Source organism: Tetrao urogallus (assembly GCF_951394365.1).
Source record: "Tetrao urogallus genome assembly, chromosome: 5".
Lineage (NCBI taxonomy): Eukaryota > Metazoa > Chordata > Aves > Galliformes > Phasianidae > Tetrao > Tetrao urogallus.
This window is the reverse complement of record NC_136818.1, coordinates 47,033,695-47,093,609: the sequence shown is the minus strand read 5'-3', so window position 1 is coordinate 47,093,609 and position 59,915 is coordinate 47,033,695. Positions and strand designations below refer to the sequence as shown.

The window sequence follows — 59,915 nt, the reverse complement described above, 5'->3', positions numbered from 1 at the left end:
AGACTTAGAATTCTTCATTATGCCCCTAGAAGTACCCTGCAGCTTTATTTCCCTTCTGGCTCCTTTCAGCTACTCATCTAATGAAGTGCATATAATTTTGCTGCTTCTGAATTCACATAAAACTAAATATGCTTTTCCCTACTTTTTAAATGTAAGCTGTGTTCTTACTGTCCATCACCAACAATCTCCTGAGCTCCTGCACAGCTAGAGGACAGATGTCCTTGTGGTGGGCTGATAATCAATGGGAGAGCAAGGATTTTGCAACATTCACTGCTGATTACATCTAAGATACATAGACCATGCAAATAAATATTTGTACAGAAGTGATACAGAAAAATAAATTGTGTACACAGTGGGAATGGAGATTTTAGCTTAAGTAACAAAAACTTCTGCATTCTTCAGATTAGATCTTAGCATTTGAATCAAACAAAGCGCTTGCAGCTTGACTTTAGACACACAGGTCGTTTCATTGTTTCCAGTGGAGCCGCTCCTTGTTCTCAGGCATAAGCTTGTTAAAAGGCTTTGCTGGAACATAAACCAACAGCTTTCTTGCCTCCTTGTTGCTTGATCAAGTTGATATATCAACTGATATTGGATGTGTGATTTTGTAATTTCACTGCTCCTTTTAGTTTTGTATTTCAAAGTTTCGGTAAAGAGTGAAGGGGGCAACCAGCTTTTTATTTGCTGATTCTAGTATCGACCTGATGCTTGGCTTTAGTAGCTCACCTAAGCACACCAGTGGCGACAAGTTTGAGAACGTACATTCTGACTACAAAGGACTGTAGATCCTAATGCTCACATTGCCCCCCTCCTAACACATTACCCAGTCCTACCCCACAGCAAAGGAACTCCAGAGTAATAGTCACGATTTTACCAGCAGAGGTGAACTTTGGGGATCAAAAGCCACATGGTTCTCCTGTGGTGAGCCAGCAAAGTAATGTGGGTCCAAGCCAATGTTCTTTTAGGGGGTTAGCACTTCCGCTCTGGATTTCTTTTTCCTTCCTTAGGACTTCTAGTCATCTGGAATGAGGTTATACGCTCTGTTTCTGTATTTTCCCACTTGCATGACAACTTACTGCACTAAGAAAAATCCATTCCATTTTCACTCAGTGCCTGGAGCTGAGGTCATACAGGTGATGGTGGGTAATCATAGTCTGCTTATTTCTGAAACACAGATTATAATTAATTATTTTAAAGGAAAGGTCAGCTAATTTTTTATTCCCTAAGACGAATTGTCTGGTATGTGAATGGTGTGTTCCATCATGCATTAACCAGTAATGAATCAAAAGCAGAGGAAGAAGTACCCCTGGGAGCTTCAGACCCCTGTGTTGGTCCATTGACTACACATTTTGTATTTATTTCCAGCTATAGACAATCCTTTCTACACTCTGCACAGGACACTGAGATATCCTCCAGCCCTGACTTCAGTAGCCACTCCCAGGTTCTGGTAATTGCAGGGTTTGGACCATCATGTCTCACTGTATGCCCATACTAAACCATACAATGCAACATGTGCATAAAAATGAGGAGTGCCAGAGAAAATGAAGAACAATGAGTGATCTGTGGTTTTGACTGTTGGGGTTTTGTTGTTCTTTTTCCTAGCATGATAAAGGAGTTTATCTTTTTATTGTAATTCATCTGTTTCTTTTGTTTGCATCCTGTTCTAAAATTATTGAAAACATATTTACTTTGTGTTAGCTATTGGGAAAGTTGGCTGTGGTATTCTCCTTTATTTTCACTTTGTAAACATTTGTGAGATTAATTGTGTGCTGTGTCTTTCAAGCTTTTGTTAACATTTCACATTTAAGGTAACAAGAAAGCAGTACTCATGAAAACATTTTGCCCACAGAAAAAAATATCACATAATTTTTACCCAGGTTAGTCCTTTGGTATATCACTACCATGAATTATCAAGAAGAGAGAACTAAATCTAAATGTATATTGAATTTCACATCATGACTAAGTATATGTCCAGTGTAAGCTGTAAACTACTCATGAACAAACACTACTGTGAATAAATGCTTCATATGAATGCTTGAAAAATCAGATCCTAATAATCACATATAGTTCAGAATATTTCTTCATAATCTGTTGATGTGTTCTGTAATTGTTCTGTATTAAAGTTGCATATGGGTTAGAAGTGAGTGAATATAGCATACACATTATCTCCCTTAAAGCTGTCCGTGTTGCTTTGAGGGTATTTTTTGGACAAAGTAACCTATTGCTTGCTTTAAGAGTAGTCACAATCCATTCCAAACAAAAATGTTTACTCTCAGCTCTGCAGAAGTTGTACAGAAATAATAAGCTGTGATTATAGATACCACATACACAACATCAGCCTCTAAATGATTTACAACTTTGTATCATCTTGCCTTTAGCCTTCCACAGTTACTAGAAGTCCTGTGCAAGTTCCATAAACCTGTAGAAATTATTGTGGATGCCACTGAAGACCAGCTGTAAGCTTTGCAAGAATGTAAATGCACAATTTCCTCCTTTGCTTTGCAGTTGCTTTTATATTAATGTTTGCAGCTGTTTCTTTGTGAACATAAGGAATGTGCTTGTGGTCAAGATAATCTACACTTAAACTGGTGGATAAATGAGTCCTACTGTGCTCTTTGGTCTAGATACCTCCAACTGTTTGTTGTACTTATCCCACCCTTTTTTACTCCACCCAAGGCCTTGGTTTCCACATGACAGAAGCTAGGGACTTTAGTCAGGAGAAAGCCACTCAAGATGAGCCCCCATTGCTCAATATAACCTCAGCTAATTTCATCAGTATATTGAAGAGGCAGACCTCAAACACATATCCCCAGCTCAGCTGAGAAATTACAGATCCAACTGCCGTTTCAGGCTTATTGCTGATGCTAAGTCTATATATAAGCAAGCCTTCACACTTGAGAAATAATCTTTCATTGCTACTGCTGCCAGATTGTTTTCTTGAAAACCTTCATGTCTTGTATTCTGGCCCACCTCTGCAATCACAAAGACTTCCAGTAAATTTCTAATGGTCTGACTGCCTTAAACACTTTTACTGCAGTCTTTCAGAGCCCACTAGAAGATTTCTGGCTCCTCTTGCTGCAGTAAATGCATAAAGCAGAGCAGTGGGACTGCCAGAATGACAGAGCATCAGTCTGCTGTAACTACTCCTTATGGCCATGCAAGAAAGAACTTGTCCTCTTGACTGATTTCAGAAGCCCTCTGTCCTGCCCCACAAGTCTTTAGGGAACCTGAGTAGCACAAGCACAGATCTTAGTGCCAAATAGAAGTAGAAAGTTATGCCACAGAGCTCAAGCATGCCTGTAAATGTGGGTACCAGGCAGCTCAGCTCTATGTTCTATGTTCTGACATGTTCTATTTCTCAGCATGCAGGTCAGGCCCTGATGATAAATGTGATTATTGACACCTCTGCACTGCATATTTATTTTTCAAGTTCTGAGGAAAACCACAACTGATCTTTCTTGTTTCTGTCTTCTCTCTAACCTTTACGATCAATACAGCTAAATTCTTCTCTAGAAGGGATTTTAGGACTGAAATGCTTTTCAGGTGCCTGACAACAATATTTGGGTCGCACCTTCTAGAAAGTAGGTTTGTATTGTGCTCTTTGTAGCCCTGTCTGCTCAGAAAACTGTGTGTCTCAAATAAACAACTGCCCCTAAGGAGTATTCCATATTGGTTTTCTTTCCCTAGACACTAATTCTCACGGGGTCCCCAGACTGAATCTGCCTGATGGAAAGACCCTGCAGTATCACAACACATAGAGCACATAAACCCCACATTCTGTCATGTGCTGGCACACAAACCTGCATTATCCACCAAGAGCTTGTTGTGCTCCGTTCTGTATTTCAGTGGATATGGAAAGTAAGGAAAGGCAAGTCTGCTGGGTTTTGGAATACTGCAGAGGAAGGAACTATGGCAAAACACTAAAAGCCTTGGAGAATAACTTTAGATTAATCCCATATGTGGGGCTTGCTCAAGACCCTGTTGTGAAACCAGCCCGAACAAATATTTTTCCACATGGAATATTTTCGATTTTCTGCTTTATCATCAACACATAAAAATTCTTGAATCTCTTCTAAGGTTGAAGGATTGACCCAGCTCAGTAATGCTTATAAAGTCACTGAAAAGAATGTAGTGATGCTTTTCTTTTAGATGTTCTTCTGGCCCTAATCCAGCCATCTCCCTCAGGTATTTGGTTGCGGTCATCAAAATCAATGGATGGGAACCTGGAGATGGTGCTTTGTCTTATTTTAAGAGATCAGCCAGTGCTCTGCTTCCTCACCGAGTGCAGTTCAGTGCAACAAATAAAGCAACTCCACGTAGTACTAGCGAGGGCTGCCCTAGACTGACTGTTTGCATGAAGGACTTCGTTCCCAGCAGGGAGAGCACGATGTTACTGTTATATTCCTTCTTGTTAATTCACTTGTACTGAAGAACACACGAGATGCAGAGCTGTCAGGATGCTTCAAGGGGGTTCGAGGCGGCCCTGACCGCAGTCTTCCTCCCGCACGCGGCGCCGGCCCGCCCCCTGCCGGCCGTGGCGCAGAGCCGCACGGAACTGGGCCGGGCGGGGCGGCGGCTTCGGGGCGGGCCGTGCCGCGCAGCGCCTTGCGGCGGATCACGTGACAGCATTCAGCTGACTGCCGGGAGCGCGGCGCGGGGCGGCCCGCGGTCAGGGTGAGCGCACGGGCGGGCGGGGTCGGGCTGGGCCCCGTCTCTCCCTCGCTTCACCGCTCTTCTCCCGCAGATGAACGGCGCGCAGGATGCGGCGGAGCCGGCGCCCATGTGGGAGCGGCCCTGGTCGCTCGAGGAGATCCGTAAGGGCAGCCAGAGCTGGTCCTTGGCCTCGGACGCGGGGGTGAGCGGACGCTGCGCTGCGCGGTCTCGGCTGCGTGAGCGCCCGCGGTGCGCGGAGCCGCCCCGAGAGCCGCCCTGAGCGCCGCTTCCCGTCCCACGCAGCTCCTGCGCTTCCTGCAAGAGTTCTCCCAGCAAACCATCTCCAGGACCCACGAGATCAAGAAGCAGGTGGACGGGCTGATCAGTGAGACGAAAGCCGCCGACTGCCGCCTTCATAATGTCTTCAACGACTTCCTTATGCTGTCCAACACGCAGTTCATAGAGAACGTGAGTAGGCGCGCACAGGGAGCGCGGCTGTACCGCACGCAGAGCTGTAACGGCCTGCCGGGTTTTTAGGCTTCCCCCCCAGCTGTAGCTTTTACCGAGCACTTTGTCTCGATCAGCGTTGTGCTCAGGCCGTGTGTCTCCTCTGGAGCAATAATGCTGTCGTGGGACAGATGCTGGCAGAGGATGAGGTGCTGAAGATCTGGGTTACTGGTATTTATTTGCAGTGTTATGATCTCTCTTCTGGCCTACCTTTGCTGTTCAGCTTAATGGCCGTAAGAAAGAAGGGGGCAGACTCTTTAGCAGGATCTGTGGTGAAAGGACGAGGGGAAATGTTTTCAAACTAAAAGAGGAGAGATTCAGATTGAATAAAAGGAAAATATTTTTTACTATAAAGGTGGTGAGGCACTGGCACAGGTTGCCCAAAGAGTGGTGGGCGCTCCACCCCTGTAGACATCCAAGGTCAGGCTGGATGAGGCTCTGAGCACCTGATGGAGCTGTAGGTGTCCCTGTTCATTGCAGCAGAGTTGGACTAGATGGCTTTTAAAGGTCTCTTCTGAGTCAAATGACTATGATTTTGTACCAAACATTTTAAGTCTTGGATGCTTTAGATTGTTTTTGCTCAATTGTAAGTGCACGGAAAACGGTCATCACTTCTAGGTTGCACTTTAGCAAGAGAGATCTGTCTCTTCTGAGGGGATAACAGCCACCTATGTTTTGAGAGATCTGGATTCAGGTTTGCAGGTTCGAACTGTAGCTGATACTGCAAGAGAGTGCTCAAAGTGCTGGATAGAGCAATCACCAGAACATGCTGAGGGCTGGGGAGGGATGTGACCTTTCTTTGTAATGGCAAACAGGAAAGGAAGAGAAAAGCTGTTAGAAAACAGAACCCAACTGCCCAACAACCCAACTAATAAGTAAATTCGGCTTACTTTTGAAGGCTTCTAAAATAGCTTAATAATAGGGAGTTAAAACAGTCTGTGTGCTGTAATTATTTTGTGGGGGTTTTTTTTGTTTGTTTGTTTTTGCTTTAACATTAACTTAGTCTGTAAAAGGGGTTAAATGCTCAGCTTGCCTTCTGCTGTTGCAATGTCATGTGTGGTCTTGAATCACCTTAGTTGGATTGAGAGGCTACGTGGTAGGACCTTCATGACAGCTGCAATGCGTGAAAGGATGCTATGAAGATGCCTAGCATCATCTGTGGCTTTTTTAATATCTCATGAATTAATTTGTAATTTTATTTTGTTGATGATACGCATGATTTAGCCCTTGTAACAGTTTGTTGCTCTTATTTCATTAATCTTCCTTGACTTTTTTAGCGAGTATACGATGAAGAAGTGGAAGAATCTATAGCCAAAACAGATGCTGGGGAGAAAGCAGAGCAGGTAGCTAACTTCATCTTACATGAGTGCTTACAAATCAAACTGTTAACTTTCTTCACAATGTCTTTACTCTTTATGGTGTATGTCATTCAAACACAACATTAACAGTAGCTTTGAAAGCTCCTGCAACATATGGTAATCTTTTAGGGTCTTCCCCTCCCCAGTTTCGATATTGTAATGTGATAGACGTTTATTTTCCAACAGCTATGTGTATTTTTCTAGGAAAAGAATTGAAGATTCTGGATTCAAATGTTGTGAATTAGTAGAATATGACTGCAATTACCAGGAATGAAAACTCAGAGCTTTCTATATATATCTTATAGTCTTGGTGTATTATCACATAAAGGTTCCTGTGAAGGAGCACAAAAAGGAAAGTGTTGTGTTAGTGTGGGTGTTTAAAACGTGTCAGTTTATAGGGTTGAAAAAGGTGAATTAAGTCAAAGAAAAAAAACCAAACCAAAACAAAAAACCAACCCTCAAAGCTCATGAAGATCTTTTTCTTGCATACAGTGAAAGACTTTCATCATACTAATTTGAAATCAGATTTTTGCATGCGTGTTGCAGTGAGGTTGAATCTTGAGTAAAATGCAATGACAATATTCTTCCTGTTGAAGGAAAAGACACGGGAACAGAAAGAAGCTGATCTAATCCCCAAAATACAAGAAGCAGTGAATTATGGGTTGCAAGTTCTGGACAGTGCATTTGAACAGCTAGACATCAAAGCAGGCAACTCTGACTCAGAAGAGGAAGAAAGTAATGAGAGGGTAGAACTGATACTTGAACCAAAGGTACAGAGACCTGTTTTTGCTGGGAGGATTGGATTTGTGTTTCTTTTATTGGACTTGCTCTTCATTTCTGTCAGCAGTAATATTATATTGTTATCAAATTCATGTTATTTACCTAAAAAGAAGATTTGGTGACTATATGTAAAACTGAAATGCTGTGTGCTGAGCTATTTCTTTAATAGCCTGCTTATCTTGCAGTTGGGTTAGCATTGATGAGTGGTGGCCCTAAAGAGATTTAATTGAATGGGAGTGAACTTGGGAAGTTCACTACCTGAGTTCTGGGTGGAATGAGACCTTTAAATGACATGGTTTTTTTTAGTCAGTTTTTACTGTCCTAGTAATTAAGAATCCTAGAGATAGAATTTGCAAGGTTTTTTTTTTTTGGTAGATATCATCTAGAAAACATACTGGGACCATGTAAACAGAGATAGTGTCAAGAGGGAATTTCAACTGGCCCACATCACTTGAAGAATGTTTCTGAGACTCTTTTGAAATAAGCTTGTATCCTTCTCATGTTATAACAAGGGCTGTAGGACTTCTGTCTTCATCAGCAATGTAGAGCTTTGCCTAGCTGTCAGAAAGACTTGATGTTGTCTCTTTCTAGGATCTCTATATTGACAGACCTTTACCTTACCTGATTGGCTCTCAGCAGTTCATGGAACAAGATGATGTTGGCCTTGGAGATCTGACTAGTGAGGGTATGTGCTTGCATAAATTTTGATTTCTCTTAGAGTAAGTAATTCCTAATCTGAAACTTTGGTCTTTTGGTTTTAACTAAATATCTTGTGACATACTGCATAGTTGTTTTTGCCTATTTGGGTACATACTGAAAATAGTTACAGAAAACCTTGAGTCATGCTGTCACAACCACCTTTCCAATATGTGAATGAGTTGTGCGTAAGTCTTGCCCTGTGTATTTGAAACACAGAATGCTAGAACTTCAGCAGCCTACAAAGCTCTTTCAGACCACCCTTATCCTTCTGATTTTTATTTCTCATCACAAAGCTTTTAATGTTGCAGTAATTATATCTGGTGACCAACAAGCTCTGTGTAGAGATGTCATGTCTGATCCTAACTTTTGTTTTCATCTAAAATAGAAGGATCAGTTGATAGTGATCGTGGAAGTGTACTTGACAGTGAAGAAAAGGATGAAGAGGTAAGCAATGAAAAAGTAGCTGCTTTGCATAAGTGTTCATGAGTCCTTATTTAGATGTGAGGCCATTAACTGCCTCACTTTTTCATTTGGAGTCTCAAAACAATATTGCAGTGTCTCCTTATGTCTGTTGTGGTAAATTTGCTTTTCTGTTACTGTTCTTATGGAGTAATTTTCTCTGCAGCCTTTCAGGAGAGTAATGTGTTACTGGCTCTAACTAATGCTATAGTAGAATATTTCAAAGTGAAATGTTTTATTCAGTCTAATTTCACTTTGTGAAGCAAAACAACTCGATTCTTGTGTGAGAATTCAAGAATTGACAAATTTGTTGTAAGTTACTGTGGCAAAGAATGGGTTGTGAACTAACAGGAATAAGTTCAAACAGGTTTCAATGATTCTCCTCCAGGCTTGGCCCCGTGAATCCAATGCATTGGACTGTCAATTTCTGATATGTTTTGTCTACCTGGAATATTTGTGGTTTGTAGCTGTGCTGTGTAAGCACTGCTTTTATCCTCAGGAGTTTACTCTTGGTATCTTTGCTCAATTAGAGTTAAATGCCTTTTGAGTTAGTTACTCGAATGCACTGTCAGATGAAGTTTGTTTACTTGGCAAAGTTAATGAAACTTGAGTAAGTTCCTCTTCAGAAAGATGTTCAGTAGCAGTCAAACAATTATGTGGTCTGATTGGGGTGAGGAGATGGAAAGTATCCAGATTTAAGCAAGTCTAGAACTTCTGAGCCCACTCCTTTGACCACTGAATAAAGCAATGTGTGATAATTGTCTTTGGGTCTCTTGTGTTCCAGGAATCAGATGACGAATTTGGAAACCCGAGTGAGGATGACCAAAAGATGGTATAATTATATGCCCTGGTACAACCTGAAAGACTTTCTGCTTGAGACACAGTGAGAATGCAAAAAAGAGGAGATCAGAGCCTGGGATAATTAGCAATTGAAAGCCTTGGTTAAGCCTGATTTGTAGAACTTTCTATGAGTAGGCCGTCCTGACCAGATGGCATGTACTATGTATGAACCTTTGTTGGGCTTTAGAGCATGCTTGTCAGCCATCATTAGATGCACAGTATATGTTCAGTGGCACTGCATGATGTGTGTTTTTCTCAGGAATAACTTTGGAGCACTGGGAGTTGAAAGAATCAGCCCCATGAGAATTTGGCTTCCGAGGGATTACTGTGTCTAATTACAATTCTGAATTTGTGATACAGGAAGTAAGGAACAATGCAATCTGAGTATGACCTGAAATCAAAGATGAGAACAGTGTGAAACATTTGAAAAGCATAATTAATTGGATAACAAATGAAAAGGGGAAAAGAAATGCTTAGGTTGAAAAATTCGAATCTAATTTCAGCTGTTGGGAATAGGTAGCTGCCTTGCCAAGGGGAAGGAATATTGCCCATTGTATGGGAACTGCTGAGTCACGGCCTGAACCTCTGATTAATCACCTGAGGCGAGCCATGAGCCAGCCAGAGGAGCACAGGTGAAGGCAATTCACCTGTGCTGCTGGAAGGGGTGGAGCCTGGCTCCACCCCTCCTAGACCTATTTAAGAGCTGGCTACGAGAGGGGAAGGATCTCTTCTGGAGATCCCCTCTCTTGGTGTCTTCTGGTGAGCTCAGCCGAATGGTAAGCTCTTCCACTTATTCTCTTTGTGATCATTGTCTACCTTGCTTGATTCTCTCGATTATATTGTGATTACAACATCTTGATATCTGTTGATTAAACAACTATATTGCGATTATAGCATCTTGATTATACACCCATGTTTAAAGGCCTCAGTGGAAAAGAGGCTTATGCTGGCGACCCTCAGTCTGAGAAGATTCAGGACCGGAAGAACAGTTTTTCAAACAGTTTTTCTGTGTGTGTGCAAAAGATGGCCAGTAACAGGACCAGTGAGAGTTTCACCTTCAGTGCATGCTCCTTGTGAGCACAGGCTTAGCGTTTGGTGATGCAGCCCGGGGGTGTACTAGAGAACACAACTAGTTGCTTGCAGCTACAGGCACTCTCTCCTTACATCTCAAAAGTTGTTCAGTACCCCCAAACTGGCTGAATGTTTCCATCCTTTCAGTAAGTTTGCTCTGAACGTTTTATCTAAGCAGGCAGAAATTTTTACTCGTGCCTTTTGTATGCCAACTTGAGGAGAGGACAACAGGGTATTATTTCTTTTCTCAGAGGACAGCCCAGATGAGTGATGAAGATGATTATGATGGTTGTGATCTCTTTGACTCTGAAAAAGAAGAAGATGAGGATGGAGACTTTGAGGAAACCACAAGACCTGTAAGTGATTAGTGCCTCTCCATGAGGATAGGTTTTGAGCTTGTTTCATGAAAAATTTGTCTTTGGTTGTGATTATAGAGGTAGCTCTTGGATACCTGAAGTGGGTATACCTGGTAGAGAGGACCCGTGAGAATCTTCTTTCAATGTGATTATTCATGCTTCGTCCCTTGAAGCTAGGGGACTCCTGCACCCTAATCTGGAATCAAAACCGGCTTTAAATGTCGTTAAGAAATTGTTCTATTTGGGGTATGATAAATACTTCTTGTTTCTTATATTCCCTAATTCAGGTGATGTTAAAAATTTTATAATCATAAAGGACTACAAATGGCTTTTCTTTGATGCACACAATCTCTTAATTGCCTTCTTAAAATCCTTACTTACCCTTTCTATTGAAGACTAAATAGGAAATTGTATAAATGAGGCTGTGCTGTACTGTATTTATGATTGCATAATTGCAAGTACTTCAAACTGGCATTGGGATTGAGTAGAATAATTATATGGCTATTTGCCCCTGCCCCTCAGAAAAAGAAAAGGCCAACGTCATTTGCAGATGAGCTTGCAGCCCGAATCAAAGGAGAAATACCAGTTAAACAGGAGGAAGAGCGTTCGTGTAAGTTAACTCTTAAGTTTTGATGAATGGTTGTGAGATGGTGGAGAACTCCTGAGGGTGTTGGAGAAGAGAATTTGGTAACAGTATTTGAAATTACACAAATCTATTGTTTAGCATGTATTAGTTGAAGGCCTAATAGGAGGAATTAAAAACACTATTGTAACTGTTTTCTACTCTGAAAAACATTTTGGTCATAACTTATAGGAATGAATTGGAATTTGCTGAAAAAACTCATTGCTTTCAGATGAGACACATCACTTCTCAGATGCACATGTTATTGTAAATATTTTCTCTTAACTCTAATTCTCCATCAGTATGTAAAACAGCTGCACGTTTGACCACATATCCTTCCCCCTATTTAAGGCAAGTATGTGAAAGCACTGGTTGCTGTGGTCTTTTTTAGAGCTCGAAAAAGCCCTCAAGAAGTAGTTTGCTTTCATGGGACATGGTTTTGTTTATTTTTTCTGCTGCTGTATTTGGCTTAAATATGCTGTGTTTTGAGGAACTTGTCAGTCCTGCTGTTTTCACTGATATATTAGAATAAATAATTACTTCATTTACTTCAATCTCAAATGGCAAGGCCGCTCTCATGTAGTTATTCTTACAGCAAAACAGCAGTTGAACATAAATGAACTGAAATTAAGTTCTAGAGTGCTCATGAGCTTGCTTTTGCCTTGTATTTGTCTTTTTTACTCTCAGAGTTAGTACATTTATTTGTTCTTGCTTGATTCGAACTATCAAGTTAGGATTTTGGATATTGGAATGTAAAATTCAACAGCTTAACTTGTTCAATTACAGGCTAATCTTCTGTTAATTGAAATAACCTTGCTGAGCGATGAGAAAGAGAGGAGTAAAATTTATTCTTAAGTAACTCCATCAAGGCATAATATGTGGCCAAAGACATCCAAGGTCCTGTGTGGGATCTGTACTATCTGTAATGCTGTATTTCTCTCTGACATCTCGGGTGATACTAGTCACCATTAGTCACAGTATGAACAACTATGTTGCCATTATAATTTTAAGTGCCATTTTTAGAGCTTGTACTATAGAGAATTGCTTTACTGGGCTGATATATTTTGTTTAAATTACTTTTTGAGATTTTTTTTATCGTAGGTCAAGCACAGGTTACAAGTAAAGATAGATTATTTCATTTACACTTTGAATTCTTCTTCTTAAAGCACTGTCACCAGAGGTCAAATCAAGGAAAACTCCAAAAGAAAAGAAGGAAGTTCAAGTTCCATCAGACGGTAAGATTTCCTCCTATCTTGCTCTTCAGTTGGTTGAATTGTAAGATACTGCTTAAGAAAACATGGTATTTGCTGTAGAAACAGGCAGGATATCAGTGAGTGTCCTTCAGGAGGTTCTGTGTGTGTGCAAAAGATGGCCAGTAACAGGTCCAGTGAGAGTTTCACCTTAAATGTAATGTTGTGGAGTAGCCAAAAACAACCTGAGAGATCTACAGCAGCTTCTCCATACATATCAAGTTTATAAGAGAGAGGGGGTGGAATCAAACTAATTTTTGTTTTGATTGTTTCTTTATTCCCTTTCCTGAAACTCAGTCAATAGTCTTGTCTCTCGTGCTTTCTAGATGATGAAGATGACATCTTCAAGCCTCCTAAGCTGACTGATGAAGATTTCACACCATTTGGTTCTAAGGGTGGTCTCTTCAGTGGTGGCACAGGTCTCTTTGATGATGATGAGGTGAGAATGCTAAAGTACAGATGGAGATGTGTGTGTCCTTTTAGAGCAAAACAGAAAAACACCAAAAAAATCCCACAAATTCCCAACAACTCTGGAAGGCAGAGAGAAGAAACAACATTTTGTTTTTTGTTAACATTCAAATATAATGGGACAGTGTATCTTTCTGTTGGACAAAGAAAGCTATGTGAGTGAGGTACTTGTGTTGCCTTTGGCACAGAGCCTACTTTTCTGTGGTAGTGCTGCTAGAAATGCAAGTGTGGTTCTGGCACTACATTAGAGAGGTTTTGATTCCAGCTGTGTACTCAGTACCTCACTTTTATCTGTGATGATGAGCTAAATATTATGCTGTTTGTTCACTTTAAGAAAGATTTCTATTAAAAATTAATGAGGTTTAAGGCTTTGACAGAAAAATTGTGTATTAAAAAAAAAAAAGATGATTACCTCTGATTTTTATCATGCAGTTGATACTGGAAGAAGTCCAGAACAGTAGCCAAGCCATTGCCTTTGCAGGGTGTAGCGTTCCTAGTTATAACTAAAGAAACAGCACACACATTGATTGGATATTCTGCACGAAAGATTTGGCAACTGTATTTTCCTACAAAAGACAAATTCACTACTCCTTTGCATTTTTGTCTACTCCCAGGGTGATCTTTTTGCTGAAGCACCGAGAGAAGATTCAAAAGAGCAAGAAGAACAAGTTTCTATCAGTGCAGGTAAGAACCTGCTTTTTGGCTTTCTACTTCTGTCTGTGCTGTAATTTATCACAGCCAACAGCAGGAACATAATTTTTCCAACTAGGAATTCTGGCGTAGCAATTGTTTTCAAATCTCTTATTTTCTTCAATCTCAATAGAGAGCAGTTATGTTTTCCTTGAATTTTGTATGTTCACTGTGATCACTTACATGTACCTGTCTTCCTGGAGCAGACAAAATATCCTTGCTGATGTTGGCAGAGCTCACTGCGTATGCTGGGTTTCTGTTGCTGAGGAGTACTGTGTGGGATCCAGTCGTGGATTTTGTTGGGGTCGAGATTGTTCCTCACAGTTTGAATATCTACATTTCATTTTGTTGTATATCCAAACTCTTGAGGAGTCTGATGAGCACTTGTTCTGTACTGCAGCAGTTTTTATTGAAACATTGTACTTATTGAATTTTCAGATGTGGGTTTAGAGACTGAGCCATTTTGTTTTGATTGTATTGTATCAAAGTAGTTCAAATGTGTGAATGTGAACCCTTGTAAACAATACTGTGTGGATGCAAACTGTGTTTGTAAGCCTCAGATTCATTGGCAAGTTTTAATGGATTACAGTAAGCTAGACTGTTCTTACGTGCATCTGCAAAAAAAAAGCAGAAGTTCAAAGAGAACATCTTAAAGACTTCTGGGCTGCTAAGCAAAATGTGGAGCTCAGAACACCTCTCAGGTTCCTACTTCTATGGTAGAGTTCTAAAGGCTTTGATAGTGTAAAGTGAGTGCATCCAATTGTATTGTACTTCCTGTGATTTCAGCAATCTCTGCAAAATCCTTAAAGAAAGTTCCTGCAGGTGCAGTGTCTCTGTTCCCAGGTATGACTCATTCAATAGCAAATTGCTTCATGCACAAGATGTCATTTTCTTTAAAGCGCACTGGGGAGCTTTTAAAGAAGAAAGCTATGAAAGCTCAGCAGCACTGCACTGCTTGATGATCACATGCTTAATGACAAACACAGGCGCTTCTGCTGTGCTAAGCCTAACTTGCAGCATGCTTTATGTTTAATCAGGGTTCTGCAGGAGTTCTGAAGGTAGGTGCCAATGATGGGAGATAAATGGTAGCAGCTGGTAGCTTGGAGAGTTTACACTAGTTTACTCCTAAGAATATATATTACTTTAAATACTAATATGCTGTTTATGTCTGCAGTGCACTCAATCACAGCTCTGACTCATACTCTGAGAGGGAAATGCATTTTTATCTTTTAATTTTGATCATATTTTCGTGGGTTAGCAGAAGCTTGTGCTTTTGATGAGACATTGCAGGAATGCTTTAAGTATTGCTGTGATGGAAACTGTGTGTCTGGTTCAACTTTCACAGGAGGAACTTTTTTCAGTAGCTTTTCAGTAACTCTGGCTGTGGTAACTGTGTGGATCCCTTTTCCTCCATCTGACCTGCAGGAGGGAGTGATGTCTTCAGTTCCTCTGTAATTGTGGAAAAAGACAAGAAACCTGCAGCACAGAGTACAGAAAAAGCTCCTAAGCAACCTGAAAAAGTTGTTCTTTTTGATGATGATGATGATGACTTCTTCATGGGAACAACTAAAAAGCCTCCAGGTCCAGGTACCTCCTTATCTGTGCAGTGACAAGTTAAATGTAAAAGATCATTGAAGTTCAAACTGTCTGAATCACTGAGTCCTTCGCTGGACTTATTTTTGACTTGGTTTTTGTTGGGTTTTTGTTTGTTTTGGTCTGTGTTTGTTTTAATATTTATTCTATTAGTAACTCTTTTCCTCAGAACGATAGGGCTGGTTTATTTGTACATGCTCTCCAATGACCTTTCTCTCTTAGGATGTTACTTCTGCTTCAAAGGCAGTATTCAGACTTGAAGCAGGAAAGTAGTACAGACTGAGGTCATGCAGCTTTGAGCACCTCTGCTCACCACCACCTATTGACAGGCACTTGACCTTTAGGTGCGCCAAACTAATGTAAAATGCTTTGTTGAGGGATTTAGAAGTAGCCATTCAATGAGACTCCAACTGGCTGCTTGTTGGTTACAGTGTCTGTCACTGATGCTCTGTTTCACTTCAAGAGCTTGCCTAGTTTTTTCCCTTAAAAGTCTCTGCTACTTTGTATGGGGACTGGTGAATCAGGGCCTGAACCTCTGATTGATCACCTGAGGTGAGAAATGAGTCAGCCAAGGGAGCACAGGTGAAGGGAATCCACCTGTGCTGCCAGAAGGGGTGGAGCCTGGCTGCACCTCTCCAGACCCATTTAAGAGCTGACTACCAATGGGCAAGGATCTCTTCTGGAGATCCGTGCCACCGGAGTTTACCACATGAGCCCAGGGTAGGATGAGAATCTTCTTTCCTGCTTTAGTATAATAATAGCATAAGCCAAGCTCTCGGATATACTATGTCATCTGCACGTTCATTGATTGTGTATACTTGTTTATTTATAAAAGAGAGCACAGTATCTTTGACTGCTGTCTCTTGTTCAGTAGTGTCTGTGCTGTCCTGTTCTACTCATTACATTATTTGTTTTGTCTCTTAATGCAGTCAAATCTGCAACTGACCTATTTGATGATGATGATGAAGGTGACTTATTCAAAGAGAAACCTGCCATTTCTACTGTGGCTGCTAGCACAACTAAAGAAGCCGAGAGTGAAAAGAAGATAGCCATAGCAAAAAAGGTAATGGAATATAAATAGGTTGTATGGCTAAGGTATTAGGAGAAAGAAATTACTGTGTCTGAGGTCATCTTTCTGTGTGAAACAGTATGGAAGTGCCATATTTTTCTGGCAGAACTGGACTTGTAGGGTCTTTTGTGGCCAGAACTCCTTAAGTGTTTCAGGAGCCCTTAAATGTCTTTTGCTTCTCTAACTTTGAGTTTATTTAAGGCTTTTTGCTTGTGGGAAATGATTAGAGAATCTTTTTAAAGTAGAACTGAATTGGGAGCAAAATGAGAAGTCTTTGCTAGTTTAAACAAACAAAACCTTTAACAAGCAAACAACAACAACAGAAGTGTAGGAAATTCATTGCTGGAAAGAAGCCAGCCTGAATTAAGAAGCTTTGGTGTCATCGTTCTGTACCGCACAGACTGTTGCAGTTACACAAACCTCTGACAGGAACTTAAGTGGTAACCCATTACTTATATATGTTTTGGGACAGGATTGTGGGTGTCACATTTCTACCTAAGCATATACAACATTCTGAGCATTCAAAAAGCAGCTTTTCAGTTGAAAGCTCTTAAGTTACCAAAAGTTTTAAATGCTGTCCTGAGGACACATGCATAAAGCTGTGAGACTTTCCTAATGCACACTCAATTTTATTTTTCAGAGCAGTGTCTTGGGGCAAGTGGTGATGCTCTTTGTTTCTGTAACACAGACTGTATGTGTTCATTGTATACATGCTGTCTAAGCAGTATATGAATGTAATGAGCTACAGCAACTCTTTTCCCTCCACAATGAGAAGCATACAGTGCTGGGGATGTACAATACCAATTGTTGTAGGACTCTATCCATACTGACTTTTGAAAAGCACTTGAGCACAAAGCTGAAAGCCAGCTCCTGTTTCTGATGCAGTGCAAAAGCAGGAGAGGTTATGGGAGAACCTCCAGTTTGTTCAGATTTGTAATGCTTTCTTTTCCTGGAAGAGAGGATGAGAACTGATTCAGCAGCACCACTCTTGCTTTGTCAGGAAGTGAAGGCTATTTTAAACTTAGCCTTCCTGATAGTAGTGTTTGGGTCTGGAATCATTCTGACACTAATGGCAGTATAGCTGGTGGCAGGCCTGGGCCATGCTGTACTAATAAAGGAAATGATGGCTGGCACAAACTGTTTTTTTTTTTTTTTTTTTAAAGTATGGCTTAAAAGTCATTTTCCTTTGACTCAAAATGAGGACTGGCATGCATTACTGCACGTATTTTCTGCTGAGAAGGAAGATGGTGGGAGAGGGGACCTTTGCAAAGTTCTGGCTGCATAGGTGTTGCTCACACAGCAAATGAGACTTAAGCTCATGGATGGCAAGCCTGTGTCCTGTTCTTTTGACTGCTGTCAGCAGCATGCCCCCTGAAAAGGTCATAGTGTGCCTGCCCTTACTGACTCCAAATAGGTGCTGATGCAGTGGTTTTCTTTTCCTAAAGAGTCAGCCATCTTCAGGTGATGATTTCAAGCCTTCATCTGAGACACCTCAAAGGAAACAAAGGGGCCTCTTCTCAGATGAGGAGGATTCTGAAGTGAGTATCTCTGAAATAAATGACTGCAAAAATCTTTGGAATTTGAGTCATTCTGACTTTATTCCACTTATCGGCACAGTTGTGAACTCTGACACTATGTATCTGCTCCCAGCCTTTCTGGAAACTTTCTCTGAGGGTGAGATCTTTGATTATTTCTTCCCCAGTGTGAGAAGACTGAACTTGTGTGGTACACATAAGCATTAGAAATCTAAAGGGAAGGAAAGAGCAGCAAATTAAGAACAAGAATTACAAAGGACAGACTGTGTTTAGACTTGTGTCCTTGATTTGCTGTAGTAACAAATCTGCAAAGCTGAGGGAAATCACCATAAGTTTTTAGGTACTTGGTGTATCTGAAAGACAATCTATTCTGACTTCACAGACACACTGAACATTTTTAAAGGAAAAACATAGATCTCCCATTTCTTAAGTGTGTAGCATTGCCTTGTGTAGTGATATTTCACTGGTTTGTGCAGGATTTGTTTTCATCAAGTAAAAACGTGACATCAAAAGCTACATCGCTCCCCACCAGCAAGTCCACAACGAAAGCTCCACTCTCTTTGTTTGATGACGATGAAGAGGTAAGTACCACTTCCTGATCCTGTCTGTTCATGGGAGCAGCTTGCTGCAGGAAATATTCAGGTGTTTAAAGATCTGAACTCATAAATGGAGCACTAAATTTAGAGCATCAAATTGGTCGTCTTACACTCTTTAATAGTTCTGAGCATGCAGACAGCATCATGGAGGAGATTTGATGAGGTACTCTTGTGAGCTCTTTATCTTTTTAGTATCTTTAGCCAGTGTGCATCATCTCTAAACCTAAATGCTAAGAACATTGTCCCTCTCAAACAGCTAAAGAACACTGAGATACAGAACTGATAGGAGCTTGGAAACACTGTTCTATCCTGGCCTCTGCTGTCTACCCATGAATGAGTTCTTGTTTCCACTGTCACAGCTGGCAAATATCTTTTTTTTTTTTCCCTTGCTTTTCTGTATGTGAAAATGACAACTGCTAGTGCAGAAGTTGAGATCAGAGCACAGTTGGTGCTAGAAACTTATTAGTGTCTGCTTTTCTTACCTGTTGCACCCTCTTCTTCCTCCTGCACACACTCCATTGAGCTGTCGACTTTGGGTCTGTAGCCTGAGTTAAGTTAGCCTATAGTTCTAGCATGAGACTGACAGAAGGCCTGTTCAGAGATGGAAGAGCAAGAATTTTTGCAAAGTCAAGATAATGGTCCCTTGTTCAGGAGGGGGCTGCTTGAGCTCCCTCGACTTCTGAATGGGGACTGTGCACAGAGGGAACTGGTAGGATTGTGAAACATTCTGTAATGTGGTAAGATCTCTGGATTTTAGCATAGTCCACGAAGATTGTGTTATGAAGTAGAAACTGTGCCCCACTATTTTAGTTGCTGTGCTGCAGAATTGCTGTATGGTGGATGTAGGAGAACCTGGATGCTTAAATCTGGCAGTATGCTTACAAGTTTCTAATCTGTCAGATGTTGTGTGCTTGAATTTCCCCATACCACAATGTTGTATCATGCTTGAAAATATCTTCGAAGTGTGTTCACAAAATTGCTTCTTTCTTATTTGAGAAACAATGGGCCATGGTGTCTTGCATGCTGATGACTTCTCAGCAAGCTTTCCATTGTGAATTTGGATTTTCATTCTGTTGTTTTGGCGTTTGTTTTTAGGATCTGTTTGGTGTGGTGCCTGCCAAGAAGCAACAGGAAAAGCCCCAGGAAGAGAAAGCGAAACAGTCAGAGCCACACAAGAAAGCCTCCAGCTTATTGTTCAGCAGTGATGAGGAGGTACTGAAGAGCAAGACTTGATTGAAATGGGTTGCGGGGTTTTTCTACTAGCCAAAACATAGAGCTGTTCAGACAGGAACTACAGTCAGACTGCTGTGTCCTCTTGCCATGCCTGCCTCATTCCTGTGACATGCTCACTGTTGAGGAAGCTTACTCTTGGCTCAGATTAACTCAGGATCTGGGCAACAGAAATTATGTGGAAGTGAATCAATATTTTTCAGGGTAGTATTTAGGTTGATAAGAAATGGAGGACACTGCTGCCAACAAGCCAAACTCAAAAAAAAAATTGAGTGAAAAAAAAATACCTTTTTTTCCTTCTACTTTATTTTTTGGTGAGAAAAATTTAAAGTTCCAGTTATGTTGTTTAGAGTTTCTTTTGTTTGCTTGGTTTTCTTGTTTGTTTTGGTTTTTTGAGTTTTCTTGAAAGTCCAGAGATAGATAAAATGAAATGCAAGGATGAAACTTCCTAGGGACTGGCACCTATTAGAGATAGGTGAGGTCTCATCCTACATGTTAATTGAAACTCAGAGGCACTAAGTAACTAAAAGCTTGTCTGGAAAGTTTGCACTAACCTTAGCTCTTAAGAGCAGCTGTAATGGGAAAGCGCATGTACGTGATTCTGCTGGCAAATGCACGCTGAAAGGTGGCCAGGCCCTCCGTGCAACCTGATCACTGTCAGATTGCAGGAATATAATGCAGGAATGGAGGGGAAGAAAAAAAAAAAAGCCAGTAGATAGATGCAAGGACTGCCAAGGTGCTGAACTGTTTATTCTTACAGAGAAGTTGTGAAAGTGGCTTTGGCCAAGACAAAAGAAACTTATGAGTTCCTTGTTTTTAAGGAACACTGGAATGTCTCCAAGCCACTTAAGCTTCCTTCAGAAGATAACCGAAAAGAGGACTCTGCAAAATCATCTAGTACCATCAGTCAGGCTAAAGCTGTGAAGAAGACAAGCCTATTCGAGGAAGATGATGAGGAGGATTTATTTGCAATCACTAAAGAAAGGTGAAAATACTTTGGGGGGAAATCTTCAGAGCAGTCCGGTTCTGTCCTAAAAACATGAAGAGGCAGACTCACTGTAAGTGTTGTCTCTTAATGCTGCTGAGGATGAAGTAGAGATATGTGAGCGGGATTTGTTGGACTTGGCTAGGCTTTTTTGTCTTTTTTTTTTTTGGTTTGTGATGGATTGTATTCCTCCACCAATTTTTGGTTTGTGATGGATTGTATTCCTCCACCAAACTGGGTTCTTCATTTCTCTGCTTCTAATACCTTTTCTGACCTCTTTTATCTTCAGTTCTGTAGAAAGGTATGCAGATGAGAGAGGATGATGGTAGTATTATTTGGATGGTGAGGAACCCAATTCCTTTATCTAGGATCACATATTATGGATGAGGTTATGCTTCCTAAAGAAATGCAGAACATGGGCCTTGAAACTTTTGCATTGATCTTCCACTTTCATTCTTTTCCTCGCTGCAGCCAAAGAAAATCACAGAGGATATCACTGCTGTTTGAAGATGATGCTGTTACTGGAGAATCACTCTTCAGTTCCCAATCAACGCTTCCTTCAGCTTCTTCAGTGGTATCTTCCCTTTCTTTTAAAAATAATGCAGAATACTTGTACAGTGTTCACATAAGTTATCCTTCCTGTTAGGTAATGTAAGCCCAACTTGTTTTAGACAATAATAGTTCTAGCAAACTTGGAATGGGATCAGACAGAATTCTTACAGGCTAGGCATATTAGGCTAAAAGAGATTTCAAAATTATCATCATAATAATCATCACTAAACTTGTTTGGTTTGTGCTGAAAGCCCTTTCTGGGGATGTTTTAAGATCTCTCAAACCATAAAGTACCACTAAGAAGAACAGACAATTTACTGCTGACTGTGAAACTGGAATTTCATCTGTGTGGTATCTCAGCTCTAGCTGGCTGGCCTTCAGTGGAGCACTCTCATGCTATCCTGTCTTTTGAGCTCAACCCACAATGTGCTCCTGTCTGGTTGCGCTTTGGAGCTGAACATAAGAAGTTTAATGCAGCAGACTTGTTGCACATATGACGTTACTCCCCAGTCTTGCCTTTCTGGTTGCCAAGAAAAGAGTTGCCAGAAACATGCTTCATGGCCTTACCTTTTTCCAGGTAGGTTAAGTGCAGATTTTGGGGGTGGAAAAAGAAGCAGGCAAGCTTCTGAAGTCTGGCTGTTGGTGATCTTAGAAGCCACTGCAGTAATTGAACAGGATTCCTACAGCATCTGCTTTAAGTTTGCAACTGCTTCTTGGCGCTCTTTATTCAGTCTTAAGAGCCTATCATACTAGAAATCAGAATGCAAGAAAAGGAAGCAACCTCAAGCACATTGCCAGTGTCCATGTGGACTCCTGGATAGCAAACTGAGGGTCTGCTGTCTCTCGGCAGCATGTTCTTCTAATATACCAAGCAATTCTGTGTGAATGATTCTCGTAATTTTGCAGGAGAAAATAAAGCCAGCACAAACACAATCCTTGTTTAATGAAGAGGAAAAAGAGGAAAAGAATGATCGACCACATATTGCAAAGTCTAACCAGGCACAAGATACACTGTGGTCTTCAGAAGAGCCTGAAGCAGTTCCTGTGCCTAGAGGAACAGATGTCGGAAGACAGGTGACAAAGGAAAAAGTAAGAGATTTTCTTATATTAACCTGAAGCATGGCAAAGATTCAGTATAAAAATGTAATGGGGACAGAATTAGTTTTTTGATTGCCTCTGCTTTTACTTGGGAGAGAATAACTCAACTTTTAGCAAAATCACTTATTGGTCAAACATTACCAAACTGATTAAATGGCATTTAAATTCATTTCCCAGCTAGTGTTTGCCAAAGTTTTGTGTTTTGAGTTCTTTTTCTACTCTAGACTGAGTGGGGAAATTTTTTTTCCATGTGTGCAGTGCTCTCCTTTTGAAAAAACAGTAAGCTTATACTAATGGGTATGCTTTGTAAAGCTCAGTAATTTCCCTGTTTGAGCATGTTGTCTGATGAATTGTAGTCAGTGTTGGTAGTTACAGAGTTGAGGCTGAATAGGATTGTGAATTTCTCCTGTGCAGTAGTTCACAGAAAGAGCTTTGAGTGCATTATTGAAGAAGCTTCAACAGAACTTAACTCCTGGGCATTCTCCTTCTGAAAGATCGTTGGGGAATTGGCAGCTGATAGCTTCCAGTATATTGTTACGGTGCTTTAAACCTTCCTGAGCACTCTCAGTGTTCAGGTGGTGCTGCCCATATGAAGAATCCCAAATGGCATGAATTAGATACCCTGCAGATAATGTCAAAACAACAGAATGCAGAGTTGTGGAACAAGATGTAACCTGACACATAGATGGGAAGGAAACAATATTCAGAAATCTGATTAACAGCATCAGTTTGTAGAGTGTAGAGTACAGGAAGGTGACTACGTTCATTTCAGAGTTATAAAATGTTTTCTTAATCTATTGAAATCTATCTTGATAATCTGCATGTTGCTATTCTGTCTGCTTAGTATAATTGAATTGTACTTAATTGTCTGCTGTGATACCAGATTGCACAGCTCTGACCAAAGCTTAGTGGGTCTGGGGCAGACTCAAACTAAGTAACAGCTCTGTGTGTGTGTGTTTATTTATTTATTTATTCATTTATTTTGGTGGAGCCTTTTGCCACATCATCTTTGGAGCCAGATCTGTTTGCAGCATCACCACCAGCTCTGGAGAAAGATGCCAGTGTCCAAGCTAGGAAAGTGTTAAGCTTGTTCGATGAGGAGGAAGAGGAGAAACTGGAAGATGATGACATTAAAAATGCACACAAAGGCAATGATGTGGTGAGTCTAGGGAAGTTCTTGAATACTGGGAAATAATACTTCTACCTCTAAACTAGTCCTATTCTAGGCTAGTTTTCTAGAAGGGTTTATTTGTTTGTTTTCACACCTCCTTTCTCCGATTCATGCTAGGTAATTTTTCTCAATTTCTCAATTTCCTAATTCTTGGATGAGAAATAATTCCTACACTTACCCATAATCCTGAATCCCTCTGTGATTTTTTTTCCATCCTGCTGACTTGGAAACGTTTTGTCATATGCTACTTTAAAAAAAATCTGAAAATATTTTTTCTTGATACAGTTACTTGATGTCTATTGTAAAGAACTGATTCTGTAATTACTCAAGGTTGGAGGTATTAGAAAGTAGAGGTATATGGAGTATGAAGCCTCGTACTTTATCCTTCTTTTAATAGTGGTACAATCTGCTTGCTCTGCATAAACCAGCAGACTTAGTTCTAAGATGACTCTAGCTGAAGCTATGCTTAATTCTGTTTTCCAAGCATGTGTTCACTTTAAATAAAAAAAAAAAAAAGCCTCTAGTTGCCATATTCTTGCTGTCTGGCTTTCCTGATATATTGCATTAAGATGTGGGCTTTGAATCTACAGCAGTGATATCCTTGAATTTATGGCAACGTTCATATTTCTACTTGATGCAACTATACCAAAATGTGTTCAGTAAACTTGAAATCATATCTAAAAGTACAGAGTATACTAGAGTATACCACAAGTTTTTGTCATCTTAGAACTTTGTAAAATAGATTTTCAGCACCAAAGACTATACGCACTCTATTTGTGAGTCCCTGGAGTTGAATGAAACAAATGACTCTTGGACAAAATTCCCTGTTTATTGCTGCCTCAGAGTTAGTTGAACACTTACCTGTTATGAGCATGTGTTTTTGTTTTCTTTTTGGGGTGGGGGAAGTTTGGGTGGCGGCTGGGAAAATCTAAGCCCTTTTAAAGCTTTCCTAGGAAGCAAGCAGAATATAGCAGTAGTGGAGTGGTTACAGTGCTGAAGTGCGTAATCATGAAAAAATTACGGTAATTAGTTTAGGAACCTGATCTTTTTGACAGGGAAAGTGCTACCATTTTGAGTGCTTAGTATAGCAAAAAACTAGGTGTACATCAGACCTTTGTGCATTTGTGTATACACAGCTGTTCTAGTGCTCCAAAAATTTGACCCAGCATTTGGCGTAAAGATAAAGCAAGTGAATGAAGATGTATAAAGGTAGTATTAAAAAAAATATATATAGTAAGAGTGGACCAAAAAATGGTGTAATGGTGTCCTGGAAGCTAGCATTAGAAAGCAGATGCAGTCTGGTGTGCCAGATTGTGGAGGGCAGATGAGAGAATGTTTGATATTGACCTTCCCTGCCGCTCAGCAGCTGAGTTGGAAATACGTGTGTTTGCCAAAGGCAAAAGTTCTGTTCTTCACTATGGGGGTGCTTTTGCTTTAAAGGGAGGAGGATGAGCACTCTGTCAACAATAACAGCTTTAAAGAGCTTCATCTTTTTTTGTTGGCTTTTTTTTTTTTTTTCAGGTAGTTCAGGAAGATAACTAGCCAGATTTTCTTCTCACTTCTGCCATGCACCCTCATCTATATGTATAATTCTAAGCATGAAAGTTTCTTCCTAAAATATAAACATTTGCTGTATACTAATAATACCATACTGAAGATCTTTTTTTTCTTCCTCATAGGGAAGCATAACAAGTAAATAATAAAAGTTATCTTTCAAATTGGCAGACCTGGAAGTACATTTTATTTAATGTCTTCTAATCAAAATGAACTGATAATACAAGCATTTGCATTGTAGGTTTTGCAAACTACGAACATGCTATGGTAGTTCAAGCTGTGTTTTTGTTGTTGCCAGGGCTGTAGCACAGCCTGAGGTCATTTGTAACCTGCCTTATCTGCTTGGCAAGTACACCACTGAAGCAGTGTCCTCTGTAAGTAAGATTCTTTTTTTTAATGTCTGAACCTTTCTCCTTTCAGCCTTCTGAGAAGAGCATTCGTCCCAAAAGCACTGGTGTGTTTCAAGATGAAGAGCTTCTTTTTAGTCACAAACTTCAGAAGGACAATGATCCAGATGTTGACCTCTTTGCCAGTCCCAAGACGTCAATGGTGAGTCCAAATCCCTCCTCTGAACCTGCTGTTTAAAAACAGGTCTTTGAAGTGTGTAGCCTTCTAGTGTGTCACAGTTGAGCACAACTTAAAAGTCCCTGATCTCTAGGAATGGCCAAGTGCTAAAGTCAAGGCACTGTGGGTAGAAGATGTGCTTTTGATCTGTGACATTCTTTTTTATCCTTTTTCTCTTCAGTCTACAAATCGTATTCTGAAACCATCATCTGGAGGAAGTCTTTTTGGGGATGATGATGAGGATGATCTCTTCAGTACTGCTAAAACAAACCCTCTGGTACGTGATCCTCTATTATACATGGCTTCTGAAGAAGACCATGGAAATAAGTGCATAAAAGGGAGTTTTTCCACATGTGTTCTGACAGGACATGAAATCACTTTAAAGTCTTTTTGAGAGAACAGAAATGGCTCTTGTAACTCTGAAGACATATGGAACAAACAGATGCAGCAGACCTGCAAGGGCTGAGATTTGAGAACTATATGTTTTTTCCTCCATTGGTACCATTGGGATGGACTTAAATGTTAGAGAACACACTTGAGCAGAAATCAGAATAGTAAAGTTGCTTGTGTATTATTCAGGGTCTGGCTGGTTTAATAGGTAGTGATACCTTGGAGATGTTGAAACTTTAGCCTACCTCTCTGCAGTGAGATTCTTTAGGCTCAGTATGGCTTGTGGGACTAGTAGCCCTGAAGCCCTTTATGTCATTTAAGTCTGTAGATTGGTTTAATTTAAGGTAATGAATGTGTTAATAAAATCACTGGATTGTTATTAGAGGGTGAGAAGCTGCCATAATGAACTGGGCTACATAATGGGTGGTTTGAGTTCCAAGTCCTAACATGCATTCTGAACTTCTGCTCTAAATGTACAAGGACTGATCCAAAAGTAATGCATCATATTTTATTATGTTGGCCTACAAATCAGCGGGGGGTGTTGGCGGTATGGCAGTGGAGGTTGAACCTTCCCCCCAGTATTCTGTTACCTTTTGTTGCTGGTCAACAAATGTCAGCAGAGGGGCAGTCTGATGAAATAGTGTCTGAAATAAGGTGTACAGTTGAATTTCTCCTTTGGAACTGCACCCATTAACATTCACTGATGCTTGCTGAATGTTTATGGAGACCAAACAGTGGGTGTGAGCCGAGTGAGGCAGTGGTGGTGTGCTTCAGCAATGCAAATACTGACTGTGGGTCACCTCTGCTGGTGCAGATTTTTACGAGCACAGCATGAAGGCTCTCTTGTTCATAGCTTGCAAAAAATAATGGTGGCTGTGTTGCAAAGTAGTGTTTTAGCTGACAATTTGCTCTATCAAATAGTGTTCGTATGGTCTTTAACTGTTGTGGTTTCCATGGAAACAAATAGGAGGCATTACTTTTGGAGCAACCTATGGAGCTTAACTAAATTGAAGCCAGCTCTAACATTAGTCTATTTTCAGGCCAATAGTTGGAAGCTAGGCCAGAAAACTGGCAATATTTCCTGGAAACTGTTTATATGAGGAGTGTGGGAGGGACTGTCTCTAGTCAGTGCTCTCAGCTGCTCACGAAGGTTGCTTGCTTGAAACTCTGAAAACAGTAGTGTTCCTTAGCTAGTTTATGCTTTTATTTTCCCTGCTATTCTGTATATGAGAAATATGTATGCTTTTGGAATCTTATCCAAACTCACCTTATTTTGCATCGCCACAGACAACAAAGGTTATAAGTGTGAAGGAGTGAAAGGCCCTTATCATTGATGACCAGAAAGTAATGCCTGCAATGCATTGCAGGCCTAAAAGATGTGGGCAGTTTTCTTTGGAAATGGAATTCAGATCTTAAAAAAACTTTGGTTGTTTTCTTGCTCTGCAGATCTTGTTTTTTTCCAATTCATGTTGATTTGTGCTCTTAATGCTTTCAGAAAATAGAAGAGAAGAAAACAATTAAGACCAGTCCTGTCCCTTCCTCGGAGAATTGTAATCTTCTAGAAAATGCTTTAAGTGCCAAACAACATGAAGCTCTGAAGACAGTAACTACAGAGGCAAGTACTGAAAGCTTGTGTCTTGGAAAAGATGTTTTAAATAGGTCTCCTGTAAAGATGAAAATTAATGCCTGGATTCGTTGGCTGCAAAGCTGCAGAAATGCAGTAATATGTGGCCATACTTGTCTCTGCTTATCAAAAGGTGCGCTGTTAATTGCAAAAAGTTTAAATGCTATTGCTAACGTTTTATTCACTGCCAGCATGCTTATGAGGGCCAAGTGCAAGTGAAGAACTTCAGGTGCAGTTTGGTGTGATTTGATCACTTGCTCATTCTTTGAAATGCCAGTATCTGCTGGAGTTACTGTGGTCTTTAAAGTATAGGTGGGCTTTCTCATGATCATGAGATCATGATCAAGAGATCATAGCACACAGAACAAATCTGTGGCTGCTAAGACTCTTCATGAAAGTTTCATAGTGAGCAAACAAGACTCCTGATCTTGCAGGACCAAGGACTCCCCTCACAGATGGGGAGTCTGTATCTGAATTGTGGCTTGTCTCATCAGAGCTGCTTGTTTGATTTTCAGCTGTAAGAGATGAGCTTTTCATTTGTGGGGTGCTTGAGAATATGGGTTGAGCGGAGGTTGTTTTTTGCCTTCTGGGCTGAGGAGCACATAATAAGTCTGTAGGACTAGTAGTTAGCTTATCTTCCCTTCTGGTAAAGAACTCCTCGATGTAGAGGATCACATTTGACTTCATCCTTTTGTAGCTGCTGAAATACTGGAATGATCTTCACCTGTTTAAGGTTCAGCCAATTCCCATGTGCATTTAAGTGGTGGATTACTGCAGACAGCAGGATTCTTCTGTCATGCTATCAAGGCCCCAGTACAGTGTCCAAATGCTCAAAGACTGCCCAACCGCACCAATGGCAGCACAGCCCAGCTCATAAAACCATTGCAGATCGGAGACTTGTGGAAAGCAAGCCTCGGATGGAAACCTTTTATTGATTTGGTTTATCCCTGAGTCCCAGAACTGACTAAAGTCTTCAGGTGACACAGCTTTCTTGCTCATTGAACTTGCTGGTCATATTTTTGGTACGGGTGGCCTGCTTTCTGTAGAGGAAAGCTTCCTTCTTGAAAGCTTTGCAATTTTGGAACACTCTAGACTCCAGTGTGGGTTTCATTAAGGTCTATGGCCCTAATACAGCAAATGACAAAGAGAAAAGTCAATTATAACACTTATACATCATATGTGTGCGTAATTATACATTTTTTATGTAATTGTATATGTATAATTTATATACTTATGCATATATATAATTATGACAAGACAGCATGACCATAGGATCTTAGGGGAGTGAATAAGCAAGGAGGTAGGGTGGCTGTCACGATTGGATTTGACTTGTGTTGTGTGTGACCTGGAGAAAGGAGGAAGTTGTAGAATTATGATGGTAAAACATAATATTGATAGAAAGGGGTGGAATTGTAACAAAGATGGGGCTATGACATGAGGAACAGGATTTAAAAGTCAAACGACTAGCTCTGGTTTTAGAATGTGTGTTGAAAACAAGGTATCTCAAGAAGAAGCTGATAAGCAGTGAAATGGTTCCTTTCTACAGATGTTTTGAGATTCAGGCTATAGTCTGGTTGAAGATGTTGATATTCTCCACCTGTTGTTTAATTCAGTGTAATTTTGTGCAGAAATCTACAGGTCCCGTTCCCATTAAAACCAAAGAACCCTCATCTCGGATTGGAAAGTTACAAGTAATTATTTTACTGGCATTCTGGCTTTCAAAAAAATAAAAAATATCTTCCTTGCCTCACTGATGGCTCTCCCTGAAGCAAAATCTTTTTACTTCCCTACCTTACTTTTGCCATTTTTTTTTTTTCAGATGACATGTCCTCTATTGTTAATTTTTCTGTATTGCATGTTTAACATTATTTCCCCCTTTACTTTTCAGACCTGACTATGGGCAATGCTATTTAACTCTGTTTGGGAGCAGAGGGTGGGCTTTTTGGCCTGCAATTCTCAGCAATATTTTAAGTATGCTTAGATACTCTTAGGGGTTTTGAGTTTCGGTTATTTCCTTCTCTTGATGTGAAAAATCTAAAACTGTCTATATAACTGTTTCACTCCAAAGTCAGAACCAGTCTTGTCCTCAGACAGGATACTGGGCTGCATAGTTCTTTTGTGCGAGGTACTATAACTGAGGTGTTCTTGAAGTTCTTGTACAGTGTAATAGCACTGAGTAATCAAAGGTTTAGTGAGACAGAGAACGTGGGCGATCTAGAAGTGAGTTGAGATGAGAGAGGCCAGGCACTTCTAGGAGTAGAACTTGAATGCCTAAATGCGCTAGTTCTTGCTGCTTCTCTGGAGCAGTATTAACATGCTATCTTTGTGTGTGTGTATGTGTTTTTTGTTTTGTTTTGTAGGCTAATTTAGCTATTAACCCTGCAGCCTTACTTCCTGGTGCAGTGCCTAAGATCTCCAGTGTAAAGTCCCCCTTCCCCATTTTGGACACTCCACTGCATGAGCCCAATGACGTACAGAGCAGTGAGACCTTCCCTGCTGCAGGGAACAATGAAGAATTAGGTGTAAGCTTTGATCAGCCTATGCAAGCGGATACTTTGCACAGCGCCAATAAGGTAACCTTGGTATTTAAGATGAGAGAAAAGGGAATTAAAGCTAAATCAGCATCTTCTCATCTTTCTTTGCTCAGGTTTCACAACTGAATGCTTGCTTAAATGTACTGGTCGCTGCTTATAGCTCTGGTTTACGTAACTTCAGCAAAACTTGAAGTTAATTTCAGTGTGCTGATATGAGTAAAATGTTAATTTACAGTGTTATGAAAAAAGTGTTAGAACAAAGCATGGGTCTTAATCTGTCTTCCATAAAGTGTAGGGTTATCTCCTTCTCCCTTCAATATAACCCTCTCTGTTTTTATTCTTTTCCTACAGACCAGAATCAAGGTTACAGGAAAACGCAGGCCTCCAAGCAGAATGGCCCGCCGGCTAGCTGCCCAAGAGTCTGGTGAGAGTGAAGAGGTGTACAATGCTAAAGAACCACCGTTCTCAGTACCAAAACAGAGATCAACAATGGAGAACGTAAAGGAGCTTGTTACTGAAGTGGAATCTAAAGAAAATGGTTTTCTCTCTGGCTCATCACTACCAGCTCATGGCAGCATTCTGACTAACAAACTTCCTCCAGAATCCACAGACCAAGGAGATGATCTGTTTGAATCAGAAGACCTTTTTGCAAGCCGCTCAACATCCAGAACAGCTACACAATCAAAATTGAGGGAGGAAATGCCAGGAAGTGTGGCCAACGAACCCATCAAGGGTATGGAGAAAAAGCCTGAACTCTCTGTTCTGGGTAATCAGGACAGCAGTGCTCTTTTCCAGTCTGTACAGCAAAAGTCTTCATCAAAAAACAGCCCTATGTCTTTTTTGGAGGAGGAGGAAGATTCTCTTTTCCCCAGTCAGAAAACTGGGAAGGAGGAGTTGAAATCTGCTGTTCAGCAAGCTGTTGATTCTGCTGCACAAGATATTTTTGAGGTAATGGCTGAGGCTTGCTGGAAGGAGTTGGGAAGGAAAGCCTGATACCTTGGCCTTTTTGACCCCCCCAGGGCCTTAGATGCAAAAACTTCTACTTAAACACAGGCTGAGTAGGAAGGGGATTGTGCAGAACAGTTAATGAAGTGTCAATTGTACTCTGCTACTGGGCAACAGAAACCCTTACTTTCAGGGTTCATCTGTTTATTAGCAAGTGTGGATTAGAAGGTGAAGCCTTATCAGAGCAGATTGGGCAGTGAACGTGCTGTGATGACATACCCATGGTTATTACCTTTTTTAGATTAATGAAGTATTTGGTTCTTTTCTGCTACTTGTTCAGTGCACAGTAGCTCAGATAGATCATTCAAAAAAGGAGAAAGGTTGGCATTCTGAAGAAGTGACACTGTATTTGACCTGTGCACAATCCCTCACTAGGCCACATCCGGTAGGGGAGAAGGGGCCCAAATTTCTCAGGCTTGGGAAGCCTGAGGCTGTCAGTCTTCTAAATGCCCTAGCAGCTGTGTACAGGTAATGATTATTCCCTTGAAGTGTGCTGTATATTGATAATCTCTCTGTACTTTGCTCCAAGGATGATATATTTGCTACGGAGGCAATTAAGCCAATGAGCAAAGCAAAAGAGAAAATGACAGAGAGTAACCTCTTTGATAACATTGATATCTTTGCGGATCTCACTGTAAAACCAAAAGAAAAGAAGACCAAGAAAAAGGTGGAACAAAAATCCATATTTGATGATGATATGGGTAAGTGTCTAATGTCTTGCTATTAATGTCATGTCTCCAAATGTGTTTATTTTAGATGTTTTAGAACCCTTCACTTTCTTGAACTATTAATTGTTCTGATGTCTGTGAACATGCAAGATTTTAACCTTGTGTGAGAACTTCCTAGATCTGTAGGAACAGCACGAATTTAAAAGCTGTAAGAAAGTGTATAAAACCCTCCTGAGAGGAGGAATAGTTTAATCCCTGTAGGGATCTCTTCATCTGTGGGAATTAGAACATTTCTTGTCTGGAGTAAGAGAATAATCTCATGCTCTTACAGCACTAAGAGGTAAGTTCCATGTTTAAATTTGCACAGCTGCTTGATCCTGTTTTCAGATGAATCACTGTGAATAAATCTTTCCCTATCCCAGCTGCATTGACTATCTTAGAGCTCTTAAGATCCTAGGATTTTGTTTACATCAGTGTATACCCAGAGCAATTTGGAAATGCTACACCTGAAAGCAAGGGGTACTCTGTATAATATTTTGGAAAAAAAACAACACCATATAGTAACTAGAAATGATGTAAAGTATGCTCCTTTCTTGTTCTGTCAGTGGAGATACCAGAAGTCATTTGATTTTCCCAATTGCATCTGTTCTCAGGCTCTTCGTGTTTATAGGTCTCCTTTGGGATTCACGTAATTCTTTTCCTCTAACAAGGAAATGTCCCTTCTCTTCTGTATTTGATTCCTGTCAGCCTTCATTCTGTTCAACCTATTCAAAATGAATCTAATTAACCGCTGTTTTGCTTGTGCTTCTGTTAAGCACTCAGACCTGATGGAGTGACCTGGCTAAAGTCTGTAAAGGGATTAGAACTTGCCAGAGAATGAAAAGGTTGAGATTTCAAGGCATTCCCAATTGATACATTAAAAAAAATATATATATATGTTTACACATTTGCAGGCAAGATTCATGAAATATATACTGAATCAAGAGAAATATTTCATTCTAAGTTTACTTTAGAAATATTTTAATAGTTTACTGTTTTCCATGTAGCCTGTAGCAAATGAAAGAACTTCCCAAACCACTACATCTTCTAAATACTTCTGCATACAAATCCAGAGCCTTGTGTTGAAAAAACAATTGGAGAGTACCAATTTGAAAATAGCTTGAAAAATAAGTCATGATGAATCTTGTCCTTTGCACTCTATTTTTGACATGCATTCTAATGCCAGAGCTTGTTCTCTGATGTCCCATTTAATGTTGATATGTATGAGCATCTACCACCCCATGTATCTGGTAGACTTGGTTTTCCTTTAGAACATGGACGTTGTCCAACCTTTTGGCTTTCCTGGGCTGCACTGAGTGAAGAGGAATTGTCTTGGGCCACATATAAAATATATAATAATAATTAGAATATATGACATAGGTACTGTGCACAAGTAACAAAACTTTTATATTTTTATTGAAACAAAAAATAAGGGCAGTAAAAACATTGGAGCCATGCCTGACTCATGAAAAATATCACTAAAAATCACTTAATAACATTAGCAGTTTATGATCTTGTGGGGCTGCATTTATCAGCGGTCTAGGGCCACGTGTGGTCTATTAGTTGTACTTGCCTGCTCTGGAGCTTTGTTTTCAGTGCAGCCACAAGTATGCAGCTTCTTAGTGCCCAGAGTTATGGACACCAGCTGGAGTGCAGGGGAGATAGCTTATGGTGAAGATGTTCTGCTGGCCTTAGAGCGGTAGAACTGACTCTTCCCTGTTCTGCAGGTTAAGATTCGGATTCAGCAATATGGTAACATTTTATCTAGGCTGAAGGTACCAGAAGGCGATCCTTTCTGCTGCAGATAAAACACTTAACTGGCTGCAGTTCAACTGCGTGGAGGCCACAAGCAGCTTGCTTTCTTTGTTCTACCAGTTTTGTATCATTATTTAGTACATTTGTGGTAAGCTTGTGCTGCCAGCACAAGTATTATGAAAAATTCTGTGGTAGGTCTTTATTCTTCTTGCCTCTTCAGTGACTGTATGGTAGATGACACAAGCATCTTGATGTTGTCTCTGCCCATCTAGAATTTAGAAAAAGTGAACTTTCTTGTGCAATGACAAATGCTGGAATTTGTGGCCAAAACTCTTTTTTCTAACAAGCCTTGTTATAAAATGTGAGTGATACCTCTACTGCTGATAGCACTCGCACTATTTCCCAGCTGACTATGGAGCAAATCTATGTGACAGCTTTCTGCTAGGGAGTAATGCCAGTAGGGGATTACTCTATTTCACTGCTTTTTCCAAATTGCTGTTGTGCTGAGGTGCTGTCCTGGATTATTCCTGTGTAATCCTTATCATCAGCGCAGTAACAAACGTGCTGAAGGGGAAGAAGAAGCAAGAGAAAGGCAAGCATCTTGTGACAGGCCACTTCTTGCTTGGCCACTGCTCAAGATTAGGATAGATATTTAAGGCTGGAGTGTTAATTTTCATACTGTAGACCAGAAAATAACCAAGAACCTCTGTATGGGGTGTATTTCCTAAGTAGGGATTCAAAACCAGCTATGTAAGGGCCTTGTGAATCACAAGGAATCCAGGTATCTCTGTCTTGTAAAATAAATTAAAAATTAAATCATTTTCACAGTCTCCAGAGAACCTCATGGCAACACTTCAGTGCTAGTAGAGTAGGAGCTGTCTTCTTCCATCAGTATGGTCTAAGCACGAGCCACAGCAAGAGCTGAAAGTTTGTGGGCTCTGCTGTTATATGGTGTGTGTGTTGGAGGATTTCCCCTTACCTATTGTTATTCTGGGAAATAACTCTGTCTTAATAGAATGGAAGATTTTTTCATGTTGCAGTCCTGTTTACTTTTACTCATTACAGAAATATTTACACTGAGGAAGGCAGTTGGGAGGTCTTGATTCAGGACTGCACACAGACTTTTTGAATACTTAGTAAGAAGGTGATCAGAGCAGTCTGCCTCCTGCACCTGAGCTGTGTCCTGTTCTCCAGTGCTGTATGCTATGTTTTTGTTGTGCTATAGGTTAAAGACTCTCTGGCATGGCTAGCAGATGGCACAGCAATCACTAGCAAGTTGTATGGTTTTTCTCTTGTGATTTTCTTTGGCACCAATCTCAGCAATTCACGGATTCTCTCAAGTTCTTCGAATGCTAATGTTCTAGAGAAGCAGGAGGTTGTCTTCTGGAAATTGCAAGATGAAATTTATTGCAGACATTTAACTTATTAATGCTTGTCAAATGCTTTTGAGAGCTTGAATATGGTATAAAATATAAGTATTATTCAGCTTTATGGAGAAAAAAACCTATTCTTGATTTGATTTGCAGCTAGCAGCTCCCACGTATGTCCTTAACAAATCCAAGTAGAATTGCAGCAGAAAAGCATTTGTTTATAACAGAATGTCCTTGGCAGTCGCTGTGGTGTGCTGGGGATTTTCTGTACAATAATACTTCTGTTTAGCAGTCAATTCCTATTAAAGCTATCTATCTTTCTTTTTTTTCTTTTCCCATATCTAGATGATATATTCTCTGGCAGCCAGATCAAGATACCCACTCCCAAAAGCAGATCTTCCCAGGCAGCCTCGGAAGTGAAATCTGAAAGCAAGGCACTGAACACGTTTGATGACCCACTGAATGCCTTTGGAGGCCAGTAGCCAACAGGAGTGTGTTGCAGAGAGGAGGCTTTTCCTGCGCCCTGTCCAGTACTAACACTCTGGATTCCCTAATCCAGTAGACCTGAAATGAGATGGCTGTGGATATTTAAATGACAGATTACCCATTTTAAATGGTTAGTATGCTCTTGTGCTGGATCTAATTGCGCTTAATGATACATTTAAAGAGGACAGTAACCTCCTGCTATTTTTTTCCATGGTGGCCAGATGAATATAGCCTGTGCAATACCTTCAATGAAGTTACCTATTATACAAAGTATAGTTTGTTTTATTGAACAGATCTATGGAGAGAATCCTTGATATTGTTAAATAGTAAACTGAGTCTGTTAAATGAGATATGTTTGTATGTCTTGCTTTTTGTTTTTTTTATTTTTACCACTTGTGAAGGGTATCTGCATCATGACTAGAAGATAATCAAAGTCACTGCCATGCTTTCTCTGGATAAATTGTCAATCTCGAGCAAATGCTAGTGCCAGACTGGGTTCTGTTATCAGATACAGCTCCTCTTATGTAATCCTGCACTTAAATCTGAGTGCAGGGATTGAAAGCAGAGGGAGACTGGTTATTTCATGTTGGCAGCTAATGCAATCTGTAAAAACAACAATGGTTAAAACTTCTTTGCCAGAGTGTGTTACCGAAGATCAGCAGAGCCCGAACATTATCTTCTGTTCAAGTTGTAAGCCTCCAAATGAGTTTTTCACCTGCCTGGATTTGCTAAAGGAAGTCCATCTGCACTGACTGTGCTTGGTTGCTTCCAAAAGCTGGCAGGCCTGCATGCAGTCCTCAGTGCAGGGCCTCACAGAGGCTTCGCTCACCTCTTACCTCCCTTCTCATGGAGGAACACCCACATAGCCATGCACCATAGGCAGCCCTGGTGCTGACAGGCATTGAGCAGAAGTAGAATGTTGAAGATGCACACAAATGGTAGCTGCAAGGAAGGTGTCTGCCTGTTATTCATAGGCCGTGCATCCACCGCTTGTGCCTCATATGTAGGGTTGGAGTGCTTATGAACTCCTTTCTTTTTTGCTGAGAAAGGATTCACAGACAGGCTGGGGAGAAGGGGAGAAATGATGAGTGCTTCTATTTCATTTCTTTTTTTTTCGCCTTGGTATCTTCAGTTAGTTGGCATTGAACAGTGCTGCTGGTGAGATTTACACTGGATGTAAGGAAGAAGGAATCTTTTTACAGTAACGGGGGGGTGAGAAACAGGTTGCCCAGAGAAGTGCTGGGTGCCCCTCCCTAGAGACAGACTGGACAGGGCTGTGAGCACTTGATGGAGCTGCAGGTAGCCCTGGTTGTTGTAGGGAGTTGGATCAGATGGTCTTTAAGGGATTCCTTCCAATTCAAACGGTTCTAAATGAAACTGAACAAAAAGAGCTTTTTTTATTATGTGAAAAGTCAGCAGAGGAAAAACCCTCCATCGCACCTCGCCCGGGGCATAGCCGAGGGACTGCGTGTCCCATGAGCCCCTGCGCCCCCGCCTGTGACGTGCACACCGCTGCCGCCGACGGAGCGCTGCATCCGGGTCCTTCCACGCACGCTCCGCCGCTTCGCGTCTTAACGACCACAACAAGTGGCACCAGCCCTGACGGTACTGCGAGCCCCGCCCCTGAGAGAGCCGATTGGCCGAGCCATCGAGCCCGGCCGCCTCATTGGCCCGCGGCAGAACTCCCGCCGGGGATGTCATAAAGGCGAGGTAGGCGCGGAGGCTGTCGGGGTGCGAGCGGCGGTGCGGTGTGTCGGCGGTGCGGTGCGTCTTCGCTGTCCCCACCCGCCGCCGGCTGCTCCTCCCCCTGCTGTACGGGACACGCCGGGCGGAGGAGGCCGCGCCTCGCCTCGCCTCGCCTCGCCTCGCCTCGCCTCCTCCTGTCTCCCCGTAGCCCCCGGGCGGGCCAGGCGGCGGCAGGTACGTTGGCACCCTGCCCTCCGTCTCCGCTGCGCTGGTGCCACTCTTCCGCCTTCCCTCTTCCGGTCCTCCGGAGCGTTGCGGTGAAAGGGAGTAGGTGTCCTCCGGGGGCGGGCGGGGTGAGGCCGCCGTGAGGCGCGAGGGAGGCGGCGGGCAGCTGCTCCCTATCCTTTGTCTGCGAGAGCCACGCTCCCCCGCCCCACCGCGGGGCCTCCGGACACGCACGGGTGCCGCGGTTCCCCCAGCGCTGAGCCCAGCCCGTGCGGTCGGGAGAGAAATCGTAAATGAGCGGGTAGCAAAAGATCTTCAAATGCTGCGTGAGGCCGGAGTCCCGGAGCTGATGCGGTTCCCTGCACGACCTAGATGTTAATTTCCCAGCTCTTATCTGCTGTTTTATTTTCCTTCTGGAATAAATGGGAACGGCTGTGCCCAGACGTTGTTAGGCTGTGTTTGTTTGCTTTATAGGCGGCTGTTCCCAACATGAGCAGCGATACACCACGCCTGTCCCCAGGACTGGGAGCAGGACGCGGCTTTCTGGCAGAGCTTCCTACCGAGCTGTGAGTCCTTTGTCATGGCCAACAAGAAGGAGCCTCCTTTCTTCAATGAGGATAACATGGGGCCATTTCACTACAAACTCCCCTTTTATGAAACCATGGAGCTCTTCATTGAAACGCTCACAGGGACGTGCTTCGAGCTGCGCGTTTCGCCCTTTGAAACCGTGATTTCCGTCAAAGCAAAGATTCAGAGGCTGGAAGGTACCGCTCTCTTTTGTTTCAGCTTCATCTCCATCGCCTCAGAGGAAGTCTTGTTTTACACGTTATCTGTTCAGTTGTACGTCTAAGCTAGATGTTCAACTTGTAGGTTGGGTTTTGGAGTTGTTTTTTCTTTAATTTTCCTATCAGTTCACATTGTAGTTTTCCCTGGAATGGGTTTTTTCTTATTCTGTTTTCTAATGCGTATCAGCGATAATTTGTAAGACTTCTGTGGCAAATCACTAATTCTCTTAATTGCGTGGTTTGGTGTTCAGCATATTGTCTGACATAGAACTCCCTTGTTAGTCAGCAAGAGCTCTCAAAGCAGGGGCTGTCAGGAGTCACAGTACATCTGTGTTGCAGCTCTGAACTCGCTTCAGTCTGGGTGCTGCAGCTGTTGCCTCTTAGGTTGGTTGGGTTATGGCAGTTCCATTTGTCTGATACCATAGTCAAAAGGATAACTGCTGTGCAGGCCAGCTGCAAGGACAGTGTAAGGCTGCTGGTGGGAGTTCTGAGTAGATGAGAGATATTGTGGTGGTGGCTGAGTCTGGCTCAGATGCTGCTTTGCAATGTGATGAACTCTGCATGTGTCTCAATTAAAGTTGCCTTTAATTTATGAGGTTGACGTGATCCTAATGGAAGGAGAAAATGTGGTGGGTCAATTGTCTCCCATTTCTGCGTGGAAGAATGTGATTCAGAATACCTCTGTATCAATACTTGTGCTGCTTTGCACTATTGCATGCTTACACTTCATAGTCCTTACAGAACTGTGTAGCTGCATAAGCTGACAGTACAGCAGTTTCTAATTTCAAGACAAGGGATCCTTTTTCTCCTGTATACCTGTCTACGTTTTTCATCCTTCTGTCTGCGTGTAACCCACTTGTGAGATGTAATATGATGCTTGATTCGAAGGATATTCTTATCCCTTTATGGAAATCCATGCTAATGAACTGAAGCAGAAGCATTGCAACAATAAGGGTGACTTTTGACTAGGGAGGTCATGGCAATAAGAGTGACTTTTAGCTAATAGGGTTATATAAAAGAAGCTCTACCATGTATGTAACTAGAGATTTGTATCAGCATAGCTGAATTAGTGTAGCTGTGTGGACATAGTTTTGTTGCCTGTACTGGAGCCTCAATTAAACATGAGTCAGGGAACGTGTTGAGTTGCTTCTGGAGGCTAGAGGTGAAACATGAAAATGATATTTTATTTATTTTTTTTTTAACTTCTTTGGTTGATTATAGTGGTACAAAAGGTGTGAGCAGATAAGAAGGCAGACTGTTGAGACAGTACAGATGAAAGCAAGGACTTTAAAGGATGCATGAAGAGACAAGTGGAAAATTTGAGAAAGAAGAATTTGAATTTTTTGTCCAAAATAGGAGACTGCAGCTTGGCACACTGAATTGTATCTACAGCTGGTTGTAGGCTGCCCAACTTAAGTGTCGTCATTTCTTATAAGAACAGTGCAGTGCTTACCAGAAATGTCTTTTATGTTGTACGTTCTATGACAATAAATTAATGATTTAGGTGCTTGCTGTATTCATTTAATTATTAATAATTTGGTTCTTACAATCAAATACTTTAGTACCCCAGAACATAGTTAAAAGATCTGTAACTTGCTAATCAATATGAGTTACAGAGGGGGCTGAGGAAACTGGTTATGTATATAAGTGTATAGGGGACAGACACAATGACAAATCAGTTTTGTGCTGCAGCCAAGACTACTGTTGTATGTTTTGGAAAGCAAAAAACAAACAAAAGCAGAAAACAACTTTTCAGCAATGAAGTTTCTGTTGTAGAGCAGAAGTTCAAGCAATGAATCACTCAGGTGAAGGGAGAATTGTGAAGTAATTTTGTGGTTATGGTCTGGCATGGGAAGCAGAAAGCTGCTTTTTTGCTTTTTTTTTTTTTTTTTTTTTTTTTCCAGCTATTTTTTGTTTTTTATTATTGTGTTGTTTCAGCTTCCATGGAATGTGAACCTCTCCTGGTTAAGCTACATATGTATCTGGAGAATGGTCCTACGCAGCTACAAGACTCCACGGGTCCCTCAGAGTGTGTGTTGTCTCTGTAGGCTGATGTATGTGTTGAGGATGATGGTACATAATCATACAAAAGTAAAATTTGGAAAAATGATTTGTTTTGCTACTTGACATCACTATGTACAAAATACAGAATCATATTAACAGATTTGGGAAATTGTCATCAGCTCCTCTAGTTCTAAGAGGCTAATAGTGAAAAACTAAGTCAATAAATAACTTCTGTCAAAAATTATACTGTCAGTAGCTCTCCACTGTAATAAGAAGGGATAGTATGGATGACACTTAAGGAATTTTGAAATACTTCTGATACTGTTTGTCATCTTGGTACCTCTTTAGTGAGCTGATGTATGAAGGGTTTGTTTAGACAGCTGCAGTAGATGTTGGTAACCTACTGAAAAGAGCTCTGGATCTCAGCTCTCTCATTCCATCTAGCTTTAATCAGTGAATGTGGGTTAAATTGCATTAATGGATTCTAGCACATCTAAAATTTGTGCGCATCAGCTCGTAAATTGGAGTTAGCTGTGTTTTTGGATCAGGTCCAGGCATGTGTCTGAAACATGTCCCATGTAAAGCAAGCATTCGCTATCAAAACTTCGATTTGTTCTAATAGTGGCTTTGGATCCACTTCAGATAAATTATTTCTAGCATTGAATTCACTGAAGGAGCCTTCTTAAGTGTTATGCTGGAGGAGAACTAGCTCCCTTTGTCTCTGCTGGTGGCATAAAAGCCAGAATACTCTCAGCCAGCAGCTGTGTGTGGTGTTGTCCCTTTGGTTTACTTGTAGATGTTTTGATCTTAAAGCTGGACCACGTGTTGATGGTCAGTGGTAGCACAGTACTTGAGTTTCAAGATAATGTGGAAGGCTGAGGTTTTAACATATTAACGGTGCTTAAAATTAGCAGAATTTCACCAAAAGAGCTACTAGCATTTATTTTTAAATGATAAACATTGGTCACTCCATTGGGTGATCTCTTCTTGCTTCCTCCATTGCACAAGTCTTTGTGGCTGCTGGGCTGGGCGAGGTTTAGTATTGTTCACTCAGAACCACATCTTTAATTTTATAGAAGGAACATTCAGATGGTGTGCTCTTTGTAGTAATTAGTTCTTTGCTCTGTGAAAGAGTTGTAGATAATACATGAAACTGTGTACAGTAATGTGGGCTACTATCATATAAATGAAGGCTGGTAACTTTACTGGTTATGGAAATATCACTTGGTGCTGTAAGTTGGTGTGAACCTTTGCAGCTTCTTCCCTAATGTAGGCAGTTCAGAGGGCAAAATGGAGGCTGTCAGCCCAGCCTCTCTAAGTAGGAATAAAAAGTAAATATTTTGAGGAGCTCTGCAGCAATTTCAACATGGGATGAAAGATAAGTACATTGCATTTGAATGTGGAGTTTCAAATATTTGTCTTCCTAAACATAGTAACATCCTACCTACAACATAAAATAAAGGTTGCTTTAAAATCCGTATGGCTTTTTTAGGGTCAAACCACATCAGTTTTTTGAGCCTGCTTTCTGTGCCAGGAAGAGTAAAGAAGTAAACTGTGAGAGTGTGTCTTGAATGGCTGATTCAGAGGCAGCATCGAATCCCTCCTTCCCTTTTCTGTGCCCATATTGTCACCATTTTAATAGGTTGTTTTGCCTACTGAAATGGTTACAGATGTGTATACAATCTGAAGAAACTTCTGTCTTCCTACAGCATCACCTGGCTTTCCCACTTGCTTTTGAGCACTGAGCTTTTGCTCATTGCCCTATTTTCCTCTCTTTTGAGTACTAACTTACAGTGAGCAGTGATGCAGTCATGTGCTACTTGAGAAGGGAATAGTAGATGAGTATCTTGTCATTCTCTTTATTGTTGCCAGTTCTATGTACTGAACCCACATGCAGATGTCTTTTTAAGGAAGATTTGCTATAATCATAGAATTATAGAAAGCAGAGGATTGAAAAGGACCATAGAGATCATCTAGTTTCAACCCCCCTGCTATGTGCAGGGTCACCAACCACTAGACCAGTCTGCCCAGAGCCACATCCAGCCTGGTCTTGAATTCATCCAGAGATGGGGCATCCACTGTTGGCTGATGCCTAACTTCTTGCACGTAAAACTATAAACCATTTAGCATTTAAATTGTGTATACATAACAGAAATTCTTAGAAAGCAGCATGAAAGGGACTTAATAATAAATACCGGTCCCGTCTGTTTCCCATTATACCAGAATATGGGGTTTTCATCTGTTCATTTAATCAAAAATACATTGTCATTGTTAGATGAACAAAAACATGTTTCACAGCAGAGCTGCCAGTTGCAAGCCAGCCTTTTTAACAAACACTCTCTCGGTTTATCAGAGTAATTGGAAATTGCTCCTTGGAGGCTGCTGAAACCATAACAAATGCAGACCGTAATGACTGTTTGTGATCAGGAGACTGCAAAACAACAAAGAAAAGGACTTTACTGCAGACTTGCTGGCTCTTGCTAGCTCATTCTCATTTTGCTTGTGCTGCAGACTTGAAACTTAACCAGTAGTCAGTTATTAAATAGCTGGCAGGATAATAGCTGTTATGTTGATCTACTATATGAAGGCATCTGGTCTCATAAATGGCTTGTGTACTTCAGAAAATACAAGACTTGTTCTGACTACCTTCCAAGTGCAGCAGAGTTGTGTTGGTCATTCATAAAATAAAATGTTAGCTGTAGTGGGAGAAGCAAATTGTCATCTTCTCTGAAGCATTAAAAAAAGACGACGATAGTTCCACCAAAATGCAATGTCTTCTACATGGGAGTGTCTGCTTAGCTTGTTGAATCTGCTTGGGCTTTTGTCAGAATTTGACCCCTTTTTCCTCTTTGCTGTTGATGGGTGTTTGTGGCTTCATGCCCTTTCTCCAGCTTAGGAAGTGGCTGCTTTACTGACTTTCTGCCCCAACTTCCCAAGCACTGTCACCAGCCTTGAGAAGCTGAGTGCTAGTGCCAAAACAACTGAAAAACTCTGATCCTTGCATTCCCCTCTCACCAGGTGTATTATTTTTTTTTTTAGAAGTCTATGTGGTATAGCCACTTACACCTCCTTTTAAATATCTGAGAATGTAAATGAGCAACAAATGACACAATCTGACACTAAAGTGACCAAGAATTAAAGTGTGTGATAAGGTTGCTTCAATCTTTTGGAGAATATATTTATAGGTGTTGCTTCCTAACCTAAAGAACAGCGTTTAGACCTTTTTTAACAAGTAGTTCTTGGCCTCCATGGGTTTCCTTTTAATCACATTTTTTCAGGAGTGCACAGTGGAATCTTAAATACTGATTTCACCAGATACATGCAGCAGAAGTACTTCCTTTTGATGCTTATGGAAAGATTATTTATTTATTTATTTATTTTCAAAGACATTAAAGAAAGCTGTTCACCTCCCCAGTAGCCTTAATGTTTCTGGTGGCCAGAAGTGTGTTCTCCTCTCTTAACTGTGCTGACTTGTACTATCCAAAAGTTGGAAAGAGGCAGCGTTCTAATAGAAATGTGTGAAGACCTCAGGTTGTACCAGCTTATGCTAACTTTCTGCAGTGTGTATCATGCCTATATCTAAATGAATTGGTTGTACAGGCAAAAAGAAACAAAGGTGATCTTCATGTAGACTGACTGTTACGTAAGCATGCCAAGTAGTTGTTCGTTATTTTTTTTTAACAAAAAAGCAGTACCAAATCTGTCCCAGAACTTGACTTGAAAATGAGTGTTACTAGACAATAGTATTGAAGCATTTTGATGGTTTAGAAGAACATCTGCAGAAGGTAAAAGTTTGTAGGAGGAATTTCTTTGTATATATGAGCTTCTGGTTTCCATATCAAGTGACAATAAAACATTTATAGTTGTTAGCACTGTAACAGAGCAGTTACCAGTTACTCTAATGCAACCTTGTCTTAGCTGTGAGTGACACAGAATATCACAGAATTTATCTGTAATAAATAATTCAGTACCTCTGTAGTTAGTTTTATCTTGTTTTTCATGTCAGTGGACAGAAAGCTCTGGGGTAGATAAGAGGGGAAAAAAACAACCCCCCCTCAACTGATGACAAGTAAAGAGCATGTATTCTACAATGTCTGAAGCAACTGAATGCCTCCACAGACCTATTGAATCATAGAATCGTAGAATGGCCTGGGTTGAAAAGGACCACAATGATCACCTACTTTCAACCCCCTGCTATGTGCAGGGTCACCAACCACCAGATCAGGCTGCCCAGAGCCACATCCGGCCTGGCCTTGTATGCCTCCAGGGATGGGGCATCCACAACCTCCTTGAGCAACCTGTTCCAGTGCATCATCACCCTCTGTGTGAGAAACTTCCTCCTAATATCTAACCTAAACCTCCCCTGTCTCAATTTAAAATTCCCCCTTGTCCTATCACTGTCCACCCTCGTAAACAGCCGTTGCCCCTCCTGTTTATATGCTCCCTTCAAGTACTGGAGGGCCACAGTGAGGTCTCCCCCTGAGCCTTCTCCAAGCCAAACAATCCCAGTTCCCTCAACCTTTCCTCATAGGAGAGGTGCTCCAGCCCTCTGATCATCTTAGTGGTCCTCCTCTGGACCCACTCCAAGAGCTACACATCCTTCCTGTGCTGGGGGCCCCAGGCCTGGATGCAGTACTGCAGATGGTGCCTCACAAGAGCTGAGTAGAGGGGGACAATCACCTTCCTCTCCCTGCTGGCCACCCCTTTTTTAATGCAGCCCGGAACACGGTTGGCCTTCTGGGCTGCAAGCACACACTGCTGGCTCATGCCCCACTTCTCATCCACCATGACCTGCAGGTCCTTCTCTGCAGGGCTGTTCTCCAGGAGATCTTCCCCCAGTTTTTATAAATACTTGGGATTGCCTCGACCCAAGTGCAGCACCCTGCATTTGGACTTATTGAACCTCATTAGGTTTTCGTGGGCCCACTTCTCCAGCCTGTCCAGGTCCCTCTGGATGGCTTGCCTTCCAATGTATCAACCGCACTGCTCAGCTTGGTGTCATCTGCAAACTTACTGAGGTTACACTCAATGCCATTGTCTGTATCATTGATGGAGATGTTGAAGAGCACCGGTCCCAAGACTGACCCCTGAGGGACACTGCTTTGTGACCGCCCTCCATCCTGACACAGAACCATTAATCACAACTCTGAGCCAAGAGGTTGAACTCCTTGTATGAGTACAGGCCTACTGCAAAGATCACCTTAAGTCATAATAACTGCTCAGAAGGTTGGATATCATGACTGAGGGTTGCTCAAGTGTCTGTCCTTATACTGCTTGCTTCTCTTGTGATCTCCTTTCTTATCTCTTATCCTTGTACACCCACATTCTTCAAAAGCAAAACTCTTCCAAAGCCCTCTCATCAATTTTTAATCTTTTCTCCCCTTAGGTATTCCCATCTCTCAGCAGCACTTAATTTGGAATAATGTGGAACTCAAAGATGACTACTGTTTGAATGATTATAAGTAAGTATAGAATAAAATTGCAATGAATGTTTCTAAATGATTATTAATATAGACAATAGAGAATGTTACAAAAATTATTGTTATTTACAGCATTTCAGAAGGCTGCACTCTGAAGTTAGTTCTGGCTATGCGAGGTGGACCTATTAACACTAGGAGAGGTAGGTGCTAACTTTGTTAAAAACTGATGGTTTCACGTAGCAAGTTAAAACTGAACAGCTACTCAACTATTTCAGGCAAGCAGACTTCAGTTCCCAATTAATTGGAAAATACTTGGTGAAAATATCCCTCTGTTTTTTTTTCTTAGTGTAACAATTGCATCTCTTAATTTTGTTTGCCCTTAGTTTAAGGAGCATCTTTGTACAGTATCATCAAGTCTTACAGTCAGTACTTCTTCAGGGAAGAAGGCAACACTACTGTAATGTCACTGTTTAAGAAGAAATGGATGTTGCTTTACCATTGGTTATGTGCATCATCCATAGAGCAACGAAAACTGAAAGTGGAGAAATCCCTTTAATAATTTTCACTGGGAAAACACTCAGCATGTCTTTTATGGCGTGGATTCCAATTGTAAACTGAACTGAGCTCTAAGAGGTGATGAAGACACTGCGCCTAGTGTTTGAGTGCTTTAATGTAATGAAGTCTCAGTTGTAATGCTATTCTAAGTGTAGTTTACCAGAGATACTTTTTGTAAAACAAGGTGTATTTGCATTGTGAACTTGACTGAATTAACATTTTTGGTTGTATTACTGTAGGAGAACTATGATTAGTCTTTGTTTTAAGAGAACTCAGTACCTTTGGAGACCGGATTGTCATAGCTTGAATCACCCAACTGTCAGCTGCTGCCAGATGACAAGTTTTCTGTAAACATTTAGCTGTTCCTCCTGAAGGATCTCCTGATTGCAGTACTGAGTGCTCTTAGTAAAAAAATCCAGGGATCTGCTGCCTTAATGAAAGAAACATAGCTAGGGTGTTACTTTTTACCATGTAAAGTTGAACTAACTACATTTTTCTTCTGATTCTGTAGTGACAGAATTACCGAAATTGAGGCTGTTTAAAAAAAATTAAAAAAAAAGTTCAGTAACTTTATTTTGGACCCATTCTTCCTACTCTGAAGTAGGCTCACCTCTTAAACGTTTAAAAATTATTTTTAGTGGTTGACTTTTTTTTCCTTTTGGTCAGAAAATCTGAGAGTGGAACAGTTTAGAGTTCCTAAACTCTAAAGAGTACCTGGAATGGATTTTAAATTATGATTAGTGAACAAACAGTTTTCAGAGGGTGGTTTATTTAAACAGTAGACATATAGCAGTTAACATCTCAGCTAGTTTATTTCCAAAGAATTCTTGTTGTTTCTTAGACTTTGCTTGCTAATAAAGAATTCACTGAAATGTAGTGTTGTAAATCTAGCATATTTAAGTGTATGACTTGAATCTGTAGAGTGCTGCTTGCAGAACAGCAAGAAAGTTTGAAAGAGTCTGTTTCAAGTTGAATCTTTGGTGTTGTTTTCCAGCGGACAGACATGCTGGAAAAGCTTGTGTATTGTAACACAGTTGTATTTAGGCATGGTGTGAAAATACAGTGTGATTGGTAGAAGTTGAAATCATTTGGTTTTATTCTGGGTTTTTTTTCCTCTTCGTAGTTCCTGTGGAAGACCCTATAAGGGAAATAGCTGAATACATGGATCCCAGCAGAGATGAGATCTGGGAGAAAGGGCCATCTAACAAACAAGTTACCTTCTTAGTATATCGAGAAGGAGATCACTTGAATTTCTTCCGTGTAGTAGACCGAGGAGATGGTACTTTAACTCCATTGTCTGAATCTCTGAGGTAAAGTTGGTTTTAATCTTTATATGGCATCCCCATCTTGAAGAATAATGTTATTTTCAGTTTTATTTGTCAAAAGAATATCTGGAGTATTGGAATAATTGTGCACAAAGGGCTCTGAGTGGTTGACCTGACTGCACAGTAGGGCTCTGTGGTAAATGATCATGCTGACTGTTGTCTGTTTCTGTGTGTCAGAAGAGTGAGCTAATGCTGACCCTGTACTTGAGGCAGTTCTCGACATTCCAGCCCCCTTTCTCAAAGGCAGTTTCATACAAGACAGAGTCAACCTAGCAATAAGGCATGAAAAACTTCCATTAATTAAAAAAAAACAAAAAAAAAGTTATTACAGTTTTTCTTGTACGCTTAAAGGCATTTGTTTAGTTTTATAAAAATTTGTCATCAGTGTAAATCTTCTATATAGAAATGATTTATGCAAGCCATTAGGCAGGAAGATAAATGATTACTAATGTATAGAGTTTGCCTAAAGTTTTAGAGAAACTTTTTTATTTTTATTTTTTTTCATTCTTTTTAGAAAAAAAATACTGAAATAATTATTACTAGAGCTGATCTTTGAATATAACTTCACCTCGGTTTAGCTGCTGTTGAAACACCAAACTTATCTTAGAATCAAAGTACTGATATTAACAAAGGAGTTAAGTTTATCACTTAAGCTACTATTTTATAGTAAACATACTGCTGGTCTGATTCTTTTTCTCATACTATCAAAATTGATAAAATATATTGGAAAAAATATTACATTGTCTTTACTGGAGCTTTGAGGTAGGTTTTCTAATCCCCTGAGAAATGTAATATTTGCACATTTGTTTAAAAAAAAAAAAAAAAAAAAAAAAAAAAGCTGTACTATTGTAGGGATTAGCTGCATTTTCTCCAAGGCTAAGGTTTGCATAGTTATAGTTAGCTATTCTTTTCACTGTTTACTAAGTGAAACCAAGGTCACATTTCTCACATATGAGTATTTGGTGACTGCGGTTTAGAAATTAGATGTTGTTTTAGGTTTTGTTTAATTGCTCTCCAGATTGTTGTACTTTACTTCTAATTGTTAAAGCTTGTCAAAGTATAAGCACAGTGGTAGTTGTCTCTGGATTAAAAGAAAGTGCTTGAAGTTGTGAAGATGTGCTGGCAGTGTTTTGGCAATATACTGATCATCTTTGAAGCACACGTTTTGTAAGCAAAATCTCAAGAATGTTTACACCAGTGGAGAAAGTGAGTTGAAATGGGCTCGAAGTATAATGAAGCACAAATCTCCCCATCCCACTTTTATAGCTTTATGTTCCCATTAAAGGAAAAACTCCTTAGTTGTTTTTTGGTGTTGTTTTTGTCTCTATTTAGTCAGAAAATGAAAGAAAACAAAAACAATTCTTTTTACATAGAGGGGGAAAGTGAAGCATGGGACCATTACATCCCTCTTCTTTCTATTCTTACCTTGAAGGAGGAGAAGTTCTGAGAATGGCTTTGAGTTGATGACTTAAATCTTTGCAGATTTAAAATTCTGAGATGATTGTGTAGTGTTGAATCTTTACCAGGAGAGGTATGTAATGTGCGTGCCAACCGTCCCTGTACAGAGCTGTTCAGTGTTCGGTAAGAAATGACTGGACTATTCTTCTGACTTGTTTTGAATCTGCTTTTAAAAGTTTGTCTCCCAGCTGTGTTACTTTGTGAATTTTGCTATGTTTTAGGAAAAGGATTGGGAAGGTCAGTACGAAAACACTGGCTCTTTTCTGATTCATGCAAATCTAAATTTAGTAAAGGTGCCAGCTTTGGTACTGAGCTCTGGTACTGAGTTTTGGTACTGACTTGCCCATCACTTTCAGTTGTTCCTTGGTCTCTTTTGGAGAGAAGAAATTTTTGTTTGATAGAGTAAAACATTCTTCTGAACACAGGGAATCACCAGATTGTCCCAGTTTCTAGACAATAGCAGCCTAATGGAAGAATTAAAACACTCTTTAAAAAGTATTATGTAAGAGATTGAAAAGGTGTTGATTTGTAATTGAATGGACACTCATATGATTCTTGTATTTGTCTGTCAAATGTTGGATACATGTTAGTGACTGATGCTTCCTAGGAAAAAAAGTCAGATTCTGATCTTAAGATGTTGAGTTTTTGCATTCTATTGGAATACAAGTTGGAAAAATACAGTGTGAACTGCCAGTGACTACTGAATTGAACTATCTTGTCTTAGCTCTAGCAATTCTAATCTGTATTTCTTTTCCGAATGTGAGACTCTTTAGAAACCTAAACTGATCCTTTTTTATTTTTTTTTTATTTTGAAAAGGAGAAATAGAATATCACATCCACATGGGTGACCCCTCCATTTCCATTTATGGTGAGAACACCCCTCAGGATGGATAGAAATTTGGACTTTCCTTCCATGCCAGTGTCTGATTAATTGGAAAACTGACCAGCTTGTTGTCTGAGTCACACTGTTAACAGCTTTGGCCATACCTTCAGGAGGCACTTGTGGAACTGGATATTCCTTCTGTGGGGAAAAATATATAGTGAGTGTGAACCAACTGTATATGGTATAACAACTTCCCAGAAGTGGGACTGTGTACTGGTTTCAGCGTCATCATTTTTGTGAGCACTCTAATAAGGAATGCTTATGTTCTAAAATAATGGATTTGAAATGTCTTTGCATAGTTTTTCATAATGCTTTGTCAACAGATCAACTGCGGATTTGACTTTCTAGTTGTGAGAATACATTGAAAACACAATTAAGTCGGTTAGAGATAAAAACAAAGTTTCTTTTATTATTTTCAGTGGTGGTTCAGTTTATAACTTATATGCTGATGATGAAGATGAGGCAGAGGCATCACCTTCTGGCCAACAGATTATTGAAAATTCAATTACTATGAATAAAATGAAACTGCTCAAGGCGAAGATGGAAAACATGAATCTAAGTAAAAAGGTGAAAGTGTGATTTAAATTCTTCTGTGATCAAATGGTTTGCACGGGCTTTTTAGAAAAGCAGATACTTTGCTGTCTCGGGAAGTAGAGTGATAAAGGGTGTATGATTTATTATCCGTTGTTTAAAAGGAACAGTAACACGTGAATGTTCTTCCCTGGGGCATTGACTTCCCTTGGATCTACCTTTCAGTATTCGAGGAATTCACTGCTTGTCCTTGATGTATTTGTGTTATTTTTTTGGTGGTTGTTTTGTTGTTCTTCTGATCCTTTAAGTAATGTCGTTTTCCAGCACTCTTACAGTAGAGAATAAGCCATGTTTATCTTAAATAAAACATATTTCTAATTCTGTACAAGAATTAGTGTAACTAAGAGTCCTGTAGAGTTAAATAGGAGAACAAGATTGCCAACCAATTAAAACATTAGGCTGATATTCAGGAGATCTGGATTAGTAAAATTATTTAAAATTATTAATTAGTTCCCTAGATGTAAAATGAAGACATACCTTTTCTTTCTTTTTTTTTTTTTTTTTTTTTTTTTCGTCTTAGACTGTATTCTTCTGGATAACTTAATTGGCATTCTGGCTTCCCTTTTCTTATTCCTCTGACATGGCCTTTTCCGATTATAATTTTTGATCTTGCTATTCTGATGTTGGTATGTAGTCTAGGTAGTTAGTAGCAGGTGAGAGAGTAGTGTGAATGATATGATGAGTGCTTTCTGGCCTTTTGGTACTGTCAGAATTCCTCAGAATATGATCTCAGCCAGGTCTCTGATTGCCTCCATAATTTAAACACTAACTGTTGTTGGTTTTGTTTTTTGCTTGTTTGTTTTTTTTCCAATAGCCCAAAAAGACTGTCAAGGTGAAACCTCGTCCTCCAACAGCTCCTCGACCATCCAGTGGCTCAGCGGCTGCTGCTCGCCACCGGTTTTTAAGAGTGCTCCCTCATGTTGGACAGTCCTGCCTACCTCCTTCTGGGAATGCATATCCTTCAGAGTCTTCTCAAAATGCACTTACAGCACTGGCTTCTTTGGCTACGACTGGTAGAACAATGCCATCCTCAGCTAATGACTTTCTTAAGGAAGACAACACTTGGCAGAGCAATTCTTGGTCTCAGTCAGTTGGTAGCATCAGGTTACCACCCAAAATATCTCGTGTTGAACTAGAAAATGCAAAAGTACCTACAAATAGTATTTTGACTCCTGTTTCATCTCTGTCTGCAAATTTGGAAAAAGCGTCTGAAAATGTGACTTCAGCAACAGAGGAAGATTCTGTTTTGTATCCAAATCTAACAAATGTAGAACTGTGTGGAACAGAGGAAAAACTTCTGTCTGAAACAGATACTTTCGCGTTGTTTACAGAAGCAAACACCACTGAACGGTGTAGTGAGATACATAACGCAGGAAAGGCGAACTCGGAACTTGAACTGGCTGATGGAGATGAAGAATCTAAGGTTATAGAACAGCACAAAAAACCTATAAGTAAAATACTGAGCACTGCAACGATGGGAACTGGACTTCTCAGTACTCGTCAATTAAGTCCTCAAAAAAGTATGCTTTTGTCACCTCTTTGGTATTCATCGCAAGTGGCACATCATAGTTCTTTGAAACCACAAACACAACCCAAATGCTTTGAGTCTTGTAACTTGAGAACTACAACCTCACCAGACACACTCCGATCCTTCGAAGTCCGTAGTATAGCAGATTCCTCTTTTTCTAGGACTGCTAGATTTCGTAGCATGAAACTAGATTCACTTAGCAAAAGACCTGATGTAATTGCTAAAGCAGAAGCCAGAGGCATTGCAGATGTGGCTAACAAGGCATCCAAAGAACCTGTGAGTTCTGTAAATAACTTAGGATTTCTAGCTTCGCTGGCCCGAAGTGCAAGCAGGGAAAGTTCACAGAGTTCTTATGGGACTGGGAGGTTTCGGACTTCTGGTATTGCCCTACCTACAAACCTTCAGAATTTTCATGAAGAAAGCTTTAGGAAAACTGCTCCTCCAAATGAAGCTGCTGAATATTTCCTAGTGAGTAATAATACTTCCAAAGAAATTGGGCTTTTCCTGTCTTTCAGGTGGTGGCATTATGAAAGCTCTTACCTTGTGTTTCTGTCTGCATCTATTTTCTAAATTCCTTTTTGTATCTTAGCTGTGTGTTTATCTAAATGGGTCCTAGAAGTAATTGGTTGTTTAGTTCACAGCTAAAATTATTAGTTATTGTAATGATAGAATTATGACTGTTTGAAGTGTCATCTGATTTCTGCTGCTGACTAATTGCATTTACTCCAAAATTCTCGCTGTGAATGATACCATATGTTCCTAGCTTCAGATCTCCAGTGTACTATGTTGTTTTGTGTGTTGTGAAATACAGGGAGACTATTAAAATTCAAGTCAGTCATTCTGAGTAAGGCTGTATATTGTATGATTTTTTTTTTGTACAGAAGGACTGTTTTTGTAGGTACTCTGTTACAACACTGGTTTCAAACAAGCTGATACCAGACTGCCTAATCTTTCATTTAATTTCCATGTGCTAGTAATTTCCTTGTGGAAATTTTTTTTTTTAGTCTGCGCGTGGGCTTGGAATGAATGGAAGTAATGCAGCTGTAGGGAAAAGAGTAGGTAAGTAATGTGACTTAAATAATAATTGAAGATGACTCTTTAATCTTTCCTGTTTTCTCATGTGTTTAGAGGACAGAAATCATGTATCTTTGTGAAGTATACATTTTTCAAAGTTCTGCTGTGTTACACTTCTAGAGTGTATTGTAACCTTTAATATTTTAAGCAATTCTTTAATACACAAATGTCATCTTGATCTCGGGTAGATAAAACTGTGACTCTTTCCTAGCTTTATTAGTACTCAATGAGTCCTGCATATACTACTCTGAAGTTTCCGAAAGACTAGTTCTGTGAATACTTCTGGAATTAGAAAGACTGTTTTGATTGGTAGAATTGTCTTTAGGACTGCAGCCTAAGCCAAAAAGATTTGGCAAAAAGAGAGCAAGGAGGGCATGGATACTGAAAACCACTGATACCACGCTGATCTCCTCTGGTTTTTGTGACAAGCATTGATCTTTCTACTCTAGTCTAGATAACTGCAGCATACTTAATGCTTGGCATCTACTGAAATTGGGTGTTGTTAACCTAAATATGAATATCTGGTGTAATTAATTCTCTCAGGAGGAGTGTATTTGTCTAGAGGAGCACTTTTAAAAAGCTCTAAAACCATGTGAGTTGGTCTCTAGCCTGAAGCAGCCAGGCTGAGTGCTAAGAGTAGAAGAATGATCATGAGCCTAGACTGTAAAACAATTCATGGGATGTATCTCCTGCCTCTTCACTTGGGCAAGACAATAATTGTCCTGTGTTCAAATATTCATTTAAGAAAAGCTAACGTACATGGTGAATCTTGAGTTTTCTCTTTTTTTCCCTCCTCACCGTGTGTATATTAAACTGCTAAACACAGTGGTTTGCTTCCATATCTTTTGAAAACCCTTGTTTAGGCTCTTTTTATAGTGTCAACAGATTAGTATTGGCTTTAGGTCTTGCAGACTCTGTTTTGGTGATAGGAAAACCATCCTAGTCAATGAGAACGTTGCTTTGAAGTGTTGAAGGTGTGCAGGTCTGGTAATTCCCAGGGTCAAACCAGGAGCCCAAGGAAAATGCCTAAGGCCCATCAGCATTTCCAAGAGGTCTGACTTACTCCAGTTTTTACGAAGACAGTGAGCTAATGCATTTGTGAAGATTCTCAATCAACTTTTCTTCATGCCTTTGACTTGCAATTTTCAGGCTTTCTCTTCTCTCTTTATGATCTTAGGGAAAGAGGGAAGCATGTGTTTCAGGACATTAAGATCCAGTACAGAGAATGAGCTAGAAAATAGCCTCAGAAAAAAAGTTATGCAACGATGTAAGGACAAAAGCTGCGAAAGCTTGTGCCTTTCTGTCACAGCTGGGGTTTAGCTTTGAATTGACAGTCAGCACTAAGAAATTTGTTTGTCCATAAGTACTCCATGGCAAAAAAGACAAGTCTGCATGATGGGGAAGCCTACCGTTCTATCATCTACTCCATTTCAGATGTAGCTGTGATGAGCAGACTCCTTTGGTTTGTTTTGTCAAGCAAAAGTGTATTTTTCAAAAGGTTTCAGACATGAGAAAGACACAGTAGGTGTCATATTATGCATCCCCTTGGGAAAAAGGTAACGATCACTTCTATAGCTAGCCAAAGGACAGATTCCTATTCTTGTTTATGGCTATGATTTTATGTAGTTATTCCGTGTTACAACAGCTGCTGTAGGGGCTGATGTACTGTTTTTCTGTCTATGTGCAGTTCACAGTGAGGAGTGTTTTCAAGCTCTCTTTCCCAAACAACGCTAACTGATGCTTCTGGAATAGTATGCTTTTAGATAATGAAATGGGTGACATTGGCAAACATTGCCTGGAAGTTTCTGTTCTTAGATGACAGTAGGATGATAGCATTGATTGGTAGGTAGGACCACAATGTATAGTGATGACCTGATGTTAACTATTGCATGTAGCCACAGTATCTCAGCTGAGAAATAACTGTTATGATTAGCAGTGCACTTCAGAAAGACCACTTCTCAGCTCATTAGGTCATTTTTTTCAGGGAAGCACCCTGATAATACAGTGATGCAGGCGCTGAAATGTGTTTGAGAGAATGTGTTGCTCATTTTCTATATCCCAGCATATGGTAAGCACGCAGAAGTAAAAGCTTGCTTCTCCAGAAGGAAGAAAGATTACTTTTCTTTATGTGCTTTCCAGTTACGAAGCAAGTGAAATGAGTTTTTAAGTACTGAAGTCTAAGGAACATCCACAAAGTGTCTTATGAAGCTACATGTAGTTGATCATGCACTTTTATTGCAGTTTTTATGTGCCAGCAAGATTTTTAAATGCTGCTATATTTATTTGGTAAACTTGAGTTATTAGCATATGTTATATGCTGTGTACTTGAATGTTCAACTGATTCTTCAGAAAGCTGTTGTGTGTAGTGCTTTCCCAGTTGCACTACATTTTGCATTTGGGAATAGCATTAGTAAATCTGATTTTTCTTCTGTAACTTCTTGCTTATATAAATTTTTAACAGATGTAAAAATAATAATGTATCAAAGTCATGCATTGCACTATGCCTTCTGAAGGTGTTCCAAAGGTGTTTTTACTCTTTTTGGGCTTGAGGGTCCCACTTGAGGTATCCTAAGAAATGAAAAATAAATCTGGATTTTGGAAGGTAATTCAAACTTGTTTGTGGTCAGGAATAAATAAAATTGTCTTTGCTGTCTCTCTACCTCTGAAAGCAGGTGAAGTAACCCATCTTCCACCTGTGAATGGCTCAATTCAAGCAAAAAAGAAAATTTCAAAGCACTGCTTTCTCTGTGGCAAGAAAACTGGATTGGCAACCAGCTATGAGTGCAGGTAGGTGTGATGTGTAACTGGCTGTTTAAGGTAAATAGCTGGGATAACCAGCTGGGATAACCAAAAGGTTTTGTATGCTGTGTGATGTTAACTAAAACCTGGCACATCAAAATTTTCAAATAAGTTGAAAGAGTTGTTTCAATTCTCAGTTCAGCAGAACTCCAAGAAAGAAAGTTCAGAAATATCATACATGCTCTGCTGTGGAGGAGTAGATTCTGCTAGGAAAATAAAGAAATGCAAGGTATCTTGAAATAGAGAAGACTGATGCGGAGTTACTACAGACTTATTAACACACTTTGTAGAGCATAATAATTATACCATGAGCAATTTCAGGAAGAACTCCCTCAGATCTATTACAACACATCTGCACTGTTTGATTGCTTAAGAATTTCTTTGACAGCTTTTTAATTCTTGCACGTCTGCTATTTCTTGTAAAAACTTTAGTCGCTTCAGAACATCTAGAGCGCTTCAAAAGCAGAATGCTGGAGTGCTGGTCCCGCAAGTCACAGCTTGCTGACAGCATAATGAGACTTGGTGGTGGTGACTAGTAACTTAAAAAAACAACAACAACAAAAAATCTTTCTGTTTTGGTCTCAGTTGTTTTCCTCAAGATATTCTTGATACCATTTGCTATGAACAAGCAAAGGCTAGAAGCTGCTGCACTAAGGCCTATGTTTGAAGCTGATTGGAGTTCATGTCAGCAGCTAAATGAACAGGACTTCTGCAAGCTGGGGAATTCAGATGGGAAGTTTCAGAGAGAAACTGCTTCCTTACTGACTCTTCAGTCTTTGGTTTTTGAAACATCTTCTGGCTGTTGGACAGTTTTCTACTGAGTCAAGAGATGGAAGCTCTTCTAGAAATAACTAAGCAGCTTGCTTAAGGTTAAAAATGAAGCTCAGAAAAAGGGGAAAAATTGTACACTGCCAACCATGTGACCCCTTACTAGAATGGAACCACCTAGTAGTGAATACAGACCGGTGATTACAGAAGCAAGAACAAAATTGTTACCTGGCAGGAAAGCCTCAGGAACAGCTGCAGAGTTTGTTATGAACCCAGATAGATAGGGGGTACAGAGGAGTGCAGTAATGGGATGGTAATGCAGACAGGTAATGCTCAGTCCATTTAAAGAGCATTCTGTTTTTGAATGATGTCATTGCTTTACAGTCAAGAAGCAACTTAATCAAATACTTCAAGCAGCAGGATGGAAATGGCCACAAACTGAAGCATAGGAAGTTCCGCATAAATGTGCATAAGAACTTCTTCACAGTAAGGAGAACAGAGCACTGGAACAGGCTGCCCAGAAAGGCTGTGAATTCTCCTCTGGAGACATTCAAGACCCACCTGGATGCCTACTTGTGCAGCCTGGTCCAGGGAGCCTGCTTTGGCAGGAGGGTTGGACTAGATGATCTCTAGAGATCCCTTCCAGCCTCTAGAGTTATGTGGTTCTGTGCTGTTCTCCAAGTACTTTTTCAGATTAGGTACAACATACATATGTAATTTCCTTTTTTTTTTTTCCTCAGTAAGCATGTTGAGCTGTCAAGGGAAAAATCCTAATTTTAATTCACTGAATTTGCAGCTGATTCTGCAAATATGCATACTTCCTGTGATGACCGTGTTCCCTGCAGTTTGTCTGCGTATCATCTCTACAGCTGACTAAATTGGAAGTAACTAATTTCAGTTTATGCCAGGCAGAAATCACATGCTGAACTAAATAGTTACTTTAGTGGTTACAATGATGTGGCATTTTTTAATTGAAATATATTATGTGGCTTTGACCTGATGCCATTATTTTAGTTCTAAGGATTTGTCCTCTAAATTCTACCCGCTACTGTTGTGTAAGATCTTTAAAATGAAATAAAGTAGATCAAAGCCCATCATTCTTAACTTATATGTTTGTGATTCTTGCTAGCTGATTTCAGGAGTACTGAGATGGCTTAAATTCCCAGCTGAAGAGAATGTTGGGTCAGAACTGCAGCATTCAGTGTCAAAAAATGTCATTTTGATTACCAGTTAATGTTGTCAGTCAAAGATGACTAGAATCTGAGCAATCATGTCAAGTAAACAAGACATGATTAAGCCAAAGGGCTCCCAGCATGTCAGAGTTAAAAGCTTCTAAAAGCTTGTAACTTCTAATGTTCTTGATTCTTCAGATGTGGAAACAACTTCTGTGCAACTCACCGCTATGCAGAGACTCACACCTGCACCTACGACTATAAGAGTGCAGGGAGAAGGTATTTACAGGAGACCAATCCCATCGTTAGTGCACCAAAGCTTCCCAAAATCTAATGTGGTTGTGCTGCATGTGGCCATTCTGCCATTGAAGAGTTGTATTTCATTGAGAGAAGCACTTGCTTAAACTGCGTAATTTTGCCATGCTTCATATCTGAGGATTTGCCAAGTATCAAAAGCACACAAGGATGCATCCTATGGAAGAATAATGTGAACACTACTGCAGTTACAACTTTTCTTCTTTAGTGAATGAAAAGTTAGTTTTTAAAAACTTACACTATGTTTTAACTGTTACTGCACGTCTTGTGTTGTGTTTTATAATTGGAAAAGGTATTTCACTAGACAAGTCTTTTAAAGATGCACTTTACTGACTTAATTTACAGTATAAGCAGACTTGAGGGGGTGTTGTAATGAGGGCGTCATGTAATGTCTTCTGTACTTTTGCATTTTTTGTCCATTGCGTGGTATCTAAGTTATTTCACTGGAAAGATCCTCCTTCCTTCCCTTTTTTCAAACTGCCTGTTTTGAGCAAGGCAGTCGTGTACTCTGCTCCCCGTTCTTTTCAGATCGGTATTCGTACACTGTGTATCCATTCTGAAAATAACATCGTGTTAATCACATTTTCTTAAAATAATTCTGTTTATATTACAAATTTGTTTTTGAGTAGGAAATCCCACTTGCTGACATTAAATATAAAGAACAACTTATTTTACCTTTTTTTTTGTAATCCTGGATTTTTTTAAGACTTCACAGCTTGGTTTGTTAAGATGTTAAATGCTGTTACTGGAAGAAATTCTAATAAATATTAAATTTTATTCTGGCTTTTGATCTTATAGATACACAAAAGGACTACCTATTTCAAACCGTGTTCCTAAACTAAAAGTTGGGCTTTGGGAGTGGGGAGGAGGAGGTATTTTTACTTTGTCAGAAGCACTGGCTCATCTCTGTTGCTGCTGAAGTTGGTGGCAAAATTCCCACACATTTCATTAGAAGTAATGTGGCCAACGCTGTGCTTTTAAGTAAACCTGGATGTGGCAGCAAAGGCAAAATGGGTATTCAACGAATGACGTTTTAACCTGGAGCCTTTATCACCTCCTGCTGATACTGTACAGAAGGCAATTCAGAATTTACTTGCATGAGACACCCTTCAATGAGCATGTAGCTACATCAGGAAGCAATATTTGGAGCCTTACTCCTCTCTGGAGGCTTTACAAGCTTATGTTGCTCAGGATGCTCCAGTATGAATCTGTATATTGCATCTACACATTTAAATGTTTGCAGTCCCTTTCTTGCTAGATTCTTGAAGTACTTCACTGGTTTTGGTGTGAAAATCTCTGCTGCATTGCAAACAGTAGCATCTGATGAGCACAGCAGGTACAAGTTGGGCGAATAACAGAAGGAAGGTCAATGAAACAGAGAGAAGTAATCTGAAGAATTCTCACCCTTGGAGAGAATCCTTTCCATGTGGTCTGCTGGCAGTTTCTTCCTTTGGAATTTTCAGAGAGTGATATCCTTGGAATACAGTTTTCAAATTCATTCTTCTAGGCAGTCATATGGTAAAGTGGTTGTTCTGTATATGAACTCCAGATCTCTTCTTAGAAAAAGGTGCACTGAATATGAAGGACTGCATGTGGCATTTGTTCTCTCCAGCACAGGACTGTATTTGATGCTGAAGGAAAAGGCCAAGAAAGTGGGCACATGTGGGAGTGTTTTCCCAGCAGCTGTGACTCGGCAGCTTCAAGATAGATGTGTCGTTCCTTTGTAGGTACAGTAGATCTCTGATAGGAAGCAGAA

General features: G+C 40.3%; 2 protein-coding genes across 2 annotated transcripts; both read left to right on the top strand.

The window, feature by feature from the left end:
• Window positions 1–4,744: 4,744 nt before the first annotated feature.
• Window positions 4,745–35,708, top strand: WASHC2C (WASH complex subunit 2C; the record flags this gene model as incomplete). Its single annotated transcript, XM_079535588.1, has 30 exons — window positions 4,745–4,855; window positions 4,957–5,121; window positions 6,438–6,503; window positions 7,115–7,288; window positions 7,890–7,983; window positions 8,383–8,441; window positions 9,241–9,288; window positions 10,619–10,723; window positions 11,246–11,333; window positions 12,512–12,580; window positions 12,922–13,034; window positions 13,678–13,747; window positions 14,540–14,596; window positions 15,179–15,340; window positions 16,276–16,409; window positions 17,861–17,953; window positions 18,427–18,531; window positions 19,642–19,758; window positions 20,598–20,761; window positions 21,233–21,335; window positions 22,220–22,402; window positions 23,403–23,570; window positions 25,557–25,685; window positions 25,882–25,977; window positions 27,586–27,705; window positions 29,343–29,405; window positions 30,075–30,287; window positions 30,600–31,196; window positions 31,783–31,954; window positions 35,431–35,708. The coding sequence occupies 30 exons, from the start codon at window positions 4,745–4,747 to the stop codon at window positions 35,565–35,567; spliced, it is 3,975 nt and encodes a 1,324-aa protein (XP_079391714.1). The 3' UTR covers window positions 35,568–35,708.
• A 2,354-nt stretch (window positions 35,709–38,062) lies between these two features.
• ZFAND4 (zinc finger AN1-type containing 4) lies at window positions 38,063–58,178 on the top strand (the record flags this gene model as incomplete). The annotated part of the gene is made up of 9 exons (XM_079535729.1): window positions 38,063–38,246; window positions 45,658–45,733; window positions 45,824–45,891; window positions 47,370–47,556; window positions 50,332–50,479; window positions 51,318–52,499; window positions 53,036–53,090; window positions 55,775–55,892; window positions 58,043–58,178. The coding sequence occupies 9 exons, from the start codon at window positions 38,063–38,065 to the stop codon at window positions 58,176–58,178; spliced, it is 2,154 nt and encodes a 717-aa protein (XP_079391855.1).
• Between the last annotated feature and the right edge of the window lie 1,737 nt (window positions 58,179–59,915).